Consider the following 72089-nt stretch of genomic DNA (forward strand, 5'->3'; position numbering starts at 1 on the left):
TTAGACGTGCAATCTTATATTCCACACGATTCTTTGTAAAGACTTTCTCGATCTTTTGGTAGGGATGATCCTCCAGGAAAAACTGTGTATACCAGTCAAAGTAGCACGCCTTCCTACCGTATTGTAGATGGAATACCTGTGTGTCATCCATACAAATTGGACACCCCATAATACATGCGGTACTCCTTCTAGACGTCATCCCATAAGCTGGTAGGTCATTAACAATCCAACTGGATAGCCACCAAACTAGCAACTGACGCTAATTAAGATTGAAAAAGCTCATAAGCTTAATCAATCACTCTCTAAATATAAGTAAAATTGAAAAAAAGTTGCAAACAACCAAAAGAGTAAACCCTTTGTCGCCTGAGATGAAAAGTATAATTTTGTTTAATAATATACAATCTTGCTGTTTCAGGTCATACTCTCAAAGGCATTCTATCATGCGCCAAGTTCAAGACATGACATGACAACATCACTAAATTTGAATAATTTAGTGATACAAAGTGAATAAATAGACTATCTCAGAATACCCATGAATTTTTTCTTGGAAGCAAAAATACTAAAACCATTATCTGAATAATAGTAGTCAGTGTATCCTCCAATTAAAAAAAATAAAACTAATAAATAAAATCCTTATACATCCAAATCAATAGCACATAATGACTCTAGTAGTAAAAATATCTTTAAGAATTAAACTTTAATATAATTACCAACCCCAGTACTATTCTTCGTCCATCGCTTCCTCTAAGTCATCTGCAAGTTTTATATTATAGAGAATTAGTGACTAATCGTCCAGTAAATAGCTTCCTTTCTATTGGCTTGAGCATGCACAATTATATAATATCATAAAACAAGTAAAATTTATTTATGAAAGGTTTCAAAAAAATGAGTAGAAGAATAGTAGAGACATGAACTTGCTATGAACTTAGTTTGATTCAGACATGGCAAAACTATTATAATTTGACTAAACAAGATTTGTTTTATGCTCGAAAATATAAAAATCAACTAGTTTAATTAGTCAGTTCCTTAACTTTTGATCCACTTATCATGAGCAAGATGTCGTTTTAGCCTACGGCTAAGCCCCACTTAACACCAGTAGGCGGGTCAAAACATGTTATCACAACTATAGCTATGTCATATTTAACACCTATAGACGGGTCAGAAATACTGTTAATACTATAGTAGTCCCGCACTTAACACCAATAGGCGGGTTAGAAAATTTTAAGACAAGCCCCTAAGTCCCAACTTAATCTTAATAAGTTGCAAGTAATAATTTTATTTATTATTCAACTAAATGGTAATAGAAAATTTCTACGATTTCAACAATATATACATATACTAACAAAATGAAGACATATTTATACACAATGCAAAAACACTCATACGTATATAATAAGCATGCTCGAAACGAAGTATGTATACATATATAAAGAAAAGAGTTATTGGAGGGCAAAATCCTTGGATTTGAATAGGAATTTTAAAACATAAAAGAATAAAAAGGAAAATCCACTTGCCTATCTTGTTAGTTCGACCAAATGAACCGTCTAGTCCAAATGAATCATACATGTCCTAAAAATCAAATTTTATTATTATTATTATTATTATTATTATATCTATCGTATACATATATATAAAAATTGAATAACTCGTCACATCATCTGATAACTTTATATTATAGCTATTAGTATTATACCTACGTAAAATATGTACAGCAAACCCTCTCATAATCTAATAACTACAATACTTGCATTAGAGATTAACTTATTAGTAAATAAATTAACAATGCTACTCAGACTCAAAATATCCGATTATTAACGGTGGTTACTAGCAAACATAACAAACAAAACAAAACAAAGTCAGACGCAAAATTCCACCTATTCCTAAGCAAATTTTAGACTTGAATTACAAAAAGTGCAAGTAAATCTCCTGTTACAAACTTTTTTCCATTTTATACTTGATTCAACATATATATATATACACGTGTATGTTGAATGGATTAAAAGATGCAATTGAATTTTTTCGGAGCAAGTTTAAATTCCTAAGCAATGTTTCTGATAACATCTTCAATGAAGACATTCTGAGCATTATAAGAAGATCCACCTTCCATTAAAGCCATCCTGCTTTTGTTCTTCATCTCCTTCACCTTCTGCCTCACCCCACTTCCACTCTCCGCCACCATCAGCCCCCTTATCGCTGCCTCTATCTCCTCCGCCCGCACAATTTCCGGCGGGTTCTCTCCCCCAATGTCCTTCTTGTAGTCTATCCTGATCGCCTCGGCCATCCCCAGCTCCTTAACCAACTGAAAAGCATTCAGCTGCTGCTCAGCATACAGTGGAAACGTAGCCATCGGCACGCCAAACGACACGCTCTCCAATGTCGAGTTCCAGCCACAATGCGACACAAAACCCCCCACCGCTTGGTGGGACAGCACTGCCACCTGCGGGGCCCATCCGATCACTTTCCCAACCCCTTCAGTCCTCTCCAAGAACCCTTCTGGTAGCACTTCATTAAAATCTTCATATTCGGTCGGCAATTGCATCACTCCCTTCTGTCCCGGCTTTCTTAAGGACCACAAGAAACGGCTACTACTGTTCTCCAGTGCCAACGCGATTTCTTTCACCTGGGCTTCCTCGAAACTCCCCATAGTCCCAAAGCACAAGAAAACAACTGAGTTTTCGGGCTGATCGTCCAGCCATTTCTTGATATCTTCATCAAACGACTGATCAGAAATCGATTTCATAATCGGGCCTACAGGATAGACTTTTGGTTTCTTACTGTCAGCTAGTAGAGATTCAATCGCATAGGATTCAAGCTCGTAGAACGTGTTCACCATAATCCCTTTCGTTTCTGTCAGTCTCTTGAAGCAGCTCAAGAGGATGGTGGACATGGGACTTCCGTCCAGAGCTCCTGGGGGCAACACTTTTGCTGGAACAGGATTGGAGAAACATGGGACAGACAATTCAACGTCGGAGGATTTGTACTTTGTTAGATCTTCATTCTGCTCGAACACAAGCGAGACAAGATGGTAAGACAGGCCAAGTGCAGCGGCACCAGAAGTGAAGAAAGCGTAAGCGGGGAGGTTTAATTCGTCTGCGACTTCTATTAATTTAGTGCAGAACATATCAAGCACAAGGCCTGCCACCTGAGAACCGGAAAGACATGGCTGTTTGATTAGATTCGAGACTATGTCTCTAATATGTGTAATTTGATTATCGATGAAATCAAACATTTTGGACAAAGAGGTATCGTCTAGAGTTGGGAGGTTTATGAACCGTAAACGCGAATCTGAGGAGATGTTTTTCGTGTAACTGTCGACAGCACGGTCTGTCGGAAGCTTCATGATGAGTACGGTGATGGAGAGGCGGCCGTCGCGGTCAAGGAGGAGCTTGGCCATCTCCATGGTGGAGACGAGGTGGCTCAGCCCCGGAGAGGGGACGAATATCAATTCAGCGTTCTTCGTTCCCATAATCACTAAAGGCTGTTTACTTGGAGTTTGTTGATGGGATAAGATAAGGCGAGGGACTTCAGGTTGGCGTTGCCCGGCAGTTACGTTTGTGCCTGTCTTTCTTTATACCTTTCTTTAATTTTTGTAAGATATCCAATAAATATTGTTGATTGGACTTAAGTAGCAACTAGCTATTACATGTTAAACATCCCACAGAGTGGATTGTATTGGATTGGAATTTTTATTCTAAATTATGCTAATTCTTTCATTTCATGTAATATATACACATTATGTGCATAAAGATCTTATTATTTATTTTATTTAATAAAAAAATTTATGCATGTAATGTGTATATATATATAAAGATAGAACATAATTCAAAATAAAAAATTCATGAAGAAATTGAAATAATAGTGCTGTGCTGCACAAAATTTTGTAATAATCTTACAAGAAATGAAGTGATTCTATATCACAAATTAAGGGATCAACTGTAATAATTAATTCTAACAAACAAAAAAATATATATATGCTATTTCTAATTCCTCTAAACTGCTTAAACGATGAGTGATATATCTAACTAACAGATAAATAGACAAATAATATTGAACATGTTTAATTTGCTACAAAAGATCTTAAATATTTATCAAAAAAATTACTAGGGCAGAGTAAAATTTAAAAAGAATAGCATATGAGTAACATGTAAATACTAATCCAAACTTCAAAAAAATAAATATATAATATCGAATGAATATCCTTAATTTTATGGGAAAAGTATTATTTTAGTCCGTTAAGTATGCCTAATTTTAATATTAGTCCGATAACTATGTCTATTTTTATTTAGGTCCAGTAACTTACGAAATTACTTACTTTTAGTCCTCTAGCAGATTTTCGGACAATTTTACCCCTATGAGTGCATTAGTCCTCTAGCAGATTTTCGGACAATTTTACCCCTATGAGTGCATATGGACTAAAACTGCCTTTCAAAATTTGTATAGGGGTAAAATTGTCCAAAAATCTACCAGAGGACTAAAAGTAAGCAATTTCGTAAGTTACTGGACCTAAACAAAAACGGACATAGTTATCGGACTAAAATTAAAATTAGGCATACTTAGCGGACTAAAATAATATTTTTTCCTAATTTTATTAAATTAAAAATGTTGTAGAAAAACTTAAATCAAGTGGCTTTTCGACCAATTGATTTTATTTTTATATTAACATTTGATAATTACTTTTAGATTATAAATTTTTTAATAATATCATGGACGTTTTACCCCGAAGGAGTTCTTGGTGATGTACTTGTGCAAGTGAATGAATTAATTTTTTCTGCTGATTTTTATGTGCTTGATATGATGGGGGATAATTCTCCCAATTCCACATCCATCTTGCTAGGAAGACCAATCCTTAAAACCTCAAAAACCAAAACTGATGTTGATGTCGGAATTCTATCTATGGAATTTGATAATGAGGTTATGAGTTTTAGCATTGGTGGTGCCATGCAATTTTCTAATTATGTGCATTCTATTTTTCTTATTGATTTTATTGACCCTTTGGTGCAAGAGAATGCTATGTCTGATGGTGAGGGAGCTTTTAAGATGGTAATCAACAAAAGACTCACCTCGAGTCCAAAAACTTACAATAACAAAGTCTTTCATGACAAAATAAGTTCGAGAAAGAAGTTATCCATGAACTGCCAAGTTATCCTAAATCCACACCATCACCGGGTGCATTACATAGAAGAAATGGATTTAGAGTGTCAACTTATTTTAAGTTGAGCATAACAACATCTAGCCAAAGACATTAAAGAAAGGCGTTTCTTGGGAGGCAACCTATATTCTTTTCTTTTTGTCACTTTTTTCCCCTCTCATTTAGCTTCTTGTGAGTATTGTGATATCTAACGTTGATTTTTTCAAGTCAAGGTGAACATACATCAGCCCTATAGTTAGGTATGAGCAGCCACAAGGGACTCTCCCTCTCATTCTCGGTCACATAATTCTCGAGCTCCCGCACTTCCACCACACACCCTCGTATCACTAAGGGACGGTCTTTTTCTCCTTATCTCTTATTTTATCGTCCTAGATATACATGCTTGCCATATTAGGGACAATGTGGAATTAAGTGAGGGGAGGGTGTTTTGATGCTTGTTTTGATAGAAAATGAGTTTTGGTGGATTAATTGCTGGACTATTGATGTCTTGGAAAGAATGAACTCCTTTTGCCATCTTGAAAAATGAACTTTTTATTGATGCTTGCTACCCTCTCTATATTTGTTGAGTGATTATGAGAACTCAATTTTTTTTTTGTCCTCATGCTATCTTTATGATAAAAAACTTAGGCTAATCAAGTAATAATTTGGTGATGTGTGATAAGAGTACATCCAATTATTTTTTGACAACTTACGATTAAGATATTGTTTTTGCAAAATGGTGATTTGATTTGAAAATTGAATGTGGAAATTGCTGGACATAACCTACCTAGACAGGAATTTTGAGCTTATAAACTCATGAAAATTTACAATTTTTCTTGTCTTGAGAGACAATACTTCATGATTTTGTCTTCCTACAACTTGCTTTAAACCATATCGAGGCCCATCTCTATACATACACTTGAAAATGTTAAAAGCACTAGAATAAAATCCCTTTTGGATTAAAAGACCACCCACATGCAATTCCCCTTAGTAAGACCATTTGAGCCTTATTAGCCTTAGTGTAGGCAAGCCTAGTCGTTTCTTCAAATCTGTCCAAATTTTCATCTTGCTTCTTTTGGGCAAAATCGTGTTTTGGTACCATTAAAAAAGATCAATTTTGTTTTTGATACGACAGATTTTGTAAATTTGGATTTTGGTACCACTAAACAAAAAAATAAGCATTTTTGGTATCAACTTAATGGCAGAGCCCATGTCCGTGCACATGGGCCTTAACAGCCGTCAACCCCACAATTTTGGCGGAAAAAGTCATGTGAGTCTGAGAAAAAATTGATCTTCCAACATGTCGTAGTATTTTGATGTAATTAAACCTAAAAATAAGCCTTTTTGATCCTAAAAAGTCATGTGCGGCACAAAAATAAGTAATACAACACAATCTAAAATAATAAATAGAATCCATAAACATTAAGCAAAATATATTGGTTATAATTACACGATTTGAGCTAATTGAAACCTATTTTGACAAAACCCACTTGACAAAATATATGCATTGCAATGCACAATTTTTCTCTGATTGAAACCCGCCAAAAGACTTCGACCTACACAAATATTTAACCTATTTCTAGATTCTTTTTATTATGAAACTCTTTATATAGTTTTATTACATGATATATATAATACTTGTTAATTTTCAAAATTTTCGAAAATTTGGGGAAATTTATGAAGTTCCTTGAATTATGCTATACGGTAGTGCCCTTCTCTGCAGAATCGTACTCTTTCTGAAATTACATGATAATTTTTTGATTTATAATGATTTATTATTTTTTGTATTAACTGAGTTTTGAGTAACATATAAAATCTATAAGACTTTTCTATGGATGGCCGAATTTTAAAAATCCATCCCAGTAAACTGTGAGTTAGTATTGCAAATTCTTACACCTATTAGTTCAACTAAATTTTATCTTATATATTTTTATATATGTCTAATCAATACCTTTATCACTTTATTTTAAAATTTTGAATCCATATACTAAATATATAGGTTGAAGTTTTTTGCAGGTTTCAATTAGCGAAAAATTGTGCATTGCAATGCATATGTTTTGTTAAGTGGGTTTTTTCAAATTTTTATCAAATCAGGTTTCAATTAGTTCAAATCGTGTATTTATAACCAATATATTTTGCTTCATGTGTATGGATTCTATCCTTTATTTTGAAATGTGTTGTATTACTTATTTTACGCCGCACATGACTTTATGGGACCAAAAAGACTTATTTTTAGGTTTAACGGTACAAAATTTAAATACTATGAAATGTTGGAAGACCAATTTTTCCTCCTTTTTCTCAAACTCACGTGACTTTTCCCATCAAAATTGTGGGGTTAGCGGCCGTTAAGGCCCATGTGCACGGCACATGGGCTCTGCCGTTAAGTTGGTACTAAAAATACTTATTTTTTGGTTTAATGGTACCAAAACCCGAACTTTCAAAATTTTTGGTACCAAAAACAAAACTGACCTTTTTTAGTGGTACCAAAACACAATTTTGCCCTACTTCTTTTATTCATTTTTCATTCCATTTTTCCTTAATAGACTAATGCTGCAAAATAATATTTAATTAGGAGCATTTTGATCACGAAATAGATCAAAATATCACATGAGATAAGAACAAAATGCTATCCTATCAAATATCCCCCCACTTAGCCTTTTGCTCGTCATCGATGCAAAGAAATAGAGATAAAAAAGGTTCAAAATTTTCATTCCAAACTCGCAGACGAAAGTACCCAAACAAAATCGAGTTAAGTGTTTAAAGAATGGTACACCACATGATAAAAGACAACTCAACAAGCTTCAAACAAGTTTTTACAAGATTATTTTCATCAAAAATTAAGCATGGAAAAACAAGTGGACTATGCTCTCATATCTCCCAATCTCTCAAGCGTTTTTGCTTGGGTGTTTGGTTCAAATGCTTGCTATGAAAATTGCTTCACCATAGGATTGACTATACACCAAAATCTCGACCACTTATAAATATGCACACACTTGAATCAAGAGTTCTTATATTTTGGTTGTAATGGGGCTTTGGTTTAGGGGTAGGAAGAATTATGAAAAATGAGGTGAAAATTCAAGGAACTAAATTAGAGCACCAAGTAATAGATGCAAGGAATCCAAACTTCTCAAAATTGATTTATCTCATGCTCTAATTTCATATCCCATTTTCCTCATCTTGAGCTATGCCTTTCTTTTAAAGAGAGTATTCTTTTTCTTTTTTTTTTTCTTGGCTTTCTTGATTTTTTTATTTTTTATTTTTGTTTTTGATTTTGTTTTTCGAAGGCATTTTTGTCTTTCTTTTCTTTTTGCCATGTTTTTCTCTCTTTCTTTGTGTATTTTGCATTAAGGCATAGAACAAGAATGTCAATTGACATATTAGCTCATAAACCTCTTTCATAATAACTGAGATATTCCCACACTTAATGTCAAAACTCATACTTAAAATACATCTTTTTTTCCTTGACGCTCTACTCGTCCTTGGAAGTGCCAAACAAGGGTAATAAAAAGACGGTAGAGTTTGTTTATATTTGAGATTTTATAACAAGGAATTAAGACTTTTAAGGCTCAAATGGGTTTACTAAGGGGAATTGCATGTAGGTGGTCTTTTAAGCCAAAGGGGTTTTTATCCTAGTGCCTTTATCATTTTCAAGTATATGTATAGAGATGTGGCCTGGATATGGTTCAAAGCAAGTTCTAGGAAGACAAAATCCTGAAGCATTGTCTCTCAAGATAAGAAAAATTGTAGCTTTTCATGAGTATATAGGCTCAAGATTTCTCTCTAGGTAGGTTATGTCCACCAATTTTCACATTTAATTTTCAAATTAAATCACCATTTTGCAAAAACAATATCTTAACTGTGAGTTGTCAAAAATCATTGGATGTACTCTTATCTCACATCACCAATTATTATCTGATTAGCCTAAGTCTTTGATCATAAAGATAGCATGAGGACAAAAAGAAATTGGGTTCTCATAATCACTCAACAAACATGGAGAGGGTAGCAAGCATCAATAAAAAATATCATTTTTCAAAATGTCAAAAGGAGTTCATTCTTTTGAAGACATCGTAGTCCAGAAATTAGTCCACCAAGACTGATTTTCTATCAAAACAAGCATTAAAGCGCGTATCATTTTGATAATACTAATAAGTGAAACTTATAATTAAATGTAAAATAGTGAAAATCTCTTGAATTTTTATTTATTTTATAAGAAAACATTTATACCCTTAAAGGGGTGTATTGTGAATTGAGTAATCAACATTGAATCACGAAGAAGAAAATGAGTAGAGGAGTAAGATCCAGAGCCGGAGTGTTAGACTGTTCATGCCCAAGTTTCGACTCCATGTGTTCTTCTATATTTTTGTCCTTTGTATTTGATCTAGATCGGGTGAACTAATTTAATTTTTACTAAGGCTTTTGGGAAGCCTAACAGAGATAATGTTCTAAGTATTTTTATCAGATTATCTACAACTTTATTTTCATGTGTCTGCAAATTATTGTCCTTGTTCTTATAATTTGAGAGTCTGTTCATATCTTAGATTAAGTTAATTATGTTGATTAACTGGAAGAAAATTCGACATAGTAGATAGGGTAATTTATAGTGTGAATTGAATGATATGTTGACACACATAGGCTTGATTCATTTGGTTAAACAGATTGTTCACGGATCTTAATACATTATTGTTACAAGTTTAGATTGGAAAGATCCACTATTTCCTTGATAATAATAGTTTTGTTATAGTTCAAGAGAGTATATCTAATTAACTTGGAAAAAACCTCAGTACATGAAAACACTTGCTTGTTAGAGTAATCTGTTTGAATTTTGTATTCATTGTATCAATTAGGTTGACCTATAGTCTTAGCATTTTTCTCATTCCTAAATTTTCTCCAACATTTTTTGTTTGCTTTATTTTAATTAGTAATTATTTTCGTAGTTATAATTTTTCACTTAATTTTCGATCATCCAAATAATTGTAGATTAGTCATAGTAGTTTTGGTACTTATTTCGTTTAAATCCTTGTGAAATCGATATTTATTATACTACCTCATAGTTCATACACTTGCTAGTGACCTATATATATTTTAGCAATCAATTATTATATAAAAAGGTTATTATTGGAATCATAAGAATAAGAAGAAACATAAAACACGCCAAATTATTCGCACTTTTTTATAATATTAGGAAGCATGATGGGCGATGCACGTGTAAAACTATATTTTTTATAGTTAGTTATTCAATATTAAGTTCATGATATTATTTATATTTTTGTAATTGAAGCATTAGCATTATATAATTATACTTTCAAAACAAATTGATAATAATTATTTTAATTGATAAGGAAACTATTCACTTCTATTATTTGTAATTCATTTTCTAAATTTAATTGGTATTATTAAATAAAAATGTTCCAAAAAAATTATTTTTTGTTAAATTAATATTTCATTATCTTTTATTAAATTAATTAATAAATAAATAAAAATAATAATATTAGAAAAGTCAATAGTAAAAAAATTTTTTTTTTACAAAGGCCCCTTGTTTTGAATTATTTTTATAAGAAATTTTATTAATAAATAATTAAATTCTCCAACCAAAAGATATTTTTCCTTCCTCACCTTCTCCCTTTTATACTAGTTCCTAATTATGGTAGGAGAGAAAAAGAATCCACATACCATCCAAGTCTTTTGCTTTCCTTCCTAATCCTATTCCTATCAAATTTCTCAAAATATTTATAAGAAAATAAGATGCTCAAAAATATTATTTTCATCAGCACTCAAATTAGATAAATCCGCCCATCTCTGATAAGTTGTTGGTCACTGGTCATAGTGAAACCAGCTTCTGTCACTTGGATTTCTGATAAGTCATGGGTCGAGAATTATCTTGGCACCGCTGCTATTGGAATGTTTCCATTTTCCACATTTTAGCATTGTTCTTAAAACTCTCCTTCCTTCCATAAAAGCACTTAAAATGTCACAAATATACCCAAGATCAAGTACCATATCACACGAATATATGGGTGTCAACAAATGTCACAAATGCCGAATGTAGAGGAGTTGAGAATGGAAATTATGCATGAGGCGCACTACGCACCGTATGCTATGCATCCTGGAAGTACCAAGATGTATCGGGATTTGAGACCCTATTACTGGTGGCCAACAATGAAGAAAAATGTGGCAGAGTTTGTAGCAAAATGTTTAACTTGTCAGCAGGTAAAAACAGAACACCAAGCACCAGCTGGTAAACTTCATCCTTTGACTATACCTGAATGGAAGTAGGAAAAAATTACTATGGATTTTGTCATTGGGTTACCACGTACGTTCAGAAGACATGATGCTATTTGGGTGATTGTTGACAGATTGACTAAATCTGCACATTTCTTGCCAATCCGTCAAAATGATTCCTTGGATAAGCTCGCCGAATTATATGTTTTAGAGATTGTGAGATTACATGGTATTCCTACCTCTATAGTTTCTGATAGAGATCCTCGATTTACTTCTCATTTCTGGGGAAGCTTGCAAACGGCTCTAGGTACAAAATTGCATTTCAGTATAGCGTTTCACCCTCAGACCGATGGACAGTTAGAAAGAACGATTCAGACATTGGAAGATATGATGAGATCCTGCGTAATTGAATTCAGAGGAAACTGGGATGATCATCTACCACTGATGGAATTTGCTTATAGTAATAGTTTTCATTCCAGTATTGGTATGGCCCCATATGAAGCTTTGTATGGAAGAAAATACCGAAGCCCGATCTGTTGGGATATTGAGGGATTGAGACAGCTTGAAGGGCCGGAGTTAGTTCAAGAAACAGTGGACAAGATAAAAACAGTTAAAAAGTGTTTGAAAGCAGCACATGATCGACAGAAGAGTGACGTCGATAAGCATCGTAGAGAGATGGAATACGAAGTGGGGGAAAAAGTCTTTCTAAAAGTATCACCATGGAGAGGAATCTTAAGATTCGGGAAGCAGCAAAAGCTGAGTCCGCGATATATTAGGTCATATGAAATTCTGGAGCGAATTGGACCACTAGCCTATCGGTTAGCATTACCAACAGAATTATCGCAGATACATGATGTGTTTCACGTTTCTATTCTACGGCGATACCGATCCGATCCTAGTCATATTTTGCATGAGTCAGAGATAGAGATATCAGAGGGATTGACATATGTAGAAGAGCCAATAGAAATTCTGGACTGAGTATAAAGAAATTGAGGAATAAAGAAATACCAATGGTGAAGGTCAAGTGGAGTCATCACTCTCCAAGGGAACAACTTGGGAAATTGAGGAGAACATGAGAGAAAAATACCCATATTTATTCCATGAGCTGGTAAGTTAGTTAAATTTCGAGGACGAAATTTTTTATTAGGAGAGGAGAACTGTGACGCCCCAAAGATTATAATATATAATTGGGGGATTAATTGGTTAATTTTTATGAAAATAGGTTAATTAGTAAATAAATTATAGATTGAATTTGGGATATAATAAAACTTGAACGGGTTAAATTGGAGTTCATTATAATATTTGTGGCAAATTATATTAATTAAGAAAATTTGGAAGGACGTATTAAGTATTTTGAGAAAGATTTAATTAAATAAAATAATAATAATATTATATATATAATAATATATATACATAACTATATATATAATAATATATATATGTAACTATATGTATAATAATATACATATATATCTACAGTGAAAAAAATGAGGGTGAGGATGAGAGTGGGGGCCACCGTCCACCCCACACCTCTCTCCTCTCTCTCATTACATATAATATATATATAAGATTACATTATGTAACACAATTGTACTTTAAAAAATTTGCAGTCTTTTACTGCGGACGACGAAGAAACAGAAAGGTAAGAATTTGTGTTTTAATTTATATTAATTTATATAATTATATTATTTAATTAGTTCATTTATTAAATATTGATTATATTGACGATGAACTATTTTATCAGAGTATTTTATAATTTTAGCTATCTAAATTAATGTCGTATTAAATATCACATTTGATATAAAAATGATGTCGTTGGTTAATTAGATTATTAAAATCATTAGATTTGAATATTGCTATAGCCAATTTATATAATTCCATCGAAATTGTTAACTAAATACGCAATTCTACGTATTGTTATTTAATTAAATTATATAATAGCGAGAAATTGATAAGAAATCCGTAGAAATATTCCGAAAATTATATTTAATAAATGGTATGTTAATAAAGAGGAAAAATGAAGATTTGTACTTCGATAGAAGTGGAATATTAAAGAATTAGTAGAAATTGTACGAATAATATTTAATGTTGTATTTAAAAGAAATTATGATATTGTCGATATATTAATTGTATGTGGTATAACTCATTATAGGATACGGGGGTGAGGTGAAGGACTGACAATTAACGATTGAGTAGAAAGAAACGCTGTGAGGTTGAGGTAAGTAAATAATTAGTATTATCTATATATGTTCTCTTTATTTGTGGTATTACTATTATTATATATGTTCTCTTTATTTGTGGTATTACTATTATATGACTTTGTGGTTTATGTTGATATTGTTTTATCTAAAAATATATGCGTGGTGAATGATTTGATTTGATTGACGATACTGTGTACGTGGAATGTGAAGCACGTTGAAATATCATGTTTGTTGTATGTTGTGTTGTGGGTATTTGAAAATGAGAATGTAATGATATATTGTTTTACGTTACTAGTTGCTTACAAGAATGGTGATATGTGGAAATGAGGGAGTGGTGGAAATTGAATATAATTGTGGTGTGAATACCCCTTGATATGTTGAAAAGCCTGTAAGGCGAAATGAAATGAAAAGAGCTTTGATGCGATATGAGAAAGAAATGAAATTAAAAGAGCTTTGATGCGATATGAAAAAGATGTGATGTGAAAAGAGCTATGATGCGAAATAAAAGAGCTATGAAGCGAATTGAAAGAGCTATGATGCGAAATGAGATTGATGAGCCGGCTGTCAAGGGGATTCACTTAAATTTATGTAATGGTGAGATTGAGTTGACGGGAAAAACACGATATCACCTTCTGGTAAGCAAACTAGGAAAAAGGAAGTTTAATTGATTATTTTATTGTGAGATAGCTATGCGGTGTACTATAATTGATTATGTTGGAGTTAAATTGACTGTAATCCATGCATGTTGCTTACTTGTCCTGTTTGGGCTGTGTTTTATATACATATATAGATAGGGCTGATTATTTATTTACTGAGTGGCAGGCTCATCCCTCTGTTGACATTTTCTTTCAAGAGTAGACTTTGAGGTATCTGACTGTTGAAGAATAGGTCTACGCACTATACTCAGTCAGGTCGGGCCAGTATGTTGTTTTCTCCTCTTTGTCAGCTAGAGTACAAATCTTATTTTATTTGTATAAAGAGAACATAGGCGTAGAGATCAACTGTGGTGGATCACCTGTAGTGTTTGATTTGTATATATGTGATATTGTGGGTTGACTATGTCGTTATGACGTTGTGATTACGTATGCATATTGATTAGATGATTATGTGTATTTATATATATATAAACACAGGGATTATTATAAGTATGAAGTTTAGGGCAGATATAGCCCTTGTAGCGAAGGGGGTGCTACAGTCCTCGTCAAAAAAACCAGAGAATTGCACACTAGATCGAATAATTTGAATGATGAACGGTTTTAATCTCAAAGTTATTGGATGGGACGGTAGGCTTAGCAACACTGGATATTGTCCCATCAATCGTTAGGAACGCGTACTTCTTCATTAGTCTTTCTACGGCTCCCATATTTTTCATAGTTGTCTCGACAGTTGCAAATTGTTCTTCTATATCAGGGCTTCCACTGTTTCCGCCTCTTTTATTGGTACTTTTCTGTTGGTGGAATGTTCTCTCAATTTCTAGGACAACTCTCCACCACTGCTTCTTGTCATAGACCTGTTAACCAAAAAAACAGAACAGGTGAGGTAAACAAAAATAAAAATATCCAAAGTAATTAAGATTAGAGAGTTTTTATATTATTTCAAATTAAATCTTCGACAACAGCGCCAAAAACTTGATTGCCAAAATATCTACCAAGTGCACAAGCTATCAAGTAGTACAATAGATATCAATCCCACGAGGATTTAAATAAAATAAGTACCAAAACTATGACTAGTCTGCGATTATTTAGTTGACCGACAATTAAGTGATGGATTTGACTATGAAAAATAATTACTAATTAAATAAATCAAACGAACGTGTTGGAAAGATTTAGGAATGAAAACGACGCTAAGGCTATAGATCTACCTAATTGATCCAACGAATGAAAGATTTAACAGATTAATTTAACAAGTAAGTATTTTTAGGTGCTGAGGTTCTTCTCAAGTTATTTCGTTACACTCTCTTGAGGTATACCAAACCTATTATTATTAAAGAAATAATGTATCTCTCGAATCTAAAACTCGTGAGAACAATGCGTGAAGATCTGTTAACAACCTGTGCAGCCAGATGAATCATGCCTATGTGTGTCAACATATCATTCAATTCACATTATAAATTACCCTATCCACTATGCCGAATTCCCTTTTGGTTTATTAATATAATTAATTCATTCTAAGAGATGATCAAACTCTTAAATTATAAGAACAAGCACAATAATTTGCAGACACTTGAAAACAAAGCTGTAGATTAATCTAATAAAAATATTTAGAATATTTTCTCGATTAGGCTTTCCAAAAGCTTTAACAAAAATTAAATTAGTTCATCCTATCAAGATCAAACAGAAAGGAGAAAAATATAGGAGAACTCATGAAGTCGACAGTTGGGCATGAAAAGTTTGTTACTCCTGCGTCGAATCTTACTCCTCCACTCGTTTTCTTCTTCGTGCTTCAATGTTCAGTACTCAATTCTCCAACCAAAAGATCTTTCTTCCTTTCTCTGCTTCTCCCTTTTATACTAGTTCCTAATTATGGTAGGGGAGAAAAAGAATCCACATACCGTCCAAGTCTTTTTCTTTCCTTGCTAATCCTATTCCTACCAAACTTTTCAAAATATTTACAAGGAAATAAGATGTCAAAATATAATTTCTATCAGCATCAAATTAGGTAAATCCACCCATCGCATGTCTCATATCCTGTGGGTCATGGGTTATCTTGGCAGTACTGCTACTCGAATATTTCATTTTTTCACATTTTAGCTCTTTTCTTGCTACTAGATATATATAACTACTAGACAATATAATATTAATAGTAAATATCAAGTGATAATTTAAATCATCATTAAAAATATATATTAAGTGATAATAATTTTTATCTTGTCATTAAATAATTATTGGCGATACAAATTGTATATAAAATTGTTACTATATATATAATTAGTGATACGTGCACTACACAAAAATGAAACATTTAAGAATGGCTAAATGCATGGTTAAAAATAAATAGCCATAGCAAATAGTCATTGACCAAGAACATGCAATGGTTGTTGGCCATGGTACCTCCGAGGGTGGCTAAAATATTTGTCATGGCTTTTTCTTGGTGAAAAATCTATGTTTTTTATAAGCTTTTATTTAACCGTGGTAAAAAAGAATTATTTACCACAATTTTTAATTCATAAATATTAAAATTGTAGCCGATAGTCATTTTTTTCTAGTGATATATAATGACAACTTAGCAACAACACAATATAGATAACAATTATTTATTGTTACTAAGTCGTCCAATCATTATGTCATTAATTGTATTTAGTGATAATTTTATACATTACTTTTTACCACTAATTTTTGCAAATAATATTTTATAAAATAACAGTAATTATTAAAATGATTATGATGAAACAAAAATTTTTGTCACTGAATATATATAATTAATGATAATATGGAAATTATCACTCGATACTTCTTTTTTTCTTTTCCCTGATTTTTTCATTTTTTGTAGTGCATGAGATGCTTCACGGAGTGTTGTTTACTGGATAAGCCTCTAAGTTTCTTTCATGAAAGTTGTAAATAACCTACCAAAGTTAATTTGATTATTTCAAACGCCATTGGAAATAAAATATTTAATTATGATTCACTGTTATGGATAATAATAAATAGCCCTAACAAATAGTTGTTTTTTAGGTAAATGTAAATTGAATTAAACAAAAGAAGTACACGAGTACAATACAATCATGAGTCGTTGTGAGGCTTAAACCCGTCAGGTCAAGGGATCCGCCATAAGCAATAAAGACCAAATGAGCTAACAGAGAATGGTAGCCTAGCACTAATAATCCTCTGTCGAACATCATCAAGAATAGTACCAGAAAGAGTACGTGCATCGCAACGCACATTCTTGAACCGACACCGGTTGCGCTCCATCCAAATGTGATAGACCAGAGAAGCAAGTAATGCTTTGTCGGCTGCATTAATGATGTGTCTCTCTCTCCATCTCGTCGAAGCCCATGTAACATCTGTAGACCAAGAACAATTAGGTCAAGGAACCCACATATGACGTCGAATCTCAGTCAATCAGTGCTGGGAATAGTGGCTCGGAAGAATAGGTGGTTGTGCGTCTCTAGAGAATCATCATCGCAAAAGATACAGGAGGTGCCCAAGTGAGCAAGCCATGGATTATCCAATGTGGACAGCATGTCGAGGATAGCCAACCAAAGTACGAAGGTGTATCTAGGAATTTTGAAGGGCCACAAGAGCAATGAAGACCAGCCTACCTTGGGCCCTGATGGGGATAGTAAGCGAACCAATGAAGCTAAATTCGGCGCGCCTGCGCCAGCACGCCACATAATTTGATCGGGGTCACCATGCACGACTAGTAGTTGGTGAAGGATCTCTAAGATCTCCACGCCCCTCCTGGATGTAGTGGTGACCGGCCAACACCATTGTCCATCCACGATAACCAAGTTAAGAGAAGCGCTAGGCAGCGTATTAGTAAGACTGGACCCCCTTGGGAATAAAAGAATAAGTGGACTCAGGCTATATCATGGATCATACCAATGAGAAAATGAAGCACCATCACCAATCCGATACTCAAAAAGAAACCGTAGAAAAGGATGGAGGAGAAGAAGCTTCCGCCAACCCCACGAGCCCCCACGTTCAACAATTGTCCATATGGAATTCTCACGCAGTCGAACATGATGAATCCACTCCACCCATATGGAAGTCCGATCATATCGAATAAGATCACACAATCATTTGCATATCAATGTATGGTTAAGAGTGGCAATATCACAAAGTCCTTGCCCAGAAGCCCAATAAATACTCGACGCCATACGAACAGATTTGATGATCTGGAGGCTCTCGACATATGATGGCGCTACGCCCTCCCATCCCTTGATACACTTCTCAATTTCAGAATTAGAGGGTGACAATCGGCCATTGTCAAACGTGACACTAGAAGCGGAACTCCCAAGTATTTCATCGGGAGATGCCCTTTTTGGAACGCAAGCACCTCAAGCAGCTGACCCCGATACCCTTTGCGCCAATCGGGAAATAATTAAGGGACTCTTCTGCTCACTAATTCAAAGGCCAAACAACGTAGCAAAGTAGTCCGATCCCTACTCAAAGACACCAACAGAGGCCACATCCGCTTTACAAAATAAGAAAAGGTCATCAACAAAGCCCAATTGAAACATTTCTAAGGATTCAGATTTCCAATGGAATGTGAATCACAAGTCCTGCTCAATCAATTGGTTAAGGATGAAATTCAGCACCTCCATGACCAATACAAATAAGTAAGGGGACAGTGGATCACCCTACGCAAACCCCTTGCTCCTGCGAAAAAACCCGTGCGGTTGACCATTAAGTACCACTGAAAAAGTCGTGGTAATGAGACACTCATCAATCCACTGGATAAAGAGGGGCGAAAATCGGAACGTCCGCAGCACAACTGATAAAAATTCCCCTATTTTACAGTGTCGTATACCTTAAGCAGATCCACCTTCAGTACACACTTTGGTGGAAACCGCTGCTGATTTTAGCCTGTGAAGAGTTCCTATGTTAGCAGAATATTGTCCTTGATAGAACGACCAGGAACAAAAGCACTCTGAGAGGGGTTAACAAATAGTTAATGATCACGCCCACACAATGATTGTTGTTTTGGATTTTGACTAACACATTTGCCATAGCTAAAAGCTATAAAAATTCTTTTTACCATGGCTCTTAATTGTAGCAAATTATTTTTTCATGATGAAAAAGTTGATATTTTTTGTATCGATTCTATTTAACGATAGTTAATGATAGTTATTTACCACTGTTTTTAGTCAAAGCCATTAATATTGTAACTAACAGTAATTTTTGTTTTTTTTCTAATGGAAGTGGCATAATTTGGGATGATACAGTCCATTAAGAACATCCAACTTCTGTAGAGAAATTAAACTTCCGATAAAATTAATAACCAAGTCTATGTTTTTTGAAGTAAGAGGGATGAACTATTATTAATTGAAATAAATTAATTATAATTATTCATATAGAATATCAATATTTAACAAAGACTATTAAACAAAGACCATTACAACAATTATACTCTAATCAATAATATCAAATAAATCAGATCTAACCAGCACCTACTATTCAATAGACACAACATTTCATATATAAAGCGAAATTCGAACTCATAACTTATAAGATCATAAAGTCTCAACTTAGCTAATTGAAGTAGATCTGATTGGCGATAACCAAGTCATTGTGATTACAATATATTTATCCTATCGTATGGTGTCGCTAATTGTATATCTATGTACGTGAATAACATGGTTTTAGAACAAGTCATAGGATTAATAACTGATCATGAGATAAATGCAATATTTTGATACGTAATTTGACTGTCTTCGGAAAAATCTCCCTTTGACCTTAAAAAAGAAAGAAAATAGGTGGCCGTGAGATCTCTCATGAAGTTTAAGGTACGTTGATATTTTAAAATTGTGTATATGTATATTGTAGGATAACATTAATAATATGATGGTGGGTTATTATTATCTTATTTAAATGATAAATTTGAAATATATTTTAATTTTAAAATATAAATCCATTTTAAGTAATGTTAGTCCGGATCCAGTATATCTTATTACATGGGGTTTATTTTGATGTATAAGTTTATTAGGTGATAAGACAAATTGTTCTTAAATATGTGGTTAAAGAAAAAACCAAATTATGAATTAATTATATATAGTTTACCTTATTGAATTGTAGGTGTTGAAATTTAAACAAATCCTATGTTTACTTTATTGAATTGTAGGTTTGAATTTAATAAATCATATCTTTACTTCATTTGATAACATATAGAGTAGCTAGCAAATTACTTTCACTTTTATAAGGGGAGACTACAACAAGCTCCCCTCAAGTTAGACATGGTTATAGATGCTCTCTTATTATCTTAAAAATTACTAATATTCTCTTGATTTCAACGATCATCTAACAAACAACTCAATCTGTTATTAGTTTCTGTTTGATTTTCGTTAATTTTTTAAGGAGATTTAATCAGAATGCCCTATTGTGGTCTACGAATTGTAATTCCTTATTTTTAAAAAATTTCTGAAATTTTTTGTGGACTAAGTGAATAATTTCTTTTACAAGTTTTCAAATTTTTTCATCCGCTTATTGGAATTTTTTTATAATTTATTCTTTAAACATTAAAAAAGTTTATTTAAAATTTGCAAACCATATACTAAATATATAGGTTGAAGTCTTTTGGTAGGTTTCAATCAGCGAAAAATTGTGCATTGCAATGCATATATTTTGTCAAGTGGGTTTTGTCAAACTAGGTTTCAATTAGCTCAAATCGTGTATTTCTAACCAATATATTTTACTTCATGTTTATGGAATCTATATTTTATTTTGGAATATGTTTATTACTTATTTTGCGACGCACATGATTTTATGGGACCAAAAAGGCTTATTTTTAGATTTAATAGTACCAAAACACTATGGAATGTTGGAAGATCAATTTTTTCTCCTTTTTATCAGACTCACGTGACTTTTCCCACCAAAAATGATAGGATTGACGGCGGTTAAAGCCTACATAGGCTCTGTCGTTAAGTTGGTACTAAAAATATTTATATTTTGGTTTAATAGTACCAAAATCCAAACTTGCAAAATTTGTGGTACCAAAAATAAAACTAACCTTTTTTAATGATACCAAAACATGATTTTGACCTTTTTATACGTAATGAGAAAACACCCATATGTATGTAATAAGTATGCTCGAAACGAAGTATGTATACATGTAAAAGAAAATAGTTATTCAAGAGCAAAATCCATGATTTGAATAAGAATTTTAAAGCAAAAAGAATAGAAAAAAAAAAATCCACTTGCCTATCTCGTTGGTTTTACCAAATGGACCGTCTAGTCCAAAAATGACCCTTGTCCTAAAGACAAAATCATATTATTATTGTTGTTGTTGTTGTTGTTATTGTTGTTTTTATATCTATCATATACATATAAAAATAGAAGAACTCTTCAAATCTTCTAATAACTTTATACTAGAGCTATTATTATTATACCTACACTATAAAAATAAATTACTTTATCGTAACAGTTTTTGTAACGACCAGATTATTGATTTGGAATAGTTTTTAAAAATTGTAACAATAACTCATACCGTAATTTTTTTTTTTTTTGTGTTACAAAATATTTGTAGTGACTTAATTTGTGGCAGTTACAATTTGTAATGGTATTTTTAGGGGCCATGAGAAGCCATTACAAGCGTGGTCCAAATGCAAAATATGAATTTGGACCTATTTTTGGAACGATCAAATCAAATTAAATTTAATCATTATTGAAACGGTTTTTGTAATACATATGGATATGATTTTTGTAACGCACTCTATACTACCTTTATTTAATTTATTATCCATTTTCCTCTTTCTCTATATTTTTTTCTTCATAATTTACTGAAAAATAATATACATTCATCTGGAGTAAAATATGAAAATTTAAAAATATTTGTAAAACTTCTTAAATATGTAGTTCATTATTAAAATAAAAATAAATAATTTTAATATAAAGATTAAATATTGACAAAATCCTTCAACTTGCCGGGCTCTTAACTTTAGGCAAGAAGCTTTAATATATATAATACTCTATATAATTTAAACAAACAATTACAATGAAAATACTTAAAAAAATTATCTAGGCAATTAACTTGTAGTGTAATATAATAAAGACTGTTTAACATCTTAATTATCTATACTAATTATCAATTATCATTAAAAAAAATTTTTCATTCTAGCAACTATCGCACGCGGTATGTAAACGCATAATTTTTTTTAAGTAATAGTTAAGGTAAGTATAATTTTTTTTCTAATTGCAAATAAAATAAAGTTGTACATTTCATGTTAATAAAGCTGTACAATTCATGTTTAATTCGTGTTATTAACAAATAAAAATAATTCTTTGATTAAAAATAAAAGAAAATTGTACAAATTATTTGATTTGATTAAAAATAAATAAAGTTGTAGAAACTACTTGATTTTTTTATTTTGTTATTAACATGCTATTTGGTTTGTTTAATTTAACCGAGTCCAAAATTAATTATGTGAACCTGACAGCTTGCAAACCATCTAGACATAAAATTCTAAGACATGAAGCCATCTCCCTATCAAAGTCTAAGACATATAATTCTAAACTGATTCCCATCATAGACATTGATATCCATGAATTCAGTTACTTCTGTGTCTCCTAAATCAACATAGGAAATTGCACTCGTGTCTTGTTTGATCAACAAGCGTAAACCCAAACTTCTATAGAGTATACAATCTAGACAACATAGCATATCAGTGTCATCTCATGATGGGTGATAGATCATTTCTTAAAAACAAACCAACCTCCATGCATGTTCTGTCTACAAGGGTACATAGCTTTTGAAATGTATACATGAAACTGTATCAGCCAAGACCAAGATACAACTACCAATACACAAGGCTTATGTGATTTTCATGTCAAAAAACTAATTACAATACTATCACACCCATAAGAGTTCTATTTATACTGATTATATAACGCGGCTTCCATATGATAACTTCTACAAATTTGTTCAATGAACTAGACAACCCATTGTCAAATACCCAATAAAGTGCATAGACGTCTTAAACATCAGTTGTTTGAAATGCGATACTCGTTATATGTATGCAAACTTAGTGCAAGTTTTATAGAACCCTCCAATGCTTTTTTTTTAAGATTATCAACTTGAACAGTTTAGATTATTCAATACAGAGTACACCGGATAAGATTGTTCAAGACATTACAAGAAACCAACTAACTGAAAAAAATTGTTAAAAACAGATTACAAAGAGCCAACTAATTGGCAAGCGAGTCACCTATTTTAACAATCTACAATGTTTTATTCGGACACAAAGCAGTAAGGAAATGAAAGTAAAGAAAGCATGTAGTAGAAGTCGGCAGAACCGCATCATGTTTCTCATGATGAATATAATCTTATATGTATGTCCTCTTTCCCAGTCGACTGTGGTTGTGGGGGAATGCTTTGTTCTTCTCGGAAGAAATTCTCTGGATCAACACTAGTTTTCACCTTAACCAATCGATCAAAATTGTTGTGGAAGTACTTTTCACCCCAAACTCTTGCTGTTTCAATACTTATCGGCCCTTCATTGTTATTCACTCCAATGTCAAGATCTCTATAACATAAGAAAGCTCCTCGTGGCTTCTGGGGAACATAAGGAGTCACGTAATTGTAAAGTCTTCTAATCCAATTTATGTACTTGTCAGCATTATCTGCGTCTTTTGCTTCCCAGTACACCATATAATGGATCTTGTAAAGATAACCAGCCCTATGAGGAAATGGGGTTGCATTATCAGGAATTTGAGCCATTTTTCCACCATATGGGGTCAACAATAACTGTGCCAACTTGCCTTCTGGTGCGTAGAAGCGTTTCCACATGCCTTCAAACCCTTCTATGGGAATTGGTTTTTGCACATAATCTGATTTTCCTTTGAAGTATCCTACATCATGTTGAACCCTGTCGAGCAAAGGTTCAAGTGAATCTATAGGCAATCCGGTATTGTACAGGATGGATTGGATCCAGCTCATTTCTGTGCAGTCTTCTCTTACTAACCGCAATTCGGGGAATTTTTCTTTCATCAACGCAAGTAGTCTTTCGGTACGACCAAGGAAAACAGAGTTAAATGTTGCACGAATTGTCCTCATTCCTTCCGAGGTGGTGTTTCTTATAACGATGACTCTCATGAATAAGTCTTCATCGAAGTTAGGTGCGACGTACTGCCAGCGGTGAATGAGTCGAGTGGCTTGTTGCCCCAAATCCCTATGGATTGTGAAAACAGTGACTTTTTCTGGAACATCCACCAATTGTACTTTCCATGCAACAATGACGCCAAAACTGGAACCTCCACCACCCCTAATGGCCCAAAATAAGTCCTCACCCATCGACTTTCTGTCGAGAATCCTGCCATTAACGTCTACTATCCTAGCATCAACAACATTATCTGGAGCTAAGCCGTATTTTCTGAGCAATACGCCCCAACCTCCCCCACTGATGTGCCCACCAACACCAACAGATGGGGAAAAACCAGCTGGAAACCCCAGTCTTATGCTTCTAATCCCAATATTATAATATAACATGCCAAGGGTTGCACCACCTCCAACCCATGCAGTTTTCTGCTCAACATCAACTGTTATTTCACTGAGGTTGAGCAAATCAAGGATCACAAATGGGACTGCAGATACATAAGACCGTCCCTCAAAGTCATGGCCGCCACTTCGAGTTTTAATTTGCAAGTGATTTTGTTTGGCACAGTAGATGATAGGGGGGATTTGGTCCTCGTACTCCGGGGTTATTATCACTTGAGGTTTTGGGGTGGTATCTAACATGAATCTTTTGTTTCGGATTGAATAATCTAGGACAGACTGGTAAGAAGAGTTGATTGGGGTGTAAACAAGGTCAGAAATTGAGGAATAGTCTGGGAATTCTTGCTTGAGACATTCAAGAAAACCATAGACGTTGGCGTCGGCACACGACCACGAAAAGACAATAAAAAGAAAGAAAATGAGAGAGGAAATGGTTGGAGTCTTCATGATTGTGAGATGCTGCAGTTTGTGGTTTTGGGAGCAGAAATGTGTGGTATTTATAATGCTAGTGGATCAGAAATGTGGTATTTAAAATACACCATCAATAATTTTAATGTTAGCACACCTCGTGACTTTCATCTCTACATTTAAATACCTCCAAAAAATTTGCATATAATAACAATAAGATTTGATTGCAATCTCGATAAATTTGGCATTATACAGTCCATTTAAATAAGTCCAGAAAACACTGGCCGAATATTCCATGTGTTTGCGCGCTTAACTGACATATGTGCATGCATGATTCGCGTTTGGTTGTTTTATATACATTAATTACTGTGTTTGGTTAATTGTAATGAAATTAGATGACAATTAGTCTCATCTCCATCTCCTAAGCTGATCCTTGTAATGAAACTATAGATTTTCTAAGTCAATATTGGCGACTTGAAATACTGGATAAATGAAATAATGTTATCTATACTGTTATAAAAACAAAAACCAAAGGTTGTTTTTACCGCTATTTCCAAAAACCCCTATCAGTTTATTAATTCAAATCTCAAAAACCCTATACAATTCAATTCCATTGTTGAAATTTTTTTATTTAAAATTAGGGTAAATTATAGCTACTTTCTCGAAGGTTTGGTATAATTATAATTATTCACTCGTTATTTCAAAAATTACAAATAACTCCCTTAAATAAAAAATAATTATAGTCCCTAAACAGTGAATTGTACATTATTATTTCACCCTTGTTGTATTTCAAAAAAAAAAATGATAATAAAATATTTGAAAAAATATAAAAAATTTGAGCATGGGTAAAATTACAAATAATCAATAGGAAATATTAGTTCATAAAAATATTTTAGAAAAATTATAAAATATATATAAAAGTATCTATACTATTATAAAAGAAAACCTTTTGTTTGTACTAATATTTGAATACTCAAATGAACCCTTAAATTTATTTCTTCCCCTCAAAACAAATTTGGTTAGAATTGTAATTTTCAAAATTTTTAATAATATCACAATTTTACGAAAATAATTTCTCTCACCCTCTACTCCATACTTTTTTCTTTGCAAATTTCTCCGTATTTGTTTTTCTTACAAACTTCTATATTTATAAGGGATAATTACATTTACAACCCCTTATCTATTGTTTTTTACACAAACTACCTCGGTCTTTTTAAAAATTATAAAAATCACCTCTAACAGTCTTTAAAACCCCAAAATGCTCTTGTTGACTAATTCAAACTTTAATTTAATTTTTCAATAATAGAAATGCCCTAAGGGGTGTTTTGTAATTATAAAAAACTAGAGGGGTGTCAAAATAATGTCTATGCGAATGATAATATGACTGTTATATTTTTTTATTATTTATACTAATTTTTAATTTAAATTTTAATTATTTTATTAATTTTTTAGTTGAATCTCTGTATATTAATTATAATATATTAATAATATTAATTACTAAATAATAAGTTTAACTTCAAAAATTATCACACTTTTATAAATTATTAAAATTTAAAAATTATTTATAATTTGATTTTATTAAAATTAATAAGTTACAATTTCAAATAATTTATGCAATTTATATAAATTATATTAAAATTAGTAAAATAAACAATTTATTTATCAAAAAAATGTTTTAAATTATTAAATTAATCTTTTTAACAAATTATTCCTTCTTTCCACTCCTATAGCTATGCCCACCTTCAACTATTGCCTTTGCCCTCGTTCCCACCTCCCCATTGCGGCCTTAAGCCTCTCCCACCTTGCACCCAGCCTTTCATCTTCCTCCACCATCGTTCGCCATAAAAATATGTATATATAAATGTATAAATATATACATATAAATATGTTGAATTATATACATATTTATAACTTATTAATTTTAATAAAATTTAGTTGCAAACCAAAAAAAAATATTTAATTTTAAGAATTTAAAATAATTTATACAAGTGTGATAATTTTTTAATTTCAATTTATAGGCTAGTAAAAACTAATTTTTATCAATATAGTAATTAAATAATTTAATATTTTAGTTATTAAGAGGTGTAATATTATATACAGATTCAATAAAAAAAAGTTCATAAATAATTTAAATTTAAATTAAAAATTAGTACAAATAATAGAAAAATATAGGGGGTCATATTATTTATCGCTGTAAATATTACTTTGAGATCCCTTCTACCTTTTACTAATTAAAAAACACTCCTGAGGGCATTTCTATTATTAAAAAATTAAATTAAAGTTTGACTAACTCAACAGGGGTATTTTGAGATTTTAAAGGCTGTCAGAGGTGGTTTCTGTAATTTTTGAAAAGACCAGGATAGTTTGTGTAAAATGAAGATAGGTGAGGGGTCTACATGTAATTATTCCTATTTATAATAAGCATATAACTAAAAGTATATTTTTTCTCTGTCACCTCGCCCACGTATCTTTCTTCTCACAGACCCTTTTTCTTTCTCATTACAATTTTTTTTCGCTTCACCGTAAATCATATTTTTTTTATATGCTCGCGAGTATTACGTGTAACAACAACTAATAAATCATAATCCAAAAGGGTTATTTTGGTTAGTTCACAATAAAAATTTGATGAAAACATTGAATAGGCTCGTCGTTGGACATATGTTATTTATAATTTTTTAAATAATAAGATATTTGTAATTATGTCAAATCTAAAAAAAGGTGATTTTAATTTGTCTTAAATACCACTTTAAGAAGTTTATAATAGCTTTTCTCTAGAGAAAAGTTAGAAATTCATCATGTTTATGTATTCTTTCTAAAAACAGCAACAAAACTTTCATGAATCGATCAGACTTTCGTCTAATCTGATTGGAAAACATATCCATTTTCAAAATATTATGCATATGTCAGTATAATAATTTTGTATTGGAGTTTATTTATTAGCCATGGTAGATAATTTTTATTGATTACAGTTAAATAAAATTGTTACAAAAATATAGATTTTTTACCAAGAAAAAGTTATTTTCCATGACTAAGAGCTATGGTAAAAATATTTATCATGATAAATATTTTAGCCACCCTAGCAAATACCACAACCAACAATCATTGCATGACCGTGGTCAACAACTATTTACTGCGACTATTTTTATTTTAAATTATTACAATTAACTATGATTAAATATTATATTTTTTATAGTGGTACGAGAAGGTAAACTAATACAATTAAGAGCTAAAGGGTTGAATAAGTAAGACAAGACTACAGTAAAGGACAAAACAAGAAAGACAAACGAAAGAACGAAATTTTACTCTTATAATTATTCATTCAACAAATTGGAGTAAATATATATATATATATCCTAATCTATATCTATACTATATCATTATATTATACAATCTATAAAAGTATGAATTGGTCGTAAAAAGTTGCTTTCATTTTATGGTTTACTCTTATTAACTACTTTTCATATTTATTCGTATAAATTACTTTTCACATTGTATTTATTTGGACAAAATATATTTTCAGTCGATAGAATTTTTTTGATTAACAAATCAAAATAATAATTTGATTAAAAATAAAAAGAATTGTACAAAAAAATTATTTGATTTGATTAAAAATAAATAAAGCTGCAGAAACTATTCGATTTGTTTATTTTGTTATTAACATGCTAATTGGTTTGTTTAATGTGACCATGTTTAAAACTAACTATGCGAACCTGATAGCGCTGCGGATCATGTAGATATAGCCCTTTCAAAAAGCCAACTCTCTATCAAAGTATAAGATATAAAATTCTAAATCGATTCCATCATAGACTTTGATATCCATGAATTTACTTGTGTGTCTCCTATACCAACATAGGAAACTCGTGTCCTGTTTGATCAACAAACTTAAACCCAAACTTATATAAAGTACACGATCTAGACAACATAGCATATCAGTGTCATCTCATGATGGGTGATAGATTAATTCTTAAAAACAAACCAACCTTCATGCATGTTCTATCTGGGCTTAAAGGCAATTTTCGTCCCCTAACTTCAAGCCATTCTTGTTTTAGTTCCTTAAGTTACTAGAATTTCAGTTTGGTCCTATAAAACTGAAAAATTCTCAATTTTGGTCCAAATTTTGCCTGAAAAAAAGAGGGAAAATTAGTTTTACGGGACCAAATTTGAGAATTTTTCAGTTTTACGGGACCAAATTGAAACCCTAGTAACTTAAGGGACTAAAACAAGAATGACCTAAAATTAGGGAACGAAAATTGCATTTAAGCCTTCTATCTACAAGGATTCATGAAACTGTATCAGCCAAGATCAAGATACAAGTGCCAATACACAAGGCTATTGTGATTTTCAAGTCAAAAGACTAATTACAATACTATCACAACCCTAAGAGTTCTATTTATATTGATTATATCACATGGCTTCTATATGACGGCTCCTACGAATTTGTTCAATGAACTAGACAACCCATTGTCAATCACCCGTTAAAGTGCATAGACGTCGTACACGTCTGTTGTTGATGAAATGCGATACCCATTATATGAATACAAAACTTAGTGCAAGTCTTTATAAAATCCTCCAATACTTTTTCTTGAGTATTATCGACTTTAACATTTTATATTGATCAAAGATTACACCGAAAAAGATTGTTCAAAACCTTAAAAAAAAATCAACTAATTGAAAAAAATTGCTCAAAACAGATTAAAAGGATCCAACTAATAAACAAGCCGGTCACCAATTTTAACAATCTACATTATTTTATTCGCATACAAAGCTGTAAGAAAATCAAATTAAAGAAAGCATGTAGTAGAAGTCTGCAGAAGCACATCATGATGAAGATAATCATATATATATCCTCACGATGAATGCAGCACACCTCGGGACTTTCATTTCAATGACGAGACCATCACCACATGCATTTTCATTGAAATTAGCTCCGACAGCCAGACACGCTGCACACGCATTTCTTTGAAATTATTCTTTACCCCATTAACAGAATTAGCAGACAAAATTGGTTCTACATTATCTGTTTACATTAACCAATCCATTTAAATACCTCCAAGAAATTTGCATATAGTAACAGTACGAACTTAATACATGAAAAGATGCGATTTGATTGCGCGCTTGAAAAAAATTTGGCATTATACAATCCATCTAAGTACGTCCAAAATGCACCCGCAGAATATTCCATCTATTTGCATGCATGATTCGCGTTTGGTTGTTTTATATACATTAATTAATGTTGCTGTGTTTGGTTAATTGTAATGAAATTAGATGACAATTAGTCTCATCTCATAGGCGGATCCTTGTAATGAAATTATAGATTTTCTAAGTCATTATTGTCGACTTTAAATACTGGATAAATGAAATAATGTTACCACTGGCAGACTTCTCAAGCAGGTGAATGCCATATTCTTGGCCCTTATTCCTAAGGTCCATAACCCTACACGTGTGGCGGATTTTAGACCTATTGCATGTTGTAATATGTTATACAAAATCATTACAAAATTATTGTGCAGCGGATGAGCACGAGTTTGAAGAAAATTATTAGTCCTTCGCAAACAGTCTTTGTGCCAGGTCGCTCCATTAGCGACAATATCCTTCTGGCATAAGAGTTATTTACAGCATATAACCAACAACAACTACCACCTAGATGTGCACTTAAGGTAGACATCAGGAAGACATATGACACAGTTGAACGGGACTTTCTGTTAGCTATTTTATGGTTATTTGATTTTTCAGACTGGTTTATTCGCTGGATCAAGGAGTGTGTTACTACTCCTTCCTTCTCCGTTGGGATTAATGGGAAACCACATGGTTTCTTTGCTGGGGTCCGGGATCTTCGTCAGGGAGATCCTATGTCTCCTTACTTATTTGTCTTGATTATGGAAGGTTTGAACCTTATTTTGTTGCAGCTGATCGATCAAGACATGACTTTTTCTTTTCATTGGCGGTGTGAGCCTCTGAGATTGGTCAAGCTTGGATTTGCTAACTACTTATTGCTATTTTTTCGGGCTAAAGTAGAATCGGTATGCTTGCTTAAGCGAGCCCTTGATTTATTTGGTGACTTGTCTGGCCTTCGCGTTAGTGTACAAAAGAGTTACATGATTCTCTCACGATCAGTTTCTGTGATTCGCGACCAGCTGCTTGAGAGCCTGCGATTCAAGGAGGGACACTTACCGTTTAAGTACTTGGGTCTTCCCCTTATATCGACGCGACTTATGCTTTTGGATTGTAAACCCCTGCTTGACAAACTTGATCAGCGTATCAAGGGTTGGGTAGGTACGTCTTTGTCATATATGCGGGACGAGTAAAAATTATTAAATATGTTCTTACTCGTGGATATGCAAAGGTCGCTTGGGATTGTGTCTGTCAACGTATTAATGAAGGTGTTCAAGGCATCCAGGACATCACTACCCTCAATAGTGCTCTTATGGGACTTAAACTGGGGCAAGTTATTCGTGGAAATAGGGCATCTATCTGGGTGGATTGGATCTATCACAAGAGACTGCGAGATGTTTCTCTCTGGATGGTGTCAGATCGATGGGGTTCCTGGGACTGGCGGAAACTCCTCCATCTTCCTCCCCTTATTCGACCTTTTGTTGAGTATGTTATTGGAGATAGGACTACGTTCTATTTATGGCAGGATCCTTGGCATGACTTAGGCCCACTTATTCGAAAGATTCCAAATGAACCTAGCCTCACGAATGCACGGCTGACAGACAGAGTTGATGCTTGCATTGAGGATGGGTAATGGCGTTGGCCCCCCCGCGATCCCACGCATCCCCTCTATTCTTTGCATTCACGGTGGTAATGACAATATTTTATGGCGAACTCAGACAGCGACCCCGACGTCAACTACGGTGCTCCGATCACTCCGGGCTGAGGGTCCCAAGGTAGGTTGGTCTTCACTACTCTTGGGCCCCTTTACGATCCCTAGACATACATTTGTCCTTTGGCTAGCCATTCTTGGTAAGCTTTCCATCATGGACAGGCCTTGGTTATCCCACTTGAATAGCTCCTGTGTTCTTTGTGCGGACCATACAATGAAAAATCACAGTCACATATTCTTTCACTGCCCCTATTCAAGAAGTTGCTTGCGGGTGATACGACTCACTCTTTGCTGCCCTTGGCCGAACCGCCCATGGCCTACTGACGTACTGTGGGCTAGCAGATGGAGGGACAAGCATGTGATCTTTGTGTCCTATCGTGCCTTACTCGGTTTCTTGATTTATCACATCTGGCGTGAGCTTAATCTTAGACGTTTTGATGGGATTCATCGTGACTCACGGACTTTGGGTACACTTATTCTTGAAGATGTGTGACAGAGGATTCTTAGTGTTAAACTTCCTTATACTGTTAGGACATGCGCAATGTATCGTTTATGATGGATTTCTTGGCCTGTCGAGGAATCCACCTAGTTGATGATTGTTGTATTGTACTTATGTACCCCCTTTACTTAATAAAATTTACATTTACCGGAAAAAAAAAGAAGAAATAATGTTATCTATACAAAACCAAAGGTTGTTTTTACCCCTATCCGTTTATTAATTCAAATCTCAAAAACCCAATGCAATTTAATTCCTTTGTTGAAGTATTTTGATTTTAAATTGGGAAAAAATATAAGCAACCCCTTTGTGATATCTCAAATGAGCAAATTCCCCTCTTATGAAAAAAATAGCGATTTACATCCCTATATTTTTTAATACAATAATTTATCTCTCTATGTTTTTTAAAATGAAACGATCTGCCTTCCTGTATAAGGAGGTAAATTGCTTCATTTTAAAAAGTACAGGGGTAAATTGCTATATTTTTTTATACAGGGATAATATGCTCATTTTCAATATCACAAGGGGGTAAATTGCTATTCACCTGCTCATTTTCAATATTACAGGGGGTAAAAATTTATTCACCCTTTAAAATTAGGGTAAATTACAACTACCTTCTCAAAAGTTTGGTATAATTATAATTACTTACTCATTGTTAAAAAATTACAAGTACCTTCCTTAAATGAAAAATAATTATATAGCCCCTAAACAGTGAACTGTACATTATTATTTCACCTTATTTTTGTTCAAAAAAATAATAAAATATTTGAAAAACTGTAAAAAAAATTTGGCATGGGTAAAACAAATAATCAAGAGCGAATATTAGTTCATAAAAATAGTTTATAAAAACTATAAAAAATATATAAAATAATCTATACTATTATAAAAGAAAACATTTTGCCGTACCAATATTTGAACACTGAAATTTACCCTTAAATTTATTTCTTCCCCTCAAAACAAATTTCGTTAGAATTGTAATTTTCAAAATTTTTAATAATATCATAATTTTACAAAAACAATTTCTCTCACCCACTACTCCATATTTCTTTCTTTGCAAACTTCTCCGTATTTGTTTTCTTACAAACTTCTATGTTTATAAGGGATAGTTACATTTACAACCCCTTATCTATTATTTTTAACACAAACTACCCCTACTTTTTTATAATTACAAAAATCACACCTGACAGCCTTTGAAATCCCAAAATGTCCCTGTTGACTCAGCCAAACTTTAATTTAATTTCTAAATGACAGAAATGTCGCAAGGGTGTTTTGTAATTATCAAAAGGTAGAGGCGTGTGAAAGTAATATTTATGAGAATGAATAATATGACCCGTTATATTTTTTTATTATTTATACTAATTTTTAATTTTTATTTTTAATTTTTAATACTAATTTTAATTAATGTTATCTATAACTATCTATACTATCCACTCCTATCGCCATACCCACTCTCAATTATTGCCTGTGCCCTTGTTCCCACCTCTTTATGGTGGCCTACGACCTCGTCTCACTTGTACCCAGCCTTTCATCTTCCTCCCCCGTCGTTGGTCATAAAAATATGTATGAATAAATATATAAATAACAAGGGACTATATTAAGTTGGCACATGCATTTTTATTGAAATTAGCTCCGACAGCCAGACACGCTGCACACGCATTTCTTTGAAAATTATTCCTTACCCCGTTAACAGAATTAGCAGACAAAATTGGTTCTACATTATCTGTTTACATTAACCAATCCATTGAAATACCTCCAAGAAGTTTGGATATAATAACAGTACCAACTTAATACATGAAAAGATACGATTTGATTGCGCGCTTCATAAAAATTTAGCATTATACAGTCCATTTAAGTACGTCCAAAAGGCACCCGCGGAATACTCCATCTGTTTGCGCGCTTAACTGGTATATATGCATGCGTGATTTGCGTTTGGTTGTTTTATATAAATTAATTGATGTTACTGCATGTGTTTGGTTAACACTACTCTTCAACCATATGAGAGGACAATTCATCAATTTTCCGTGCTTAATTGTAATGAAATTAGATGACAATTAGTCTCATCTCCTACGCGGATCCTTGTAATTAAATTATAGATTTTCTACGTCAATATTGACTTAAAATAATTAATGTTATCTATACAATCCACTCCTATCGCCATACCCACTCTCAATTGTTGCGTGTGCCCTTGTTCCCACCTCCTTATCGTGGCCTACGACCTCGTCCCACTTGAACTCAACCTTTCATCTTCCTCCGCCATCGTTCGTCATAAAAATATGTATGTATAAATATATAAATATTTTAACATCTACACATAAATATGTCCAATTATATATGTATTTATATTGTATAAACATATATACATATATGTATAACTTATTAACTTTAATAAAATTTAGTTGCAAACAAAAATAAAAAAATAAATATTTAATTCCAAGTACTTCAAATAATTTATACAAGTGTGATAATTTTTTATTTTAAATATATAAGCTAGTAACTAAATTTTATTAATATATCTGATGTGTGCGAGTTTAGCACGAATCCATTGTCATTGGGTCTTTGAGATGGATCTAGGTCACTGGAATAAAAGTCCTGAGAAGAAGGACCTACAAAACAAAGAGTTAGCACTCCGATACTTAATTTAGTTTCGAATTTAAGAGCACATAAAAATAAACATGAATAACAATGGAAAATTATGATAAGATGAGAATTTAATAGGCAAGAGCACGGTTTTAGAATAATAGGATAGCAGCAAGAGACAAAGTTCTTGAATTTATTAGTCAGGGGTGCTTGTTGGAGGGTACCCCCTCTATTTATAGAGGAAGAGTTCCCTAACAATAGGAGTCCTGCCGAGGGGAATCCATCCACCTTAGCAAGAAAGGTGGAATCCTATAGATAAGGATCCTCCTAATCCGTAGCTTAGCATCAAGACTCCGAATGTAGGGGCTTTCTTCTTGCACGCTACTATCTAGTGAGGAGTCCTTCAGGAGGTAGAGTCTCTTCCCCTGAGGGCACCTCCCTCCCTATCGATTAACTTTGGGGGCCTCTGAATTAAGCTCTTTCTTTGGGTCAACTATAACAAGGTTCGGTTCCTTCTTCGACTAGGCTTTGGTGCAGGGAGGGGGCCCTTTGGGCTGAGCTAGATGGACCTCCTCGATGGGCTACGTGGGATCGCAAGTAGTCCCTTTATTGAGCTGCACATAATGATTTGAACGAGCTGCCTTCTTCATGGGCTGATGAACCTTCTCCTGGGTTTGATACTTTATTTTGGGCCAATTTTTTTTTTGGGCAATGGATGTTTAAACTATATATTAAATAATATAGATTAGCAGTGAGAATTTTACTTACTAATTAACTCGGTGCTAATTTTGGCATAAATTTGTTTTCATAGATATTGAATCATTTTCTTATATTGCAATGTGATTGGGTAAACAACCAACTAATGATGCAATTACTGATCCCATTCTATTCAAAATCACGCATATGACCTAAAGTAGATCGGTGAAAACTAACTAGACGGTTAGGAACGGGACCGGATTCCTAGTTTTTGAAATTAAATCTATATTTCTTGTGTAATTTAATTTCATATTCAATAAAATTTACCCCTCTGTGGTATTGCAAATTAGTAAATATTCCAACTTTTTCTTTTCCACCTTGAGCCTCGGGTCTCACTTTTGTAAAGGAGCAGTACTCCTTATTTATGCTTTCTTGATTTATTGTAAGGGAGTAGTACTCCTTGTTTATACTTTTGAAAAATATTTTGTAAGGTAGTAGTACTCTTTATTTATAGCTTTCTAGGCATGATAGGAAGTTAGAACTCCCCATTGTAAATTTGCTTGTTCTCTCGTATAATAAAGAAGGGTCGGGGACTCCGAAAATCTACTCCCTATCCCCAGGTGGTTTAATTAAAAAAAAATAAGCAAATTATCTCCTCATAAAAAAAAATATATCAATTTATCTTCCTGTAATTTTAAAATAGAGCAATTCACCTCTCTGTCTAAGAAAGTAAATTGATTTATTTATAAAAATACAGGAAGGTAAATTAATGTTTAATTTAGAGAATAACTTCGTCATTTATATTAATATCATAGGAAGTTTATTTGTGTAGAGTGGAAACCGGCTCTTTTGTGGTCGAAATTTTCAGAATGGCCTAATCAAACTATTACAAAATATGGAGTATGAAACTCCTTAATAGATGCACACCAATATTACAGATCACAAAGAATAATTATATACAAAATAATTAAAGAACAACACGATAAAGTGGAATAGGCTCAGATTTGTTGGACCCAAATCAATAGTAAAGGGAACAAGGTCACAAGTCGCACCCACAAGTTACCGACCCACGGTTGTACCACCACCAACCAAACTCCACAAAGGTTCCGATCACGTTGATATCTCACAGATACTCGGTCACCGAGACCCAAAAAACACCAATCCACACAGAACTCTTTTGGTCAAGAAGATAAGAGAGAGATTAGAGAATCGGATGATAGAAATCGAAGGGTGAAACCCCTTTTAAAGGGGTAGACTGTTGGTGACTAAGGAAAGCAACAATGACTTTCCTAAAGCCATTGAGTTGGCTAAGGAAAGCTCCCATCTTTTGTGGTGATAGAACAGGAAGGAGAATCAGAGGGATTTGGCGAGAGAGAGAGAGAGAGATTTGAGAGTAGTAGGCGTAGAGGAAGAAATGAGAGGGTGAGAGATTGGTTTAGGGTTAGGTAGAATAAATATGAGGGTGAACCTCGAGTTCGGGTCGGTTTGGTGGGCCTGCCAAGCAAGTCGGATTTGTGGGCCTACTAATTAGTGGTATTTTGGGTCATAATTTATAACACACTCTACCTTGACCAAAGACCAAGAATAAGGGAAAAAGGTGTGGAGTTTTAATTGGATCTGGCATCTCATCATAGCCAAAACACTCGCATTGGGTGTACCTGCAAATTCGAACAAATCTTTGATAGAGCATGTGTTAGTCAAAACATCAGATTTAAGATTCTCATGCATGTGATGAATTTCTCTAGAGGTAAGCATTTAGTGTCCATATCTGCTGGGTTTTCTTCTGATTTTATCTTTTCTAACTTTATGACTTCTTTTCCTACAATGTGCTGAATGAAGTGGTATCTAACGTCAATGTGTTTAGTTCTATCGTGCAATACAGGATTTTTGCAGAGTTGAATTGAGGATTGACTGTCAGAAAAAACCATAACTTTGTTGTTAAGAAAACCTATTTCTTTTATTAAACTATCTAACCAAATTGCCTCTTTAAAGGCTTCAGTGGTGGCAATGTATTCAGCTGCAATAGTAGATAATGCAACTATATATTGAAGTTGGGATTTCCATCTTATGCATGGCCACAAAGTGTATATATGTAAGATGTGGAAGATTTCCTACTATCCCTATAATTCGCATAGTTAGAGTCCACATATCCAACAAGATGAATGTTATCAGAAAATTAAGAGAATTTTATTTCAAAATTTTCAAAACCACGTAGGCATCTAAGTGGCCATTTTAGAGCCTCCCAATGAGGAGGACCAGGATTGGACATGTACCTACTAAGACAACTAATGGCATAGGCAATGCCGGGTCTAGTGCAAACCATAAGGAACATAATAGAGCCAATAATATTTTAATAAGGTATTTTGTCCATTTTTCTTTTTCAAGTTCGGTTTTAGGACTTTGATCTTTACACAGTTGGTAGTGAGCAACTAGAGGTACAGAAATAGGTTTTGAGTTCTCCATTGAAACCTTTTTAAAATGGACTGAATGTAGGTTTTTTTATTTGTAAGTATTGTGGATTTTTCTCTATTTCTTGTAATATCCATACCAAGAATTCTTTTGGCATCACCAAGATTTTTCATTTCAAAATATTTACAAAGATCTTTTTGCGCAAGCAATCAGTAAGTTTGTGACTAGGACTAGAAATAAGTATCATCAACATATAACACAAGAAAAATAGGTATGTCATCCATATGCTTAAAATAAAGACAATGATCATAATAGCTTCTTTTGAAATTTAATGAAAGCATAAATAAATCGAATCTTTTGTTCCACTTTAGGAGATTGCTTTAGACCATATAAGGACTTTTTCAATAAGCACACATAATTAGGTTTGAACATATCAAAGAAACCAATTGGTTGATGCATGTAAATGTTTTCATCTAAATCACCATGTAAAAAGACAGTTTTCACATCCATTTATATTAATTCCCAATTATAATGTGCAGTAAGAGCAAGTATGATACGGACAGTAGTATACTTAACCACAGGAGAAAAGAATCTCATTATAGTCAATTCCTTCCTTTTGTGTGAACTCTTTAGCTACTAGTCTAGCTTTATATTTTATGGGATTTTCTTGTTTAACTTTAAAAATCCATTTACAGTCAACTATAGAACAGTTTATTGGTTTTGGAACTAGAACCCGAGTTCTATTATCTTTTAGCGATTCCATTTCTTCATTCATGGCACTTAACCATTCTTTTGATTTCATTGCTTCATCAATGTTAGTAGGTTTAGAAATTTCAGCATTAAGGGCTATGTGAAAGTCTTTAAGCTTAGAGAGAATCCTAAGTTGTCTCCTACTTCTATCTCTAGCTAATTGATAGTTTTCGAGAGTGTTTTCTGCATTCGTGTTTTCAGGAAACTCTAAGTTTTGTTCTTCAAAATTCTCTCTAACATCTTCCCCCTGTTGGTTATCCTTAGTATTTCCCTCCACCTTGTTGAAAGCGGATTCTTTATGTTATATTTCTGTTTTAGTAAGGCAAGGCATTTCGTTTTCGTTGAAAGTGACATCTCTACTTATGAGAACTTTAAAACCTGGTTGACTACGTACCCATAGTCTATAACCTTTTACCCCTTCTCGATAACCAATAAAAATACATTTTAGAGATCTAGACTCTAATTTCTCAGAATTTTGATGAACAAAAGTAGAGCACCCAAATACACGAAGAGAAAAAACATCAGATTGTTTTCCAGACCAAATAGTTTTAGGGGATTTTCCAAATAATGGCATAGAAGATGATAAATTTATTAAATGGGCAGCTGTCAAAATAGCTTTTCCCCAAAAGGATTTTTGTAAACCAGAACTAACTAATATACATCTAACCTTTTCAAGCAAAGTTCGGTTCATGCGTTCAACAACACCGTTTTGTTGAGGGGTATAGGGATTGTTCTTGTGTCGTTTAATTCCAAATTTATCACATAATTTGATTACAAAATTCAAGACCACTGTCAATTCGAAGAGATTTCAACTTTTTTCCCATTTGGTTTTCCGCCAAAGTTTTTCATTTTTCAAATTTTTCGAAAGCTTCAGATTTGTGCTTTAATAAGAAAACGAAAATTTTTCTTGATCAATTATCAACGATAGATAAAAAATATCGGTTTTCATTGTGGGTGGGTTCTTTTGAGGGACCCCAAACATCAGCATGTACATAATCTAAAATGCAATTAGACATAGAGGGATTAGGGGAGGGTGAGACAGGAAAATGCACCGTATGTTGTTCACCCATCACACAATCGTCACAGAATTTTAAATTTTAAATTTTGTTACTTAGAATACCTTCCTTTTTCAATCTCTGAAGCCCCTTTTGGCTTATGTGACCTAATCTTTTATGCCATAGGGATGTTTTATTACATTCAGTAACAGATGCAACAATTAAATGATAAGTAACAGCATAAATACAGATTACGTTTTCTGACTGCTTTGAAAACAATTAGAGATCCCTTTCCCCATCTACCTTCTAGGCCCTCTTCTTCGAGAGCAACACAAGAAATAAGATTATGACTTAGGTCGAGAACGTACCTAAGAGTTCTTAAGGTTAACATATAAATTTTTTTAATGTTTAGGAAAATGTCATCTAGACCTTTTATCTCACAAAGTTTTTTATTTTCCATTAAGATAAAACCAGAACTTTCATTTCTAAAATTTCTAAAAATATCTTTGAAAGGACTCATACGAAAAGTACAACCAGAGTCTATTAACCACTCATTTTTATTCAGAGAATGAACTGAATTTGGTCCACAAACACTTCACCAGAATTATTATCAGAAACATTATTAACTTTTTCTTTATCTTCATAACGTCTTTCTCTATTTTATCTTTTGGGTTTTCTATAATCTTTAATGCAATACCCTTTAATTCCAAAGTCATAACAACGTCTTTCTCTAGTCTTATCTTCTTTATATGAATTATCTCTAGTTCTAGATTCACTTCTGCTACCGCTCCTACTTTTACTTCTACTTCTACTTCTATTGTTATACCTAAGGCCGAAATTTCTAAATTTCCTAACAAAATTAACCTCATATTGATTTTGACTAGGTTTATTTATTTTCAAGTCCATCTTCTTACTCTTTAAACCATTTACAACTGTTTAAAGATTTACGCTATCCCTACCATATTTTATGGCTGCCTTTATATCAGAATATATTTCAGGAATAGCATTAAGCAAAATAATAGGGGAGTACTCAACTATATTTTTATCACTAGTGTGTTTAATATCTTAAATTAACTTAGTGAAATCATCAAGATTTTCATCAGTATTTTTAGTAAGTCAAGTTTATATAACAAAAAATTTTGTAACAGAAAAAGCTTACTTGGTAATGATGTTTCAGTGTATAATTCTTCTAATTTTTCTCAAAGTTCTTTTGAAGAATTTTGCTCTCCTACTTTCCTAGGGACAGTGTCAGACAGGTTTAAAATAATGGAAGAGTAAGCGTATTCATCATTTTCTAACTTCTTTTCTTCTGAAATATTTTCAGTATACTTACCATCTATTGCTTTGAAAACTTTTTGTGGTATAAGAATTCCTTTCATTTTATGTTGCCATATAGAAAAATCACTTTTCCCATCAAAAGGTTGAAGATTATATCCGACCATTTTGAAAGAAAATCAATGTTTTAAACAAAAAAGGTACTTAATACGAAATTTCAAGAAAAGAGATTTTTAGAAAATTATTATCACAGATTTAGCAATTTCAGTGATTAAAAGATAAATGAACACGACAGTGGTTCACAAATAACTTCAAAAAACTTGTTTTGACAGTAGTTTCAGAGAAACAGTGGAAATTATCTCAACAGGACTGATCACAATAATAGTTTCAGAGAGATATCTCAAAACAGATCACACAGTTCACTATCGCAGGTGTCAAATAATTACCAGAGAAGGATCACGCTAAGTTACAGTAGTATTTTAGAACAATAGTCATAGTAGGCCACAATAATAGTTCCACAAAGATAACCACAATAATAATTCCAGAAAAATAACCGTAATAATAATTCTAGAAAAAATTACCACAATAATAAGAAGCGAGGCCTTCCAGCCTAAGTCCCAACTAGATACCAACAATGTCAAGGGTCCGGCTAGGTGGGATATTAGAGGATTTAACCATGGTAAACAGTGATAGTAATAATAATCAGTAGATTAACCAATAGGTAATAATAATAAAAAGAAAATTGTAGAAAACTTAAAGGAGGGGTTTAGAGGTTACACCACCAAGGCAAAACGAGGACCAAAGACAAGGCTTTGATACCACTGTAGAGTGGAAACCACCTCTTTTCTGGTCGAACTTTTCAGAATGGCCTAACCAAATTATTACAGAATATGAAGTACGAAACTTCTTAACAAATACAGACCAACATTATAGATCACATAGAATAATCATAAACAAAATAATTAAAGAATAACACGGTAAAGTGGAATAGACTCAGATTTGCCAGATCTAAATGAATAGTGAAGGGAACACGGTCACAAGGCACCGCACCCACAAGTTACTGATCCACGATTGCACCACCACCAACCAAACTCCACAAAGGTTCTGATCACGTAGATCTCTCACAGATACTTGGTCACTGAGACCCAACAAACCCCAGCCCACACAGAAGTCTTTTGGTTAAGAAGATAAAAGAGAGATTAGAGAATCAGATGATAGAAACCGAAGGGTGAAACACCTTTCAAAGTGGTAGACTGTTGGTGACTAAGAAAAGCAACAATGGCTTTCCTAATGCCATTGAGTTAGCTTAGGAAAGCTCCCATCTTTTCTGGTGATAGAAGGGGGAAGGAGAATCAAAGGGATTTTTTTGGTGAGAGAGAGAGAGAGAGAGAGAGAGAGAGAGATGAGAGGGTGAGAGGTAGGTTTAGGGTTAGGTAGAATAAATATGAGGGTGAACCTGGGTCGGGTTCGGATTGGTTTGGCGGGCCTGCCAGACAGGTCGGATTTGTGGGCCTCCTGGTGGGCCTACTAATTAGATAGTCTAATCTTCAATACATTTTTGTACACTTTCAGATAGACGGGTACAGTTATATTCAGGGCACTATTATCCTCTCAAACCAAATCTAATAATTTGGTAAAATTGCATTTTACGTTTCGTGGAATAGGAATTCACATTTTTGCTTGTTAGCTTTACGCAATTGTTTGAAAAGTCCCAAGAGTTCAATTTTCACATTTAGATGATATTTTCAAAACTTGTAAGATATTGGATCTTATTTAAACTTAAGTTTTTAAACTATTTGGTTAAAATAAAACAGGTAAAATTTATTTATCAAAAGTTTCAAAGAAGCGAGTCGAAGCATAGTTTAAAGCATTTAAATCTCATTTGCAATGTACTATCACACCGGAACCAAAGAGACATGAACTTGCTATACACTTAGTTTGGTTGAGATGTGGCAAAACTATTACAGTTCGACTGATGAGATTTCTTTTATGTTGGAAATCATTAAAATTAATTAATTTTAATTGATTAGTTCCTTAACTTTTGATCCCATAAAGACATGTAAGATGTCGTCTTAGCTGACAACTGGGCCCCACTTAACACCAGTAGACAGGTCAGAACATGTTTATCACAGTTATAACCATGTCCTACTTAACACGTATAGGTGAGTCAAAATTACTATCACTACTATAGTATGCCCCACTAAATACTAGTAGCAGGTTAGAAAATTTCGAGATTAGATCCTAAGCGTAACTTGGACTTAATAAATTTTTAGTAATAATTTGATTTATAATTTTACTAAATGTTAACAGAAAATTTTCACAATTTCAACAATAGATGCATATACTAACTAAATGAAGACATTTTTATACGTAATGAGAAAACACCCATATCTATGTAATAAGTATGCTCGAAACCAAGTATGTATACATGTAAAAGAAAATAGTTATTCAAGAGCCAAACCCATTATTTGAATAAAAATTTTAAAGCGAAAAGAATAGAAAAATAAAATCCACTTGCCTATCTCGTTGGTTTTACCAAATGGACCGTATAGTCCAAATGACCCTTCTCCTAAAGACAAAATCATATTTGTAACGGCTTACTTTGTGGTCGTTACAATTTGTAATGGTATTTTTAGGGGCCATGAGAAGCCATTACAAGCCACTGCAAAATATGAATTTGAACCTATTTTTGGAACGATCAAATTAAATTAAATTAAATTAAATTAAATTAAATTAAATTAAATCATTATTAAAATGGTTTTTATAACACATCTGGATATGATTTTTGTAACACACTCTATACTACCTTTATTTAATTTATTATCCAGTTTCCTCTTTCTCTATATTTTTTCTTCATAATTTACCGAAAAATAATATACATTCATCTGGAATAAAATATGAAAATTTAAAAATATTTGTAAAACTTCTTAAATATGTAGTTAATTATTAAAATAAAAAATAAATAATTTTAATATATAGATTAAATATTGACAAAATCCTTCAACTTGCCGGGCTCTTAACTTTAGGCAAGAAGTTTTAATATATATAATACTCTATATAATTTAAACAAACAATTACAATGAAAATATTTAAAAAAATTATCTAGGCAATTAACTTGTTGTGTAATATAATAACGGCTGTTTAACATCTTAATTATCTATATTAAATTCAATTATCATTAAAAATTTGTTATCATTCTAGCAACTATGGCACGCGGTATATAAACGCATAACTTTTTTTAAGTAATAGTTAAGGTAAGTATAGAGAAACTCGTGTCCTGTTTGATCAACAAACAAACAAACTTCTATAGAGTACACAACCTAGACAACATAGCATATCACTGTCATCTTATGATGGACGATAGATACTTTCTTGAAAACAAACCAACCTCCATGCATTTTCTGTATGCAAGGATACAGGGCTTTTTAACAACCACGTAGACATGAAATTATATCAGCCAAGATCAAGATACAACTGCCAATACACAAGGCTATTGTGATTTTCAAGTCAAAAGACTAATTACAATACTATCACACCCTTAAGAGTTCTATTTATATTGATTATATCACGTGGCTTCCATATGATAACTCCTACAAATTTGTTCAGTGAACTAGACAACCCATTGTCAAGCATCCGCTAAAGTGCATAGACGTCGTAAACATCCGTCATTGATGAAATACGATACTAATCATATGAATACAATACTTAGTGTAAGTGTTTATAGAACTCTGGAGTGCTTTTCCTTGAGAATTATCGACTTAAACAATTTAAATTATTCAAAACAGATTACACAGGAAAAGATTATTCCAGACATTACAAGAAACCAGCTAACTGCAAAAGATTGTTAAAAACAGATTACAAGGAGCCAACTAATTGGCAAGCCAGTCACCTATTTTAACAATCTACAATGTTTTATTCGCACGCAAAGCAGTAAGGAAATGAAAGTAAAGAAAGCATGTAGTAGAAGTCTGCAGAACCACATCATGTTCCTCATGATGAATATAATCTTATATATATGTCCTCTTTCCCAGTCGACTGTGGTGGTGGTGGGGGACTGCTTAGTTGTGGGGGAATGCTTTGTTCATCCCTAAAGAAATTCTCTGGATCAACTCTCGTTTTCACCTGAATCAATCGATCAAAATTGTTGTTGAAGTACTTGGCACCCCAAACTCTTGCTGTCTCGATACTTATCGGCCCTACAATGTTATTCACTCCAATTGCAAGATCTCTATAACAGAAGAAAGCTCCCCGTGGGTTCGACGTAACATAAGGAGTCATGTAATCGTAAAGTCTTGTAATCCAATTTATGTACTTGTCTTCATAAGGTGCCTCTTCTGCTTCCCAGTACACCATATGATGGATCTTGTAAAGATAACCAGCCCTATGAGGAAATGGGGTTGCATTATCAGGAATTTGAGCCATTCTTCCGCCATATAGGGTCAAGAATAACTGTGCCAACTTGCCTTCTGGTTCAAAGAAGCGTCTCCATATGCCTTCAAACCCTTCTATGGGAATTGGTTACTGCACATAATCTGATTTTCCTTTGAAGTATCCGACATCATCTTGATACCTGTCGATCAAAGGCAAAAGTGAATCTATGGGCAATCCGGTATTGTACAGGATGGATTGGATCCAGCTCATTTCTGTGCAGTCTTCTCTTACTAAGCCCAATTCGGGAATTTTTTCTTGCATTATCGCAAGTAGACTGTCGGTATCACCAAGGAAAACTGAGTTAAATGTTGCACGAATTGTCATCTTTCCATCCCAGTTGCTGGTGTTTCTTGTAGTGATGACTCTGATGAATAAGTCTTCTGTGAAGTTAGGTGCGACGTATTGCCAGCAGTGAACGAGTTGAGTGGCATTTTGCCACAAATCCCTATGGATTGTGAAAATAGTAACTTTTTCTAAAACATCCACCAATCGTACTTTCCATGCAATAATTACGCCAAAACTGGCACCTCCACCACCTGGCCCAAAATAAGTCCTCACCCATGGAATTTCTATCGAGAATCCTGCCATTAACGTCTATTATCCTAGCATCCACAATATTATCTGGAGCTAGGCCGTATTTTCTGAGCAATACGCCCCAACCTCAAAACCACTACATAATTTTTTGGGACTAAAAATACGACACCAACCATAATCGTCGTGTCAAATCAAATTCTATCCTTATTTTTATAGGACTAAAAAAGTATTTTGCCCGTACTTACTCATATTAATCTTTTTCTATATTATGTTCATAATATGATACACCTAGATCAAAACTTCCTTTGTGATATATAAGATATAATTTGTTCATGATAAGATATAATTTCACAGTCCATTTAAATACATAGCACGGGACACACGCTAGTATTTGTGTGTGTATGTATGTATGTATATATATATAAGCAACGGAGGCACGCAGCTTCCAGCGCACATAATTTTATTAAATGCAACCCGAATATTATTCATATTTTTTAAAATCAACCACGATTGGAACAAAATAATTTTAATAAAATAATAGTTCTTACAAAAAAGCCGACCAAAATATATTTATAGTCCTATAAAACAATGGAGAACGTATTTTTGGTACCACAATATGGCAGGTAATGTTTTTAGTTTAATAAAACTCGAAATTATCATGACTTCTTAGCCCAAAAAAGTGTGATTTTAGAACTTTGTAGTCCCAAAACCACAGCCTTTTTAGTCCCAAACAATATCTTTTTAGTCCCAAAATGATAATGTCCCATTTATTGAAATTAAAAATATGTAATTATAAATTTTTTTAGATTCAAAACGACACCTACTAATTAAAATACACCATGAATAATTTTAATTTCAATGAGTAGATCATCACCACATGCATTTTCATTGAGATTAGCTCCGACAGCCAGACACGCTGCACACGCATTTCCTTGAAAATTAGTTAACAGAATTAGCAGACAAAATTGGTTCTACATTATCTGTTTACTTAACCAATCCCTTTAAACACCTCCCAAAAATCAAAGATACGGTTTGACTGCAAGCTTGATAAAAATTTGGCATTACACAATCCATCTAAGTTCGTCCAAAATACTATCCATCTGTTTGCGTGCTTAATTGATAATATATGCATGCATGATTCGCTTGGTTGTTTTATATATATTAATTGATGTTGCTGTGTTTGGTTAGTTGTAATGAAATTAGATGACAATTACTCTCATCTTCTACGCTGACCCTTGTAATGAAATTATAGATTTTCTACGTAATATTGTCGACTTGAAATACTGGATAAATGAAATAATGTTATCTATACTATTATAAAACCAAAGGCGTAATTACAAAAATAGTCCTGTAAGTAGGGGGAGTTGCGCTCTTGGTCCCGTAACTTTAAGACTGGCAATTTTAATCCCGTAAGTTTCAAAAAGGTCGCAATTTTAGTCCTCCGCACAAATCTAGCTGATTTTTAGATAACTTTACCCTTTCCTAACTTTAAAATGAACAGTTTAGTCCAGTTTCAATTATTTTGCATTTTAATGCATATTTTCACTCATGCTCGACCAGAATAGTATCATAGCCTATGTTTATTGAAGAAATATTTGAATATATTGCATTTTCATATTATTTATCCACTAATGGAGGAGTTTGAGAGGAAAATGGAATCCAACGAAAGTTCGAGTTACTCTGAGAATAGGGAATATTTTTAGATTTTGGAAATACAAAGAAGAGAAATTCTTATGAAAATTCTTGACAAGTGTTACAATGGTCCCAAGAGGATTGATGCAAGACTTCTCACGCCAGAAGAGGAACAAGAATGGCTGAGAAATTTTGAAGTTCGACAAGTGCTACCAGGAAATGCAGTGAGGCGTCCACACTCCATTGAAATTCATGGTAAAATCCCAACTAGGAGAAGCGGAACGACTAAATTCCTACATAATTTCAGTTCTAAAAATTATGACTGATTGGAAAGAACTCGAGCTGGATACATCGAAAATCTCCCAAGATCTGAGGGAGATACAAAAGGCAGTTCAAGACTGTGGACATAGATTAATCCATATACTTATGAAAATAGAATCTTTGAGCCAAAGGATGGACGAGGTCCTTAAGATCCTTCCCAATCTACACAAGGACATTACACATCTGAGGGCAGAAATAACAGATCTAAAGAGATCTAAATCCAGATAGGAGCAAATCAGGGATGCCCTTGGAACAGTACCTCTTCTAAACCAGAAGGGGAAGGCCACGGAGATTTCAAAGTCGAAATCTAGAGAAGATCTGATTATCGCATCTATCAAATCTATAAAATAATGGAGGTAATAAGAGCGGATCTATCAAATTACAAAGAATTGGCATAATCCTTTTCTCAACTCGAGATTATGAATTTGGTCAATACCCAAACAAATAAAATCACTCCAGCACTACCACCGCCGGAGCGAAGTACATGTTCTAAAGATTCTCCACAGGATCAACCGATGAGAGAAAGTGCGGATTTCCACACTAATGCCACTCCAACATTTGTGTGAAACAAGCTAAAGGAAAATTCAGGAAGAAATCCAAAAAGAGTGCTTGAAAATGCACCTCGGGCAAGGACCATGCTCCAACCATTACATCCATATGGCGCTATACTGAACCTGGATATTATCGATTTTCGAAATACCTAGAAATTGATAGACGAATGGGTTGCAGCCATCAAGATAGCAGCAACTACCCTATAACTCGACAAGGAAAACTTCATAAAGTTGATGGAGTTGAGCTTGGAGGGATCTGTGAAGATCGGATGGGATAATACCCTAAAAGATACTAAAGCCAGCATCCTTACTGGAGATTTGAAAGGCGCAATAGCAAATCGGCTAGGGAGGCTTATCAAGATACGCTTCATCAGAGATGGATACATCGAAGGAAGTAGAGCAGAAAAGGCTAGAGAATATGCACAGGCTCTCTTCAGCATTGAATTAAAAAGTATTTGCGCAGTAGATGAATATATCTATTGGTTCCCCAAGTATTTCTTCCATAGTGGAGTAGCAACAGAAGTAGCAGCTCTAATGTTTTTCGCAAAGATATGCAGTCCATGGAGAGAAATGTTGATCCAGTCATACAAAGTACCTGAAGGACAACTAGATTCAGTAGCGTGAAGAATGTCTTTCCTTAAAGATAAATTGAAGGATTGGTGTTATCAAGCATCCATCCAGAAAAATATGAAAACACTGAGAGGTAAAATCAAACGAACTCCTCTCTATTGTGATAACAATGATTTTTCAACTATTATAGGAGAATCAAAATAGTGACTCCTACGCTAGGAGTTCCAGAAGAACCTTTTCCCGGCGGAGATCATTGTGGTGTAAGTTCAAAGTCAGAACATACAAATTTGGACAGAGAACAGGACCAACAAGGGCTTCATCCCAAGGATCTAGAAGAACTGATGCAAGATCCACTAAAAGAACCCCTACAAGAAGAACTTTCAGACGAGCCCATACCCGAGCCAATAAAAGCTTCAAAGACTGGAATTGCTGGACCTGTGGAGTAAGAGGACATATATCTCCCAACTGCCAGCAAAAACGTGGTGAATTACAAAAATTTGAAGCCATGGACGATATCTTGGATGCAGTCTACTATGGCGATTTGGTACCTATTTACCAATTCGAAAATCTTCCCTCAGACGAAAGTGTCGATGAGGAAGAAGTAGAAATAGATTCGGATGGATTTTCAACCGAGTCAGAATAACTACAACGAGGGTGATGAGCTTCAAACCTTCGAAAGCCCATCAGGATTTTTTTCCAGAACGTTGTCTAACAAAACTATGGAAAGAATCATGCGATAAGATTCCAACCTCAACCCATACGATGGATTTAGGATTAGAGGAATTGGAAAAGTCCTGCACTAGATAGGATTGAACCAAAGAAAGCATCACATTATCTACAAAGTAAGTTTAGGTGAGTTTGCTATACCTATGAAACTTGCTAGTAATGTGATGGAGATGCAATTAATTCCTAAAGAAGATATTCTTGAAGAATTAAGCAAGCTTAGACAGATGTTACTATGAAATGGATCCACATAGGAACTATTAAAGTAGTAATAAAAGCAACTTTTGAAGAGAGAATTGATTCAGAAATACATTTATCTATAATGGGTAGAAGAATCAATAATCTAAAAGATGGTTGTTTTGGAACAATGATAGGTAATTTGTATGCAGGAAAACTAAAGTTTGACATTCATCCTAGGATTGCAAGCAACCTAGCAGACCAAGATTTCAGTAGAGTCTTAACACTTCATCAAGATTTTAAAAGAAAAGATCTAATTAAAGTAGGAAATAGACAGTATTCTATAACTTATAGAATTGCATATGCCCATTCCAATACACATCATTCATATTTGTTTCTTAGGGAAGAGTATATTGAGATTCCTAGAATTTTCAAGAAATTTGCCAAGGTAATGACACCAGATCCTATTAGGATACCTAGAATAGGTGGTGTTGATATCATCATAAAACATCACCCAGTTTTAGATAGAATGCATAGGCCTAGAACTAAGTTTAGTAGTCGAATGTCCTTTTCAGAAGATAGGATTGCAGGCTATAAAGAAAAGGAGAAAGAGTTATTAAAAGCTTTAACTCCTTAAGAGGTTAGGGTAGATAATATAAAACTTAAATGTCCTGAAGGATGGAAGGAAATACAAGTAATATTTGACATCACCAAGAAAGAAAATTTTTTCCCTTGTGATGACTTATATCATTTGTAACAACCTGTTGTTGGAAAATATGAAGGCATGTTAGAAATTCCAAGCTATGACCCTATCCAACCTCCGAGATGACCAAGTTATGCACGTTTGCCCAGCATCCCGAGCAATAACTCCAAGTCCCAACACCCAGCCTCCGTCAAGAATTCCCCTCCGTTAGTAAGAGGGGAATGCCAAGAAGACCGATAAATGGATCTGATGCTCATATGGGCCCTGCGACATGAAAGCAAGTAGAAACTTCAAGCAAAATCAGCAATCTGCAAAGGCAGGAGGACTTTATGTTCAAATTTCATGTTTCTAGAGCACCAAATTGTCCAACAAATCATGACCACCAAGCTAAGAACAGGGACAACAGCTAAAGCGAGATGGAATTAAACCACTCCTCCATATCAAACCAGGGTATCAATATCAAACCAGCAAACACCAAAATGCACTCAAACCTGACGTGCAAAGGAGCAGCGAAGGAGCATGTGAATGGGATTTTCAGACTCAAACCATAGAGTTGGCAATAAATTGTTTCATATGGCAACCCTTTTCTGCAAATTGCTTTCCGTGGGAAGGATGTTACGAATAGCTTGCTATATGAATACCTTCAACTTGTTCGGTATATTTGCTTGCCACACAGCACACCATGTGTTTCTACACCAGAGATCCCACTAGTCCCTGCCAGAGAGGCCAAGGATAAAGCTAGTAATAGGCACTTCGCACGGGGAAAATCCATTATTCAATTAGTGCCAAACTAATAGGTCCGACGCACCAAACGAACTAAGAGGAATTTGAAAAATAAGGTCCCGATCCTCAGGTCAAAAAAAGGCGTTAATCACCCCCACGTCCCACCCCTCTTGTCCTCCAACATGAAATCACGAACATATAAACTGCAGTTATTATGAGGGTTAGGTGTAATAATAGAAAACGATGGTGTGCAAGGTACCCATGGGTCCTTCCAAATATTCAGCGAGTGTCCTCAAAGAGGTAGGTTTTGGGGTAATATTTTGTTTTCATGACTCTACTAACCAAACTCTCCCGTCCAGAGAGGAGATGCCACAACTGTTTCCTAACAATGTCAAATTAAAAGCCTCGAGATTACGGAAACCAAGGCCCCTATCAAGCTTACTTGTACACATTTGATCCCAAGCTAACCAGTGTAATAATTCCGTCGATCCACATCAAACCAAAAGAAATTAGCCCCACTGCTTGGAATTCTTGAAGTAAAGTTTTAGGGAACCAAAAACAAGATATAGAGCGTAGGAAGGAATAGCCTGCACAACGGCTGGGATAAAGTCTTCTCGTGCCATCCCTAAATCTTTCTCCAAATGCAATCTTTTAATGGAGCAAAAAGAGCTCTTTTTGAATGAAAAGCCACCGCAGCTAGGCCGAGGTAAATCTCATGTTTGTTCTCAAGGAAAATTCCCAGAGTTTCCGCCAACCGCTGTTGAATATTGATAGGGGTATTGCGATTAAAAGCAGCCAAGGATTTATGGAGATTAAATCTGATATTTGGAAGCAAGCTTGTAAATATCCAAAAGATGTCGAACATGCTGAACTGTGGTTGGATTTTCCAAGCAAAAGACCATGGTATCATCTGTAAATAATAAATGAGAAATGCTAAGAGCCCCCTGCAAACCGCCACACCTGGCACTGTTCCTTCTCTTCCTCCACCCGAAACAACAAACTCAGCGACTCAGTACAAAGAAGGAATAAATAGGGGGATAGAGAGTCCTCCTGATGAAGGCCCCTTTGGGGAGTAATGGAGCCAAACTATAGTCTACTAAAATATTAACGAGTAAGAAACGGATGAAACACAAAGCATAATAAGATCAACAAACACACAAGGGAAACCAAGCTTATCCAACACCCTCCGGAGGAACGGCCATTCCACCCTATCAAGCCTTTGATAATGTCAAGCTTCATAAACTGCTTACACCCCTTTGAATGAGTACATTATCAGTTAGAGGCACCCCGACACAAACGCTGATTGAGAGGGTGAGATATATTTAGGAATGAGTACTATACAAAAATTTTGTCACAGTCTTTATTGATAGTTCTAGCGTTCATGACAAAGGCCATCGTATATTAGAGTTTGTGATGTATTTTTTTTTTTTTTTAAAAAATTGTTGCAAAAAAAATAACCACATCTCTTACAAGCATTTTTTGTTTTTATGGTTTTTTTTGTTTAGGTAGTGAATAATATTCGTGTTGCATTTAATTATTTATGTGTGCGGAAGTCACATGCCACCGTTGCTAGTAAATTCTAGTGTGTGTCCCGTGGTATGCATTTAAATGGACTATGAAATAATAGCGTGTGTCCAGTGCTATGCATTTAAATTTACTTTTAAATTATATCTTATCATGAACAAAATTATATCTTATAAAATATATAAATTATTTGAAATTTAAATGTACTGTATAAATGTCAAATTCTATCAAGCGCGCAGTCAAATCGTATCTTCATGTATAGTGTTATTATATGCAAAATGTTTGGAGGTATTTAAATGGATTGGTATAATGTAAACAGATGATGTAGAACCAATTCTGTCTGCTAATTCTCTTAACGGGGTAAAGAACAATTTTCAAAGCAATGCGTGTGCAGCGTGTCTGGGAATTTTGTAGAAAGTCTATGCAACCCATCTCTTAAAGTCGTGGAAATTTTAATTTAAATCGAATTTGATCAATTTTAAATTAATTATATAATAAGTGTATATATTTATCATATAATTAGTGTACAATTCAAAAAAATAATCGATCATATAACAAGTAGTTCACACTTGTTTTGCAATTAATTTAATTCGATCGAATTTAATTTGGTAGTTGCAATAGGCAAACTCGTGCGGAGAGTGGATATTATGGTTATTGTTTATGAATAACATTTTAAAATCTTGTGATATCACTTGTTTTCTTAACGAAGAGCAATTTTTAAAATTTAAATCTCTTGTGTACTGATATTTTGTTCTATTATACTATAGATGAATGAAAAAATCACATAATGTACGCAATAGCTACACCTCAAATGCTAATATAATTTTACAAGGAACAAGTGATTTTAATTAACTCTTATTTGTCTTTTGGCCTGTTTTACTATATAAAATAGTTATTTTACATGATAACTTATTTAATTAATTTCATTTGTGATGTAACCTATTTTAATATGACAAGTAATCTAACTAGTTCTTATTTATATTTTCGCTACAAAAGTTTCTCAATGCATTAATCCTTTCAATTTTTATGAATTTTTTTAGTTATTTCGAATTATATCATAAGGGAAGTTTTGATCTAGTGTGTCATATTATGAACATAATATTGAAAATGATTAATATGACTAAATAAGAACGGATAAAATGCTTCTTTAGTCCTAAAAATAAGGACAAAATTTAATTTACAGGTGTCATTTTTGGACCTATAGAATTCATAATCACGTACTTTTTGTTCGAAAAGTCATGTACGTTGTGGTTTTGGTACTAAACAGGCGTTGTGATTAATTTTGAAAATAAAAAGTCCCAAAATCACAATTTTTAGGACTAAAACGACGTGATTTTGAGTTTTATGGCACTAAAAACGTCGCTTGTCATAGTTGTAGTACCCAAAAAAAATTATACCCTTATTTTATGGGACTAAAAAAATATTTTGCCCAAATAAATATAATATAAAAAGTAATTTATGAGAATAAATATGAATAATATGAAAAGTAGATAATCCGAGTAAATAATAAATATAAAAAGTAATTAATATGGAGTAAAAATAAATTATTTTACATAATTATCTTTAGGAATAATATTATTATAAGATTAATTTAGGTAAACCATAAAACGTAAGAAACTTTTTAGGACCAATTCATACTTTTATAGATAATTATAATATAATGATATAACATAGATATAGATTAGAATATGGATAGAAGATCAATTTGTTCAATATATATATACATATATATATATATATATTTACTCCAATTTGTTGAATGAATAATTATAAGAGTAAACTTTTGCTCTTTCTTTCTTTTTCTCCTTTATTTAGTCTTGTCTTACTTATTCATCCCTTCAGCTCTTAATTGTATTAGTTTATCTTGTCGTACCATTATAAAAAATACAATATTTAATTATGGTTAATCATAATGATTTAAAATAAAATAGTCGTAACAAATAATCGTTGACCATTGTCATGCAATGATTGTTGGTTGTTCTATTTGCGATGGTGGCTAAACATTTATCATGACAAATATTTTTACCATGGCAAATAACTAAGAATACATAAACATGTTGAATTTCGAACTTTTCTCTAGAGAAAAGCTATTATAAACTTCTTAAAGTAATTTTTAGGATAAATTAAAACTACCTCTCTTGAAATTTGACATAATTATAAGTATCTCATTTTGTTTAAAAAATTACAAATACCCCCCGAATTTTAACATCCGTCTAACAACGAGCCTATTCAATGTTTTCATTTAATTTTTATTGTGAACCGATCAAAACTCTTTTGGATTATAAATTACTAGTTGTTGTTACACGTGATTCTCACAAGCATATAAAAAAAATTATGGTGTAAGTTGAAGAGAAAAAAAAATTGTGATACGAAAGAAAGGGATCTATGAGGAGAAAGAAGTGAGGGTGAGGTGACAGAGCAATATATTTTTAGTTATAAGTTTATTATAAATAGAGACAATTATATTTACACCCCCTCACCAATTATCATTTTACACAAACTACCTTTTTCTTTTAAAAAATTACAGAAATCACTCCTGACAGCATTTAAAATCCCAACAGTATGTTTGTTTTTGTTTTTGGCCCATCTCAAAGATGGGCCAAAAATTTTATATGTTTGGTTCTCTTTATCTTCCTGTTTTCTGCCATATTTTAGACTATTTTACTTTATTTTGCAGGCCCACTCTAACTCTGCAACTAATTACAGAACACTGCAAAAGAACAACTTTTCGTGCAGGAAAAGAACATCTTCTCTCCACCTTTGATTTCGACTCCATCATCGCCGTTCTGAAGACCCACCGGCCGAGATGTATAACCATTAACTCCCCTCCTCAAGGCGAACATTTCGGTATGTTTCAATTCAATTTTCATCCATCTTTTCAATGTGTAGTATATTGAACCATTTTGTACATTCAAGTTTCGATTTGCAGCCGTTTGAGCGCCTTACGCCCCTAAACCACCACCATTCGTCTGCCCATCGTCCGTCGAGGCCAACAGACCCTCACCCATCAAGTTTCAACAACTGTACGGCGAGATTGAGCTTCTTCACCGAAATGTCGATCATTTTACCGACAGATTTCTTCACAGTTGATGGTGATGTCACAAAGGTTGGGTAATTTTCTATGTATTTTTGAGTGAATACGGTTTCAAATTTATTTTTTTCTGTAATTTATTGAAATGGCTTCAATTGAATTATTGAATCAACTGTATCGCCATTATTATTGCTGCAACCGAGCATGTGCTCTTTTGGTTTGTTTCTGACTTTTACCGACATATTATCAGCTTTTCTTTTATTAATTTTTACTATACTGTCAGATACATCAGTGCTTGTATACTGTATTCATACATGAATACATCGATACTTTCAAAATATTTCACTGTTTCGCCCGTCAAACAATAATGGTGGAAACTGTATGAATACATCGATACTTTCAAAATATTTCACTGTTTCGCCGGTGAAACAATAATGGTGGAGACTGTACTCCTTCCTCTATATATTTATGTAACTTTAGATACATTTTGCACTTTCATTCTTTCCTCTCATTCACAAACATTGTATGAGTAGTCAATTTGTTTACTTTGCTTAGAGTAAAGCATTGCGTCGTAGTTGTTTACACGCTTATTTCGTTGGAGATTTTCGTTGGTGGTGGAGTTTTGTCATCCATCTAACATTGTCCTTTACTACTTTTTGTGATTAAGGTATGTATATGAACTTTAGCTTTGTGGATATTTGTTGTCTGTGTATGGATTCAATCGGATATCATAATATTGAGATGTAATTTGCTTCTACGATATGGCTTCGTCTGCAATTTGGTTAGACTTTGTCTAAATTTGGTTAATGTTTTAGATTGATATAGCATGCTTTTGTTGTAAATATGATGTCATTTTATCTTCAAATGGTTTGTGGATTTTGTTTATATTGGGTTAATTCATACATATGTGTATCCAATGTCTCTTTTGGTGGTCTCTTGTAAATTGATTGCTTTTTGTGATTGAACACTATTCCGTATTAATCCAAAATATATTTTCCGAACCATTGCAATATGTAGTTATAAATTTTAATTAGTTAATACTGGATTTTGTGGATCTTCAAAATTATAAAAAATGAAGGATGCATTGGAGGGTTGATTTACATGTTAAAGGTTTGTATTTGATTTTTGAATATAAATATATTCATTTTAACCATTTAATATTTTGTATGTAATATTTTTCTACATCATTAGAATAATTAGAAAATTTAAAAAATCCAAAATAATATGTCAATTCTACGCGGTTAACTCATATAATACATTATTTCAATAATATATTTAAACTTATCACCTTGCATAGAACGGCTAACAAAAATATTGTTAATGGATTACTAGAGTGCATTTAATTATTTATAAAAGTGTATTTATATAAATTATATTTTTTTATTTTCATACAAAAATAATAAAAAAATACTATTTATTTTAATCCACTCACAACTAAATAAATTATATACATATATTCATATATATATAAATACATATAAAAGAGACATGATTTGACAATGAACAGTAATTTTTGTCTCCCACTAACCAACATCAAACATAATATACTTATTTTATATTATCTTTAAAAACAAATCCAAATATATACACTATCTCTAACTAACACCTATTTATCTTTGTTTTTTTCTCTCTATCTCCATAAACCACACCAAAACAAGTTAAAAACAAAACCAAGCATAATGCAAATACCCCTGTTGACTTGGTCAAACTTTATTTTTTCAATGACAGAAATGCCCCCAGGGTATTTTGTAATATCTAAAAGGTAGAATGGAGTCTCAAAGTAATGTTTATATGGATGAATAATATGATCGCGTATAGTTTATTTATTATTTATACTGTTTTTTAATTTAAATTTAAATCATTTTATTAATTTTTTATTAAATTTGTATATCAAATTATAAGCTCTTAATAACTAAAACATTAAATTATTTAATTAATATATTAATAAAAATTTTGTTACTAGCTTATAAATTTAAAATAAACACTATCACACTTATATACTTGAAATTAAATATTTATTTTTTATTTTTGTTTACAACTAAATTTATTGACATTAATAAGTTATACATATATGTATATATGTTTATACAACATAAATATATAAATATGTATATAATTGGTCATATTTATATGTATATATGTATATATTTATATATACATATGTTTATGGCTAACGATGGTAGAGGAAGCTGAAAAACTGGGAACAAGGGGGGTGGGGGTGAGGGTGTAGACCGCAATGGGGAGGTGGGAATGAGGGCACAGGCCATAGTTGAGGGTGGGCATGAGGATAGGGGTGGAAAGAAAGAATAATTTTGTAAAAAAATTAATTTAATAATTTAAAATATTTTTTTGTAAATAAATTATTTATTTCACTAATTCTAATATAATTTAGATAAACTGCATAAATTATTTTAAAATTGTAATTTATTAATCTTAATAAAATTTAATTATAAATCATTTTTAATTTTAATAATTTATAAAAGTGTGATAATTTTTGTAATTTAAACTTATAATTTAGTAATTAATTTTACTAATATATTAATTGAATAATTTAATATTAGAATCATTAAAAATATTAGATTCAATTAAAAATTAATAAAATAAATAAAATTAAAATTAAACATTAGCATAAATAATAAAAAATATAACGGGTCATATTAATCATTCCTACAAATATTACTTTGACACCCTCTATATTTTGGTAATTACAAAATACCCCTTGGCATTTTTGTCATTAAAAAGTTAAACTAATCTTTGATTGAATCAACAGGGGCATTTTGCGGTTATAAAGGTTATCAATGATAGTTTTTGTTATTTTTAGAAAGACAGGAATGATTTGTGTAAAAGGACAATAGGTAAAGGGGTGTAAATATAATTATCTCTTGCAAATATAGAAGTTTGTAAGAAAAACAAACATGGAGAAGTTTGCAAAGAGAGAAATATAGAGTAGTGGGTGAGAGACCTTTTTTTTTTTTTTTGTAAAATTGAGAGATTATTAAAAATTTTGAAAATTACTATTCTAACCAAATTTGTTTTGAGGGAAAAAAAATGAATTTAAGGGTAAATTTAAGTATTTAAATATTGGTACGATAAAAAATTTTCTTTTATAATAGTACAGATTATTTTATATATTTTTTATAATTTTTATAAACTATTTTTATGAACTAATATTCCCTATTGATTATTATTTTACCCATGCTCAAATTTATTCATTTTTTCAAGTATTTTTTTTTTTGAAAGAATAACAAGGGTGAAATAATAATGTCCACTTCACTATTTAGGGACTATATAATTATTTTTCATTTGAGAAGGGTAATTGTAATTTTTCATTATTTCATTTATCGAGTATTTCAAGTCGAAAATATTGACTTAGAAAATCTATAATTTGATTACAAGGATCAGCCTAGGAGGTGGAGATGAGACTAATTGTCATCTAATTTCAATACAATTAACCAAACACAGCAACATTAATTAATGTATATATCAATTAAGCGCGAAAACAGATGAAATATTCCGCCAGTGTTTTTTGGACGTATTTAATGCATTCAAATCGTATGTTTTCATGTATTATGTTCGTACTGTTATTATATCAATCAAATCGTATCTTTGATTTTTTGGAGATTGGTTAACGTAAACTGATAATGTAGAATCGATTTTGTCTGCTAATTCTGTTAACTAATTATCAAGGAAATGCGTGTGCAGCGTGTCTGGCTGTCGGACCTAATTTCAATAAAAATTAATAATATAGAGATTCAATTAAAAAATTAATAAAATAATTAAAATTAAAATTAAAAATTAGTATAAATATTAAAAAAATATAACGGTCATGTTATTAATTCCCATAAATATTACTTTGACACCCCTCTACTTTTTGGTGTATTACAAAATGCCCCTTAGGGCATTTCTATCATTAAAAAATTAAATTAAAGTTTGAATGAGTGAACAAGAGCATTTTGGGGTTTTAAAGGCTGTCAGGGGTGGTTTTTATAATTTTTAAAAAGACGGAGGTGGTTTGTGTAAAAAAAATAATAGATAAGGGGTTGTAAATGTAATTATTCCTTATAAATATAGAAGTTTGTAAGAAAAACAAACACGGAGAAGTTTGCAGACAAAGAAATATGGAGTAGTGGGTGAGAGAAATTGTTTTTGTAAAAATTGTGATATTATTATAAAATATTTTTGTTTTTGAAAATCAACAAAAGTGAAATAATAATGTCCATCTCACTATTTAGGGACTATATAGTAAATTTTCATTATTTCATTACAAGGAGATGAGAGTAATTGTCATCTAATTTGATTACAACTAACCAAACACAGCAACATAAATTAATGTATATAAAACAACCAAAGGCGAATGATGCATGCATGCATATATCTCAGTTAAGCACGCAAACAGATGGAATATTCACCCATCCACTACCATTATAAATACCACACGTTTCTGCTCCCAAAACCACAAACCACAGTATCTCACAATCATGAAGACTCCAACCATTTCCACTCTCATTTTCTTTCTTTTTATTGTCTTTTCGTGGTCGTCTCCAGCTTCTGCTGCCAACGTCGATGGTTTTCTTGACTGTCTTAAAGAAGAAATCCAAAACTATTCCTCAATTTCTAACCTTGTTTTCACCCCAATCAACTCTTCTTATCAGTTTGTCCTAGATTTTTCAATCCGAAACAAAAGATTCATGTCAGCTTCCACCCCAAAACCGCAAGTGATAGTAGCCCCCCAGCACGAGGACCAAATCCCCCCCTATCATCTACTGTGCTAAACAAAATCAAATGCAAATTAGAACTCGAAGTGGCGGTCATGACTTTGAGGGACGGTCTTATGTATCTGAAGTCCCATTTGTGATCCTTGATTTGCTCAACTTCAGTGAAGTAACAGTTGATCTTGAGCAGAAAACTGCATGGGTTGGAGGTGGTGCAACCATTGGCATGTTATATTTTAATATTGGGATTAGAACCCAAACACTGGCGTTTCCAGCCGGTTTTTCCCCAACTGTTGGCGTTGGCGGGCACTTCAGTGGAGGAGGTTGGGGCGTATTGCTCAGAAAATACGGCCTAGCTCCAGATAATATTGTGGATGCTAGGATAATAGACGTTAATGGCAGGATTCTCGATAGAAATTCCATGGGTGAGGACTTATTTTGGGCCAGGTGGTGGAGGTGCCAGTTTTGGCGTAATTATTGCATGGAAAGTACGATTGGTGGATGTTTTAGAAAAAGTTACTGTTTTCACAATCCATAGGGATTTGTGGCAAAATGCCACTCAACTCGTTCACTGCTGGCAATACGTCGCACCTAACTTCACAGAAGACTTATTCATCAGAGTCATCACTACAAGAAACACCAGCAACTGGGATGGAAAGATGAAATTCGTGCAACATTTAACTCAGTTTTCCTTGGTGATACCGACAGTCTACTTGCGATAATGCAAGAAAAAATTCCCGAATTGGGCTTAGTAAGAGAAGACTGCACAGAAATGAGCTGGATCCAATCCATCCTGTACAATACCGGATTGCCCATAGATTCACTTTTACCTTTGATCGACAGGTATCAAGATGATGTAGGATACTTCAAAGGAAAATCAGATTATGTGCAGGAACCAATTCCCATACAAGGGTTTGAAGGCATATGGAGACGCTTCTTTGAACCAGAAGGCAAGTTGGCACAGTTATTGTTGACCCCATATGGCGGAAAAATGGCTCAAATTCCTGATAATGCAACCCCATTTCCTCATAGGGCTGGTTATCTTTACAAGATCCATCATATGGTGTACTGGGAAGCATATGAGGCAGCTCATGAATACAAGTACATAAATTGGATTACAGAACTTTATAATTACGTGACTCCTTATGTTACGTCCAACCCACGGGGAGCTTTCTTCTGTTATAGAGATCTTGCCATTGGAGTGAATAACATTGTAGGGCCGATAAGTATTGAAACAGCAAGAGTTTGGGGTGCCAAGTACTTCAATAACAATTTTTGATCGATTGGTTCAGGTGAAAACGAGAGTTGATCCAGAGAATTTCTTTAGGGATGAACAAAGCATTCCCCCACTACTACGCAGTCCCCCACCACCACCACAGTCGACTGGGAAATAGGACATATATATAAGATTATATTCATCGTGAGGAACATGATGTGGTTCTGCAGACTTCTACTACATGCTTTCTTTACTTTCATTTCCTTACTGCTTTGTGTGCGAATAAAACATTGTAGATTGTTAAAATAGGTGACTGGCTTGCCAATTAGTTGGCTTCTTGTAATCTGTTTTTAACAATCTTTTGCTGTTAGTTGGTTACTTGTAATGTCTGGAATAATCTTTTCCTGTGTAATCTGTTTTGAATAATCTAAATGTTTAAATCGATAATTCTCAAAGAAAAGCATTGGAGGGTTTTATAAAGACTTGCACTAAGTATTGCATACATATAACGAGTATCGCATTTCATCAAAAGTGACGTTTACGACGTCTATGCACTTTATTGGGTGTTTGACAATGGGTTGTCTAGTTCATTGAACAAATTCGTAGGAGTTATCATATGAAAACCACGTGATATAATCAATATAAATAGAACTCTTAAGGGTGTGATAGTATTGTGATTAGTCTTTTGACTTGAAAATCACAATAGCCTTGTGTATTGGCAATTGTATCTTGATCTTGGCTGATATAATTTCATGTCTACGTGGTTTGTTTTCAAGGAAGTATCCGTCGTGCATCATAAGATGACAGTGATATGCTATGTTGTCTAGGTTGTGTACTCTATAGAAGTTTGTGTGTACGTTTGTTGATCAAATAGGACACGAGTTTTCTATGTTGGTCTAGGAGACACACAAGTAAGTGAATTCATGGATATCAAAGTCTATGATGGGAATCGGTTTAGAATTTTATGTCGTAGACTTTGATAGGGAGATGGCTTTATGAGATGGCTTCATGTCTAAGAATTTTATATCTAGAGGGTTTGCAGAGCTATCAGGTTCACACAATTAATTTTGAACTCGGTTAAATTAAACAAACCAAATAGCATGTTAATAACAAAATAAACAAATCAAATAGTTTCTACAACTTTATTTATTTTTAATCAAATCAAATGATTTGTACACTTTTTTTTTATTTTAAATCAAATAATTATTTTGATTAGTTAATAACATGAATTTAACATGAAATGTACAACTTTATTTTATTTTTAATTAGAAAAAATTTTATACTTTCCTTAACTATTACTTAAAAAAAATTATGCGTACCATCCCTGTGCGCTAGTTGCTAGAATGAAAACAATTTTTCTAATGAAAATTGATAATTAATATAGATAATTAACATGTTAAATGGTCTTTATTATATTACACAACAAGTTAATTGTCTAGATATTTTTTTAAAGTATTTTCATTGTAATTGTTTTTTTAAATTATATAGAGTATTATATATATATTAAAAAAGTATATTTTGATATAAACAAAAAGAGTATTAATATAATATAATTTGTATAATTTACTGTACTTTTGCATAAGCTATCGTCTAATACAAAGAAAAAAAAGTGTAAGTCACAACAAAAAATGATGTAAGACACAACCTGAAAAAATAAATAAATTAATAAAAATAAAGAATGTGGTTGGTTATGGAAAAAGGACCTATTTGGTCTAAATTTGGTATGAGAACTATAAAAAAGAAGAAGAATTTCCATTTCTCTCCTGTACAAATAATCAATTTCATTTCCTAGAAAGAAATCATCAAATGTATTATGAAAAAAGTAAAGGACAAATATTATAAAAACACATAAATAACTATCATTTCAGACACAATTCAAGCTTCTACTCTATAAATAGTATAAAAATTCAAATCTTAATTCTATTAATATTCTAACAAACTTGAAGTGGAATTCTATTTTAGTAGCATGGATGTAATAGAGGAAACACACAAGTGTTTCTGCATGGTTGGACGTGTGACGTTGGTTGAGATCATAGGACGATTGGTGCGCGAACAACGTTGGATGGCAGTTGGAAACCGTAGGCCTTGGACGGACAGGTGACAATATATGCATTTAATTCTTGGTTTCATTTAATTTTTTATGCTTCTCTCTCTCTCTCTCTCTCCCTCTCCCTCTCTCTCTCTCATTCCAAGAGCTTGGGAGAAAAACACCTCATCCAAAAATTTTAGAATAGTTCTAGCAATCCAACCTCTAGAATTCTAGCAACTCGAAGAGGAATTCGGTATCAGTGATGTGGACGTAATAAAAAAAACACACAAGTGTTTCTACTTAATTCGACGCGGGACGTTGGCAGAGATCATATATAGGACGGTCGATGCGCAGACAACGTTACACAGCCGGTGGCGACTGCAGAGTTTAGACGGACGAGCAATAATATTCTCATTTAATTCATGATTTAATTTTAATTATTTATGCTTCCGCTGTGTTCTTATTATTTCAGTCGAGTCAGACTCACTTTAAAAAATTATTGATGTCATTTTCAGCAATAATGTTATATCATATGAGGACATATATATAAGATTATATTCATCATGAGGAACATGATGTGGTTCTGCAGACTTCTACTACATGCTTCTTTTAATTTGATTCCGTTACGGCTTTGCGTGCGAATAAAACATAGCAGATTGTTAAACAATAGTTAGTTTCTTGTAATGGTTTGAACAATCCTTTTTAGTGTAATCTATTTTGAACAATCTAAAATGTTCCAAGTCAATAACCCTCATGAAAAAATATTGAAGGGTTCTATAAAGACTTGTACTAACTATTGCATTCATATAATGAGTATCGCGTTTCATCAACAACAGAAGTTTACGACATCTCTGCACTTTAGTGGGTGCTTGGCAATGGGTTGTCAAGTTAACTGAACTCATTTGTAGGAGTTATCATTGGAGCCACGTGATATAAGTGGTATAAGTAGAAGTTTAGGGTGGAACAGTATTGTAACTAGTGCTCTGATGTGAGAAATCATAGTAGCATTGTGTTTGGGGCAGTTGTATCTTGATCTTGGCTGATGTGGTTACATATATACGTGGTTGTTAAAAAGCTCTGTATCTGTGTAGTTAGAATATGCATGGAGGTTGGTATGTTTCCAAAAAACGATCTATGGCTATCATGAGATGATTGTGATATCCTCCCTTGTCTAGGTTGTGTACTCTCTACAAGTTTGTGGTTATGCTTGTCGATCAAATAGGACACGAGTTTACTATATTGGTCTAGGAGACACACAAGTAAAGTGAATACATGGATATCAGAGTTTATGATGGGATCCGATTTAGAATTTTATGTCGTACACTTTGATAGGGAGACGGCTTTTGGAAAGGACCACATCTGCATTGTATGCATAACTGTCAGGTTCACACAATCGGTTTTGAACTTGGTTTAATTGATAAAATTAAAATATCAATTGAATTAATATTGTCTTAAAATTAATTTATTAGATAAATTAAACCGTAACCCAAAATTAATGGGTACTTAATTAAGTGGACTAGGAATCCTAGAAGCCCGCAAGCCCGTTAGTTGGAGACTTTTCCAACTTCAAAAAGGGTGACACAGCCTCACAGCTCGGCCAAACTCTCTCTCTCTCTCTAATTGTTCCAAGAGTTTGAGAGAGAAACACCTAGTCTAAAAGTTCTAGAATAGTTCTACCAATCCAACCTCTAGAGGTCTAGCAAACTCAAAGAGGAATTATGTTTCAGTAATGTGGACGTGATAGAGGAAACACACAAGTATTTCTACATGGTGGGATGTTCATGGAGATCGTAGGACGGCTAGTGCGGAAACAATGTTAGACGGTCAGTGGCGACTGCGGGGCTTGGACGATATTCACTTTTAAAAAATAATTGATGCCATGTTTAGCAATTATGTTATATCATATTGCACATTTGCATTAATAAATTGATTGGTTGGTGAAAATAAACTGAAGATGTGGTTTCTTGGACACTGAAATGAGCCAGCTATCGTATGCTTGAATCTTGTACATTGTGGTTGAGCACACTCTTGATCAATTGAAGTCTACCCCCATATGATATGTGGCATTGTTCCCATACAGTGATTTTTGCTTTGAGTTTATCTATTAGATTTTCGTAAAAAAATTTCGTCTTCTTGCCTTTGTATAGAGGAGCTCCAAGGCAGGTAATGAGGAGTGCCTTCATTGAGAAGCCAGTCATAATTTTGATTCTTTGTGTAGTCAGATTGTTTGTTTTTTTTTTTTCCGGCAATAAAGGAACTTTTAGCATGGTTGATTTTCTGCCCAGAGGATTCCTCAAAATTTCTCAAGAATTGTATTAGTTTGTTCAAGCTAACCACCTCACAGTTTGTAAGCAATATCACATCATCGGCATATGAGAAATGTGAGAAGTTAACTTCGTAGTTGGTTTGATAAAACATTTTTAGGTTCTCATTAAAGGGGAGATCTAGTCCTCTTGAGACAGCTTCTGCTGCAATAATGAAAAGTGCTGGGGAAGGTGGGTCGCCTTGTCTTAATCCCAGGGTGGATTTGAAGAAACCCGCCCCTCTCCATTAACAAGACTAGTGAACCAACAGCTTTGGAGTAGCATGCTTAATGAGGGTGAGGAATCTGTGAGCAAAGATCTTTTGCAAAATTGCAAGGAGGAAATACTAGTTGACTCTTTTATGATTTGGACATGTCCAGCTTTATGACAAGGTTGCCTTTTCTGTAGTTGAGATCAAAATGATGAATCTTCTCTTGGGCTATGAGAATGTTGTCGCCAATTAGTCGTCCTGGAATGAAACCACTTTGAGAAGGGGAAATGAGATCGGGAGTGTATGGGAAATCTTGTTGTATAACAGTTTGGACAGAATTTTATTGGTAATATTACCCAAGGAAAAAGGTCTAAAGTCATTCCAAGTCTGAGGGGAGTCTACTTTAGGGATGAGCACGATTGTTGTAGCTGTGACGGTCCTTGGCATTGGGGTGCCACAGAAGAAATCCTTAACTGCTTCATATATGTTTGTTAGTATGAATTCCCAGCACACTTGATAAAACACTAATGAGAAGCCGTCTGGGCCTGCTACGCTATCCTTATCAATACTGAAAACTATTTCTTTGATTTCCTCTTCTATTGTTAAATTGCAGATGTTGCTAGCGAATTCCTCAGAGACTTAGGGGAACTAAAAAGGGAATTCTGGAAAAAATTTTATGGTCGTAATGGAAGAGAGTAGATTTTTGAAATATGTAGTTGTAGATTCTCTAATTTGTTCTGGGTTAGTAACTTCTCGATTCTCTTCCATGATTTTGTAGATTGTGGACTTCAACCTTTTCTTCTTCACTAATGAGTGAAAGTTTTCCTGTTCCGCTCCCCGGCTTCGAGCCACTTACAGTTGCTTTTTTGCTTCCAGTATTAAGATTCTAATGTGAGTGCATGAACAAGGGCCGCATTACTCCTATTGAGAGCGATAATGTTGGCCTCAGAGGGATCTCTATCAAATCATTTTTCCACTTCGGTGGCATCGCATTTTGCCTGTTCAACTGTTGTGCAAACGTTTTTTAAAAAGTATCTGTATTCCATTGTTTGAGTAGTTCCTTAGTTTTGTAAATTTTGTTTGGAGCTTGTACATTCCGTATCCCTCCGTTGGTAAACACCATGATTGTTAACTGTATGTAAGAAGCTATGGTGTTTCAGCCACATATTCTGGAATCTAAAGGAGGAAGGCCTTATGTCCTTGATTTTATTCGCTCTGATTAGGAATGGGTGATGGTTTGAGAGCCTTTTGGGGAGATGTGAGACTCTGGTGATATTGAAGATTTTAGTCCATTATTTGGAGTAGAGAATCCTGTCCAGTCTCTTCCAAATCTATTATTTGTCCAGGTGATTGGATCCCCTTCACAACTAACGTCAATAAGTCTGACATCAAACATCATGTTGTTGAAGTCATCCATGGCTCCAGGCCTTCTTATATCTCCTCCTTGCCTTTCATTCAAATGTAAGATAGCATTAAAGTCTCCTCCCTCAAGCCATGGTACATTGTGACTAGAGATCCTTGTCAATTCTTCCCAAAGGATTTTCCTTGAAGATCTATAACATTTGGCGTAGACGAATGTACAGAAGATATCCAGCGGAAGAGCTCCTGAGTCGACGTTAACATTGCAAGAATTGTGTGCTCCTACATAATCTGGATGTTGACACCAAGCTTAACAAAACATCAGATCTTATTGTTAGAGTTAGAAAAGATAGAATGGAAACCAAATTTTTGAGTAATATTAACATTCTAGGTTTGTTTACAAAAAGTATATCTAAAAGAATTATTTGTTTTTCCAACTTACCAATACCTCTCACATTCCAAATAATGAGTTTAAAAATTAAAATTGTAGGGAGGAAGAGAAAGAGGACATTGTGTTACGTCTTGTACGCTTAGGAGAGATATTACATTTGCCTTTTCAAACCTTTACCTCCAATTTTGGGATATATGACTATTTTGTTGGTGTCCTACAGGGACTTGTTTCTGTACTTGTTTGAAGCTTTGGAGTCTGTAAAGATGATTTCTTGTTGTAGTGCTTGCCTTGTTGGTTGTGGCTTTCCCTATCTTTGTTGTTCTCTACGATGTTGGAGGTATTAGTAGCTTTGTTCCCTCGTTCTGCTCCAGATGCCTCTGCGGGAAGTATAATGTTTTGCATGGTTTGTAGAGTGTTGCAAATTATCCTCCATTTCTAGGTCCTCTAAGCTTTGGAATCGATTGGATAGTGGGGTAGGTTCATCTTCTCCTTTACTTTCCAAGGAGGTTGTTTCTACCTCATAAAGTGACTGCTTTTGTGAAGGCTCCCTGATGGTCTTTTGTCTACTAGTTTCCCCATAAAAAATCCTTTTGATTCAGTTAACTGCTTGTCGTGTTGGTTCCTCAGATTGAGAGTTCAGAACCTCCAAACTGCTGCTTTGTGTGGTTTCAGTTTTGGGAGGTGCTCTAGCTTCACTTTTCATGTAATGCATTCGCTTATCGACAAAGTATCCGTGTTGAAGCTGTCTACGGTTTTCATGTTGTTCATTCAAGTTGTTAATAGCTTCCATGTCATCAATGTTTATGGAGTGAGTCATGTTTCGGTTTATTTTTTCTGCGCCCCATTCTCTATCGAGCAGTTTAACAATCAAGGGATCTTCACAATTGAATTTATTCGGACTTGCCACTGTAGCTTAACCCGGTTGATTGCTTTCAGGCATGGCAAGTGATTCAGGTTCAAGTACATGAGAGATCAGAGAAACAGAGGCGTTAGAATTAATTATAGTATTATCAAGAACAACTTAATGTTATCAGTATGCAGCTGAACGCCATTTTCAACAATGTTCTCAACAGAAGCACAGGGGGGTTACATTCAAGGCCAATACCATTATCTACAAAACACTGGTATATCTGCATAATTTTCATAGAAGCGAGTTGCTGAAACCCGAACACGTGCAAAGGGATTATTTCGCTTTCAATACTCTTAATATTGCCCTCCAGCCGAGGAGTACGCATTAGAAAGCTATTATTGCTCATTGGAGAATGCCTAAAAAAGGGTGGTACAAACTAAATACAGATGAAGCTTCTAAAGGTAATCCAACAATTTTCAGCGCAGGGCATCCTCAGAGATCACCTTGGTCAAGTCATCTCTTCCTTTCAAGAACCCTTTGGAATTACCTGTAACACCCAGGCTAAACTTCGGGGCATCCACAGAGGATTGAAACTGTCTATTGAAAAGGAGTTTTATAATATTTAGGTCGAAACCAAAATGGCAATCACCATAACCTTTTCGAAAACATTTGGAATGTTTCGCGCCAAATTGAATATAATGTTTTTAGAGAAGACAACCAAGTGGCGGATTTTCTAGCCAACCAAGCATGCACATCTCACTAATTTAGCAAGCTTTTCAAGGAACATCTCACAGATAAAGCGAAAGGTATTGAATAGCTGGAGTAAAGTATTCGTGTCCACGGGCTAAATTTGAGCCTTTAGTGAGACTTATATTGCTTGTTGTTTCAATTGGATGTTTGGTTGTTTGTTTTCTATTGTCCTTCTGTTGTTTTTGCTGCTGTTGCTGTGTCTGTTGCTGTTGTTGCTGTCGTTTCTGTTACTATTGCTGGAGCTTTTTGCTGCTGTTGTTATCTGTTGCTCTTGTTGTTTATTGTTGCTTTTGTTGTTTACTGCTGCTGTTGTTTTTGTTGTTCTTTAGTTACTGTCTCAATTTTGCAGGTACATTGCTAGTTTGTTTGCTGTAGGTAGGGCCGTTTTGGTTGGTATGGTATGTTATTATTTGGACCTTATAGCCGCATTGTTGGAGCTCTTTTGTCTCTTTTTGTCTCGTGAGCATGCCCAGGTTTTGTCCTGCCTTTGTGCATATATGTATATTGTTTGGTGCTCACCTTTTGGTATATTGCTCCATTATTTTTTTGAGATAACTAAGGTTCTCTGTGAAGAACGTAATGTTAGTCCCTCACTATTGTTGGAGGTACACTCCATACCAGGGCATGTTTTGGTTTGTTTGCATTGCTTGATTCGCATGGTTAGTTGGAACCAATGATCCGAGTGTAATGGTAGAAATGTTGTGGCACACTGGATTATCGTTTCCAATATTTTCTTTTCCACCTTTGTGCCTTAGGTCTCAAGTTTGTAAGGGAGTAGTAGTCCTTATTTACTGCTTTCTAGGCATGCTATTGAGTTAGTACTCACTGTTGTATATTTACTTTTCTCTCGGATTAATAAAGTAGAGTCGGAGACTATGAAAAGCTCCTCCACAAGGATGGTTTCATTAAAAAAAAATGCACAACCTTAGGCTTCCAGCCCTTTACTTTACGAATAACACCGAAGCCTCAAAGGGGATACACTTGGCCTAATTTGCTTATTACCAAGAAGTTCTTTTAGTTGTGCTTTAATCTCCCCTAGTTCTATAGGGCCATCCTGTAAGGCGCCTTAGAGATAGGTCGTACTCCTAGTATCAAATTAATTTTCAACTTCTATCTCTCTACCTGGTGGTGGTCCTGGTAAGTCATCCTGAAAAACATCAAGAATTCTCTCACAATTGGAATGTTATCTAACTTTATCTCTTGTTAGTATCAGTCAAAAGGGCAAAGTAGGCTTTGGATCCCTTCCTAATGAATCTCCAAGCTTAGGTAGCAGAAAGCAAGAAACTTGAATCCCTACAACAATACCCCCCATTCCCTCGGAATGTGAACCCCTCCTTTGGAGGTGGATGGAAGCTTCTAAATTTATTTCTACAATCCACATGTGCAATGTGTTTAGCTAGCCCGTTCAATCCCAAGATTACATCTAACTCTCTTTTATTTATTTGTATTAAATTAACATTGAGTCTGGCATTCTCAATCCCCACAGTGCAATTTCTGTAAATTAGGTTAGCCACCAAAATATTATCCCCAGGGGTAGTCATCTAAATAGCTCATCAAGTAGTTCAGGCTCATATTCTAAAAGCCTTGCAAATTTTTAAGCCATAAGAATATGTCACACTACAATCAAACAATATATGTGCAACCAAACCATTAATTGTAATAGTACTTGTAATTACATCCTCCGTGTGGTCGCCCTGTACTTTTGTCATGCCAAAAGCTCTTCCATTCCCATTTGGCAAGGTTTCAAAGTACTAGCTCTAGGAGTTGATGCCCAAGATGCATATTGATCAGGCATGGTACATTCTGATATGTTGTGTCCCATCTGACTGCAACGATAGTAGGACTCGATGCCCACTTACTTTCTCCTATGCATCTCTTAAAACAAATCTTGCTTCTAGGGAGTTGGGATCGTGGTTGAGATGGTAAGGTTAGCCTCCAATTGGCCAGGAATGTAGGACGCTTGTTCGGGCCTCCATTCACTTGGTTTTAGCCCAACCTGGGTCTTTTTAGATTGTTTTCTTCATCCCTTCACCCATGTTTGCTTCAGCTCTTATTGCTGCCTCAGAAGTTTATTAAAGCTCCAAGCTCCAAATATGGCTAGTGTTGACTATATCCGACTCTTGAGATCCCTAGATAACTTATGAATTTTAAGTTGAGGGTCTATCATAATTGTAGGTGAGTACTTTCCTGGCTTATGAAATTTCACTAAGTATTCCACCACATGCT

The 72089-nt window shown here is 33.6% G+C and overlaps 2 protein-coding genes and 2 pseudogenes across 2 annotated transcripts; 1 reads left to right on the forward strand and 3 right to left on the reverse strand.

Moving 5' to 3' along the window:
* On the reverse strand, window positions 1857-3684 carry LOC105178642 (anthocyanidin 3-O-glucosyltransferase 2-like). The gene has a single exon (XM_011102152.2). It carries the CDS (start codon window positions 3464-3466, stop codon window positions 2039-2041), a length of 1428 nt encoding a protein of 475 aa, XP_011100454.1. The 5' UTR covers window positions 3467-3684; the 3' UTR covers window positions 1857-2038.
* Window positions 23256-25177, reverse strand: LOC105178643 (berberine bridge enzyme-like 8). The gene has a single exon (XM_011102153.2). It carries the CDS (start codon window positions 25138-25140, stop codon window positions 23509-23511), a length of 1632 nt encoding a protein of 543 aa, XP_011100455.1. The 5' UTR covers window positions 25141-25177; the 3' UTR covers window positions 23256-23508.
* Window positions 44957-46336, reverse strand: LOC105178692 (annotated as a pseudogene).
* LOC105178694 lies at window positions 60514-62382 on the forward strand (annotated as a pseudogene).

This window comes from Sesamum indicum, linkage group LG16, assembly GCF_000512975.1.
Source record: "Sesamum indicum cultivar Zhongzhi No. 13 linkage group LG16, S_indicum_v1.0, whole genome shotgun sequence".
NCBI classification, from domain to species: Eukaryota; Viridiplantae; Streptophyta; class Magnoliopsida; order Lamiales; family Pedaliaceae; genus Sesamum; species Sesamum indicum.

Excerpts from the sequence above, each read along its gene's own strand:
- LOC105178642 (XM_011102152.2), bottom strand. The coding sequence starts at position 3,466 with ATGGGAACGAAGAACGCTGAATTGATATTCGTCCCCTCTCCGGGGCTG.
- LOC105178643 (XM_011102153.2), bottom strand. The coding sequence starts at position 25,140 with ATGAAGACTCCAACCATTTCCTCTCTCATTTTCTTTCTTTTTATTGTC.